This window comes from Oncorhynchus clarkii, chromosome 28 (assembly GCF_045791955.1).
Source record: "Oncorhynchus clarkii lewisi isolate Uvic-CL-2024 chromosome 28, UVic_Ocla_1.0, whole genome shotgun sequence".
Taxonomy (NCBI): Eukaryota; Metazoa; Chordata; class Actinopteri; order Salmoniformes; family Salmonidae; genus Oncorhynchus; species Oncorhynchus clarkii.
Genome location: NC_092174.1, coordinates 35,108,688 through 35,180,776, shown reverse-complemented (window position 1 = coordinate 35,180,776; position 72,089 = coordinate 35,108,688). Strand labels below are relative to the sequence as shown.

The window sequence follows — 72,089 nt, the reverse complement described above, 5'->3', positions numbered from 1 at the left end:
CTGAATACTTACGTAAATGTGATATCAGTTTTTTTTTTTTTTCATTTGAAAATAATTCAACAACTGTTTTAGCTTTGTCATTATGAGGTATTGTGTGTAGATTGAAGGAATTCAAAAAATAAATGTAGAATAAGGCTGTAACGTAACAGAATGTGGAAATAGTCAAGGGCTCTGAATAATTTCCGAATGCACTGTATATATTAATTTGTGATGCTGTCCTTGTAGAAAAGGCCAGACCTTCATATTTAGTATTTTTTTATGCACCCCTAGTTTGTCTCTTTAGTTAAAATGTCCGACAGTGCATCAGTTAATCACCCCTAACTTTCTATCCAATCAAGAGACATTCTCTTTAGCCTGCTAGTTGTAACTCCCACTTCCAGCCAGTGAATTTCAGTGAAGACCGAGAACGGATAGTGCACGATTATCCACAGAAGTAATAAAAAGACAAGTTGCAGCATGTTTAACTGTATTTGTGTGTGCATCTAAAAAAAAAAAACACACCCTACAGTTCATTAAAGAACCCTAAAGAGTACCTGTGTGGTTCATGATGGTGAGGTGACAAGTCAATAAAGACGACATCCAAACTGGTCTAGTAGGCAGCCTTCAATATCCAACCCAGCTACCTAGCTTAGCTATCACAACACAGGTGTAACCCTGCCCTATTTTACAATCCATCATATGATTCTGTGGTCACATGCTGTACATGGACAATGTTATCATGTGTTATGAAATATATTATACTGAAGTAATCCACAATGACCTGGTGACGTAAAAGTTTGACATTATCTTCCTTATTACTACAGATACCTTGTAACTGGAGATTACTTCAAAACCATTGCCTACAGTTACCGTGCAGGTTGGGTGCATCATCAAGAGGTTCACATTAGGGAATTCATGCCTGTCCCAACCAAGGACGACTGGAGGGCCAAAGCTACTGGCTTTGAAGAACGGTGGAACTTTCCTCATCGTCTGGGATCAGTGGATGGCAAGCTCGTGGTCTTGCAATCCCCCCTAAACTCCAACTCCCTGTTCTATAACTACAAGGGGACATTTTCCATTGTCCTCTTGGAGTTGTGGATGCCAATTACCTCTTCCGGTTAGTGGATGTCGGCAGCTTTGGGAGGAAGAGCGGCAATCTGCCGTTGGTCCTCAGAGATGGCACCCTGGACCTCCCCGAAGACAGCCTGATTCTGGAGCAGAGCACTGGGGACGAGTGGTGCCCGGGTCAGCTGTTTTTTCACCTGCCCACAATTGCTAATATCCTATCCGCAACCATCCGACAATATGTGATAAAGTGAAAAGCTGAGGCCTGCACTCAACCCTAACCTGCAAATATAGAAAATGCGCTATAGGCTACAGTCTGCAGAACAATTTTTTTGACAGGGGGGACAGGATTTGTTGTTGTTGCTTGATTTAGATATGTTTCTGCCTATAATTTCCAACATTTTGATAGGCTATTTGTTAGTCAATGTCAGAGTATTGTCAAAAGATATCTTTAGGGTGTTGGCCAGTTCTCTGTTCTACCCTGCGTGGTGTTACAGCGGACCCGTATATATATGAAAATTGCCACTTATTGCTTAGCTAATAAAAAATACATTGCATAAAATCGGTGACTCAGTGTCATACTTATCCTGATACCAGATTCGATCAGCGCAACCCTTTACAATACTCCTGGTATTGGATATGACTGAAAAACAATGTCTCACAGACATACATACATACATGACCTGTACCTTTATTTGCCAAAGTAGAGTACACATCAGTGAATATATTAAATGTACAGGCTACAATGTCAGAAACTCATGCTTGGTAATAACTACATGTATTTACAGTACAACTTGCATCCTTGGCACAAAGTTATTACATTTTACTCAATCAATAGACTTCATTGATGCTTTTCAGAGTGTCTTGAAGTCAATACAACCAGCTATGATAGCTGAGGTTCATACCTAGGTTCATAGCTAGCTATTTAATATTGACATTGTACTATTGACATTTAACAATCATGTGCATATTTATTGGGGATTAATGATTAAATGGTGGAAGCAATTAAAAACACTGTTCTGAACTAATATTTATAGCAAACATTTTAGGTTCCATACACAGATCGGCTACATAGCTAGCTACACATCCATAGGCATAATTATTGTTATCCTCCACTACACAAAAAGCAAGAAAAGAGTTAGCTAACTACATTACTTCAACTGCATTGCATGGAAAATATCAGCAAGGCCAGCTTACAAAATTGTCCATTCAATTTTGCAGTAAATGCTTTAGCTATCTAGATTCTTTACATAAACTGTTTCACAAGACGACAGCCTGGTTTGATGGTTTTCTCAGGAGACCCTAAAACATGAAACACAAATTACAATTTCATACTCATGTCAAGATGCCCATAAAGGTAACGTTAGCGAGCTAGCAGGCAAATTTGAGCCAGTCAGCAAGCTTGCTAAATAGCAATTTTCGTAAATTAACTTTATGACAAAAAAATATGCATAATCATTTCTCTACATTAACTAACATACTCAACTGTCCACACTAGTATTTTTGTCAGCCATCTTTTCTGGGGAAACTCTCCAGCGTTGAGTCTCAGAGCGTAACATTCATGATAGGAATCACTCCACATGATTGGTCATTGGCCAGCGTTTGCCGCTTGTGATTTGCACGAAGTTGGGAAATTCTGTTCTTTTCCACCGCTGCACACGCCGTGCCAACGGACCCGTCCACTAGCGTACGGCCCTCATACAAGCGCATTTTCATCCACGTTCCCTTTCCTCGCCGCCTATCCTGTTTTAACTTGTACCTTTTTCAAAAGGACGGAAGAAATTGCGCAGGAGTTGAGCAAATCCAATTGTACTGGTTATGTATCTGTAGGCTACAAGATAGTGATGGGTCGTTTCGCGAACAAATGGCTCTTTTTGAACGGATCTTTTCGGAACCGAATCACTTGTGAAAGAACCGTTCATTTGGCTCGCTGATTTTGATACTGTTACAACTACTTGTTGACCTCCTGACAGCTATCTGCAGATAAAAAATATTCTCTGAAGATTGTAATTATTCACTCCGGGAACAATGGGTATTGAGGAGAGAGCCTCATTCTGGTGCACACATTTTTGCAGTGCCATCTAATAACTTGGTCAGTTAAAATGTATGTGAACACACGTGTCAGGATCTGATATCATGGCAGGCAACTTTTTAGGCTTTACATGAGAGATTTGCAATTGCTTCATAGTCGTAGGTACATTTTTTTAAGCGCGACAGAACGAGCTGAATGTAGCCTAATGATCTGGCTCACCGAAAAGATTCGGGATGTCCATCCCTAGTACCAGAAGCATGGCTTTCATTTCTATAGAAACTCTCAGATCCCGCTCATTATATTTTCTGCGTTCTGAAAGTGAAAGGTACTCACTCTAGGGATAAGTTCCATTTCTGATGAAACATGAGTGACCCAGTGACATCACAGATCAGCCTTTGTAAAACTCAGTTTTTCTTACCCTTGTTTTGTATCTGCCCTGTGTACTGGCTATGTGTATGTAGGCTATCATTCTCGGGTTCTGTTGATAGAGAAGAGAGAAACAAACACAGTCAAGACTAGATTATGGTATTTGGCTGCACAAGAAGGTGAGATGATTATTATTACGAATACTTTTTTGATGTGAGGACTTATTACATCACATTACAATACATAATTAATCATGTTTACAAGTTTCCAAATGTTATTTTAGAAAAAACCTTATAGTTTAAAAAACTTGTTGGGACCATACTCCTGTCTTTTTTTGAGATTGTTTTGCTTTACTTGTTTTAGAAAATCTCATTCTCTGAGCAATTGTATTAGTATAAATTAATATAATTTCAGATTTTGCATACAATATAGCTTAGTATTCATATTTATTTTATGCAGTCTTTTTGCTCTTCTTTATCAAGGGTGCCAATAATCTTTTACCTGGTAGGTCAGATTAAAGTGACATTTCACTCCAAAATGAACATTTGTTGATTTATTTCAGATATTTATAAAACCAACATTTTCAGATCTTTAACTGTTTTTTGGTCCAGTGCAGTCAAATTGAGTTTTTCCTGTTTGGGTGTTTTATATAAACCACACCACAAAAAAACTATATACAATACATAGGTACAAAACTGAAAAAGGTTTGTTAAAACAGGTAACAAAACCCATTAATCATACATGTACAAATTAACATCAGCAATCTTCAACTTAAATGCACCAAACACCTGTTCATGCCTGTCACTGCCAGAAATACATTTCAGCATATTGTTTTCCCATCTATGAGAGCCAGCTTCTCCTGGTGGATATGACAGATGGCAACATGGTTCAATCTGCTTTGTGTCTTTGTTGATCGCAGCCACGTCTTCAAACTCCATGACAACCAAATGAAATCAGAATGAAGGCAACAACATTTCTTTTGTTTTGACTACAGGCAGCAAAGATGAGTTGAACCGATAGTTCCAATGTCTGTGTGATGTAAATGTGGAACATGCTTTACTACCACACTGCCTTATAATGGCTGGTCTTAACAATGATTGGGTTAGCTTTTTAACATGATAGATTCTGCTTTTATTAGCAAAATGATGTATTAACTGTCTGGCAATAGGTATAGCTAGCTAGCTGACCACATAGTACCAGCCTATAATGAATTGTACAGTCCCCAAATATTTTTCTTGTCAGCACTCAAGTTTTCAAGATGTGTAACTTTCAAAATACAGAAATCATCCCCTATGATCCATTTTGCATCATATGATGCTGCGGTTTGATAAAATAAAGGAAACACTTGAGTAAATGAAGGACACAAAGTATATTGAAAGTAGGTGCCTCCACACAGGTGTGGTTCTTGAGTTAATTACGCAAGTAACATCCCATCATGTTTAGGGTCATGTATAAAATTGCCCAGTTGCCCGTTATTGTGGTTACATGGCTAGAAGAAGAGATGTCAGTGACTTTGAAAGAGGGGCCTCAAAGGGGGTTTAAAGTGTGTGTCACCAGATCTCAATCCAATGAAACACTTACGGGAAATTCTGGGGTGGTGCCTGAGACAGCGTTTTCCACCACCATCAACAAAACACTCAATTATGGAATTTCTTGTGGAAGAATTTACCAAGGTGCATTGAAGCTATTCTGGCTGTTCGTGGTGGCCCAGTGCCCTATTAAGAAACTTTATGTTGGTGCTTCCTTTATTTTGGCAGCTACCTGTACATAAATAATTAGCCTACATCTCAAAGTGTTGTCTAGGTGATATAATGTAGGATAATTAACATGAACGTTTAAAGGCTTAATTCTGTTTACATCCTTGAGGGATGTTTGTCAAATCAAATGTTCATAACAGAAAGAAAGGACCGTGCCTGGTGCACACATCACCCACCTTGCAATCCGAGCGGAGGCCGTTTGAAACTTTTTTACCATGAACATAATTATTTAAAACATGGAGGTTTATCATTTTATGAGGCATGTCTTACTTTGTTTCAAAGTAGTAAATGTTGAGGGAATTATTTTATAAACACTTCCTTATGCCATTGAAACCAGCATTTCTCTCATGTTCAATTGGATTTCTCATGTTCAACTTTCTTTCGTTGTCCAGCAGACAAAGACACAATCCGACGGGCGCCCTTAATTTCGAGCCCTGTAGCTACCTCTCCTCAGCAAACACCACAAAGAGAGGAAGATAGCGAGAGCATAATATACTTAGTGCACGGTGATGAAGTAAGTATACCCCCGTTACCCCCGCAAGTTATGCGCCTGCAAAATTCTTGATTGAGATTGTTATTTGCTAAAAAGTTACTTTTGTCCACTTTAATGGAAATCTACTATAGTAAGGAACTTCATTGTTACCCAGAAATGATTTGATATTGATAGAAAATATCTGCATTGGAACTGTAATGTATTACCAACCACTAGAAATAAGTTACAGGTATCATTCCAAACGTTGACACAACCGTTGTTTTGTCTTAGGTCGACCATGATTGGAAGGGGCATCCTGGGTTGTTTCATCTTGTGTCTGTCTCTGACCTCAGTATGCGCTGTCAGAGGAACCCTTAGTTCAATAAAGGACCTCAAGGGAATAGAGTTTGGTCACACCTCTCCTCGACACGGCCTCATGCTGCTCCACTGGCTAGCCAACAACATTTACAATGACAACAATGGCAACATGAGACTCAATTTCAACCCAGCCAGGAGAGACTATGGCTTTCATTTCTATAGAAATGCAGATAATCCCCGTCCATTACCTATTCTGCCCCATCAACATGAAAGTTACTACTCACTAGGGAACCTTGTTCACAATAACAACAACGATGCTTTGGCACTTCCTGATTATGTAACTCGAAGATTCTACAACTCAAGGGGACATGAGAACAACAGGGACAGGGTCATACTCAGAGTTAGGGAGGAAGAGTCCAATCAGTTCATAGTAGATGAGGTCTATGTCACACAGCACTATCCACCAAATGGAAACACAGGAACTGGCTATGATCCAGACAATACATACCTTGTCAGTTTCAACCTCTTAACACAAATCCAACGTCTCGCAACCATTGACCGAAATGACATTCCACGTATATATAATGTAGAGATCAACCACAACAGTCTGCAAGACCTGGAAAACATCTGGGGACATACACCTGGTATGGCACTTCTTCTGGCAATTGTATTGTCCTTTACATTTAGGGCGCAATCATGTCGTGTAACATCACAAAGTACCTTGAAGCATGAACATAATGTATTGATTAAGCTTGAGGTGAAAACCACATATAGAGGAAAAGCCAGGATCATCTGGAGTGGGATCCCCAAGAGGCTATTAGACCAGGGTTTAATGGTGGTTCTTCATAGGAACAATAACAGTGACAGTAAGAGCGAGCTAGACAGATCATCAGTCGGGGGAAAAGCCTCTGGGAGCTATAACACCTCAGTACCCCTTAACCCTGGTCTCCAGGTCCGGCTCCGTAAGGAGGTAAACAATTGGTGGAATTACTTGTGGTTTGGGTCCACTATCGGAGAGGAGATCTGGAGATGTTCTGAGTTTCACAATGCCAACCGAGAGATTCCTGTGGATATTAACGGACATGACGCCAGTCTGCAGCTCTTCGTAAAGGATGGAAAGGCCTGCGCTCGTCTGTATGTAAAGAAATCCTTCACTGCCTGGAAGAAAACGTTTCATAACTCCTGGGTTGGGTTCTACTCTTCTGAAGGCACCCTGGATTATAACACCTGGCAATGGGCTGTAAAGTTCTCTGAGGAAAGCCACTCTGATTGGGCAGATATACCTGGGTATGATGTCTATGTGTACAAGTCTAGTATGACCATGTCTCCTGGGGTCCAGGTCAGATTCATGCTGGAGAAATATGGGGGTGAAAAGGCACGCACTCCACCCTGGGAGAGACTTGTCCAGTGGTGAGCTCACCTGATAACATGATATATAACGTTGATATTCTCATTTTTAACTGCTTGTGTAACTGCTTTTGTTCAACATTTCTATACCCTGTTTTTCATTGAGATGTATTTTAATTGTTCATCTGTGTGAAGTGTAAAAGAGAACCTGTTCCCAAAAAGCTACCTGGTATCCCTTCTGTTCCTCTTTCTTTGCTATTTTGAGGGGATGACTACAGGTTGTTGGTGTGGGAGGGAGACTTGACCTGTCGTCATGACAAATCATTCAGTACATTAAAGAGTCTTTTTCTCTTTTTTTCTGTTTGATTTATCATGGGCGGGAGACCTTTGTAGGGAAAGAGTGGATACCTAGTCAGTACAACTGAATGCATTCAACTAAAATGCATATTCCTCATTTTACCCAATTGCTCTGAATCCACGTCATCGGTGCCCGGGGAGCAGTTGTTGGGGGTTAATTGCCATGCTCAAGGGCAGAACGGCAGATTTTTCCACTTTGGCGGCCTGAGGATTTGAACCAGTAACCTTACTGGGTTGCTGGCCCAATGCTCTAAAACCACCATGCTACCTGCTTTTGTTGTTTCTGTTTTTGTTGGTGTTCATTTTTGTGTTTTGTGAAAATTCTATAAAAATGGAATCACAAAAAAACTATGATAAATTCAGAGAAAATATACAATAAAAACCTAAGAAAAACAAACAAAATGGTGGTTTTAATCATCCCAGGATCCACTCTTGAGCCCTTCAATGATATGTTCCTGGAAGTGAGTGTGAAAAGATAGACTGGGATTATGATGGAGCTGGACAATGGTGATTTTGGACAAATCTCATATCAGTAGTCGGTCTATAGTGGTTTCCATACCTATTCACACTATTGTTTGCAAGCGGAGTCAGCCATTACCCACCAGCCAGTCCTGAACCACCATTTAGGAAAGTGAAACACATAATGTAAGGTCAGCCCAGAGCGGTGGGGAACTCCATCACCATGAACCACAGTGTGATGTAGTGTGATGATTTAGACCAGGGAATCCTGATGACTTCACTCAGACCAATCATTGGTATTAAAGGATCAGCTACATTTAGTGCCAGTCAAAGGGAGAAGAGAAAAATCAGCAGACATTGTGGTTCCCAGGAACCCATGTTGCATACCTCTGGTCCAACCATATCTGTGTGATATACTGCCCTCTACTGGACGTTACAAAGTACTAGATTTATCTCACATCAGGGCTGAGTTTCATTTAGATATTTTTGACCCATAGTCATACAAAATTGTGTTTCTCTACTCCAACAATTAATCCACAGATAAAAGGGAAAACCTAGTTAGTCTGATTAATCTTTGATTACGTACTGAGTATGTGGGTTAGTATCACTGAGGTATCTACTTACGTTCAAATACACCGTTTCATGGTTGCTGTCATCTTTCTTACTGGGATTACTCCCCCTGCACTAGAGCTAGGTGCTCACTGGACAGACAGCCGTATGCCGTGAACATGTTCTGGGAACTCTGTTTAATATCTTCAGCTCTCTATCAACAAACAATTGTAATAATTCAATGGATGTTTTGTGCGCAAAGGTGATGACTAAAGTGTCTTATTAGGAATTTTCTCATTTGACTTTATGGGGCCATCAGTGGGAATTGTCTTTCTCAGCCGTGATTCAGTTAAACTGCAATACTGAAACAATGCTGTAGATGCAGTCAAAGTGTTCTTCGAGACTGAAACCCTGGCCCCTTGGTTACCCTGCTCGTGAAAACAATGAGGAGATGGGTCTCGGTATCAGCTGAATCAGAATATATTTTGATACTTAGATATTTCTTAATTCCATTATTTTAATTGTATATGTTGTTGTGAATTGTTACATACTACTGCACTGTTGGAGCTAGGAACACATTTCGCTATACCCACCTTAACATCTGCTAAATATGTGTATGTGACCAATACAATTTGATTTGATTTGATTTCAAGTTGTACTCGCTAAGCGTGACGTCCTATACACATTCTCACATTGTAGTTGTAACTTCTCAACAGTAAACCATCCAAATAGCAGACAACATTACTCCAATTACAAAACATATTTTCAATAAACAGTTTTAATAATGACTCTGTTCACATAAAGTTAGAAGCCGACATACCCCACCCAGTTAAATAAATGAAACATTTCAAATTATTAAATCATTTTTCAGAACCTAATATGAGCCTTGTATTTATTAGATAAAGGTGTGTATTTCTAATGAGTCAGGATTTTCAGGTTCTCATCAACAGGCCCCTGGTCAGCCATGATATAACGTGATCAAATAATGTCACATATTCCCTCAGGACCACATTATATGAAGGGGTATACATAACACCTTTATGAAAAGAGTCATAACACATTTATGAAAAGAGTCATAACACCTTTATGAAAACAGTCATAACACATTTATGAAAACAGTCATAACACCTTTATGAAAACAGTCATAACACCTTTATGAAAAGAGTCATAACACATTTATGAAAAGAGTCATAACACCTTTATGAAAACAGTCATAACACCTTTATGAAAACAGTCATAACACCTTTATGAAAAGAGTCATAACACCTTTATGAAAACAGTCATAACACCTTTATGAAAACAGTCATAACACCTTTATGAAAACAGTCATAACACCTTTATGAAAACAGTCATAACACCTTTATGAAAACAGTCATAACAATTCTGTGTTGCAGTATCATTAATTACAACAGTCATAACACATTTATTTCAAATCCTTTGTAAGGAATTCTCGAAATTAAAGTCCCTACGAATAGCTGTTAAATTATCAGTACAAAATGCATGTTTTTACTGTCCTCGTACCCAACCCCCTGACACACTATTCACACAACAGTCTGTGAGCACTGGGTAGGCCTCAGAACATTACCCAGGTAGCATTAGCAATTTAGGGTTTATATGCCTTGCTCAAGGCCACAATGGCAGCATAGGGGTTGGAACCAGACCTGTGTGTAAATAGTACATTTCAAATACTCTAACTAGCTGTACTTGATGATTGAGCTTGCCTGGTGCAATGGAACCTACGGAATAGTCCCATGAGTGTAAAACCCATCAATCTGGCACTCCAGGCAGGCTCAAACAAATGGTTGAAGTATTTTATCAATTTCAAATACTATTTGAACCCAATTATAAATCCCCCTACCAAGGCAGCAGGGGATGGCACCTGAAAAGTGATGCAGGTGTGGTTAAACTTGTGTACGTATTGTGTTAGCTCCCGAAGCTAATGCCTACGCTTAAGCTCAGCAAGGTAACACAATCTTGTGGCCTGCAGGTAACCTAGGCTAGAAACCAGTCTATTTATTTGGTGCAGTGACCTGAATAGGTAGGTAGGTACCTGTGTGGAGTTGGTGAAATGGGTGGTGGAGTGTAACGAAGATGGTTCTGCATGTTTAGTAACCTAAAGAGGCTAGAGAGACAGGCCAGTAACTGGAAGGTTGTCAGTTCAACCCTGGGTCTCTTGTTACCTTGTTGAACTATGGGGCCACGTGTAATGTAGCCTAGAGGTTGGAGGGGAGGCTAACTTCTGGGGGGGGTTACTGGTTTGAATCATGGGGCTGATGGAAAAAAATCTGGTGGACGTGAACCTGCAACTGGAGGGTTGCTGGTGTCTGCCGTTGTGCTCTTGAGGAAGGCACAACCACAAATCGGTCTAAAGTGTAGTCTTCTTCTTTAAGGAAGCTAGCACAAGTCTTACACAAGATTACTCAACAAGAAAGTGTGGTTCACCAAACAAAAAAACAACCCGTGTTACACTTCACCCCATTTGACCTCCCCCTCCTAGCAGAGACCCGTCCGGGCACAGACTGGATTCTAACCCGGGTCTCCTGGGCACCACAAGGTCTCAAACAAGGTTACTCATCATGATACACAGCCTGTTGTGTGTAACGTTGTGTCAGGGGTCGGATACTGTTACATCAAAATGAAAAGTTCCAGTTATACAATGGCTAACTGTGTGTAGAGGTGTTTGTGTGTGTGTGTGTGTGTGTGTGTGTGTGTGTGTGTGTGTGTGTGTGTGTGTGTGTGTGTGTGTGTGTGTGTGTGTGTGTGTGTGTGTGTGTGTGTGTGTGTGTGTGTGTGTGTGTGTGTGCGTGTGTGTGTGTGATTGGTGGTATGTGGTATCAAATTGAGGGAAGTAATACGTAAAAACATTGATTTTGATATTATTGTGGACATTCTACACATGGGACACCTGGAGTCAATCTTAAATGAATCATTTTTTATTTCACCTTTATTTAACCAGGTAGGCTAGTTGAGAACAAGTTCTCATTTGCAACTGCGACCTGGCCAAGATAAAGCAAAGCAGTGTGAACAGACAACACAGAGTTACACATGGAGTAAACAATTAACAAGTCAATAACACAGTAGAAAAAAAGGGAGTCTATATACATTGTGTGCAAAAGGCATGAGGAGGTAGGCGAATAATTACAATTTTGCAGATTAACACTGGAGTGATAAATGATCAGATGGTCATGTACAGGCTGTTTTGCACATTGGTGTGCAAAAGAGCAGAAAAGTAAATAAATAAATACATTGTTTATTAACAGCAAGCTGGGGAGGTCAAACTTAGATGCATAAAGTACCAGTCTGAAGTGAGCTCCGCTGGGGCAGTCTCATTAGTTCTCTTACATACTGCTTACACAGGCAAGTTATAGTTGCATGATTTAGATAATTCATAATTAATTCCTCATTAACGTTTAGTTCATGCATGTGACAGACCAATACCTCACAAGGCTTCTTCTCTCCAAGCTGAGACCTTGAATCTGAGATATCCCTTTGTTCTCAAAACAAGGTTCTGGGCGTACTGCCAAATTGCTCTACTGATAGTGAGGATTCTTCACAGGTATACATTCAGTCAGTCACTTGCATGAACTCAGGAATTGGTTATTAGAAAAGCACAAACATCCATCACAGTATGTTATTACAAGACTGGTTGAAGTTATTATTGTTATTCTTAAAAAATATATGCATTTGCCTGAATACGTAATAACCAGTGGGTAAGGTAATAACTTATTACATTTAGGGAAAAGTTAATACGTTAACCGTTCAACATTTAACCAGGTTATCCTGCAAATTATATTTTATTACATAGAAACTCTATTACATTAACCGTTACATGCCCTCCTAAATCGTAGAATGTACTGTGTTTCTCTCACATGAAGGAGGGCTCAGGGCTGAGTTTCATTCCAAAAAGTAGGTTTCTGCTTTCTACCCTTATCACATTTTCCGGTCATTATAACCTTATTCATTCTACCTATATTAAACAAAATGTGTATTTAATATATAAATGTATTCTAACCCATTGTGTAAAATAACCTCAATGAAAATGTTAGTAGATGCATGACTAATAAACACAAACTGTACCTTCCATAAATACAAAGATATGTTTAACTTGTTGCCTAGAAACAGGAAAATCACACTGTTGAAATTGCGTACAGTGTTGATTCCCTCCACTGCCTTCACCCTGGGAGACAAGACGTTATGTTTCAGGAAAAGTTATGGCAACGTTCTTCTGCTCCTAAGCAACAAGCTACCAACTGTTCAGGGCAAGGTATTTAGCGTAGAAGGACGAGAACAACTCTACTGAAATGAAACTCAGCCATGAGTTGTCCTCCATGTTGGCTATGCGTGATAAATATAATACTTTATAATGACCAATAGAGGGCAGTACATCACAGAGCTGTGGCTAGACCAGAGGTGTGCACCATGGGTTCCTGGGAGCCACAGTATCTGCTGATTGTCCTTTGACTGGCACTTAACTGACCCATTTATGCCCCTGATTGGTCTGAGAGTGAATTATTTTGGTTTGTCTAAATCAGTTGCTACATCATACTAACATGCTGACCAAACCGGACACACGCGAGCGACCGTGTGCCATCATACGCACGTTGATTTTGTTTACCCACACCAGAAGCGATCAGGTTGAAATATCAAAACAGACTCTGAACCAATTATATTAATTTGGGGAGAGGTCAAAAATCATTAAACATTTATGACAATTTAGCTAGCTAGCTTGCTGTTGAAAGCTAATTTGTCCTGGGATATAAACATTGGGTTCTTATTTTACTTGAAATGCACAAGGTCCTCTACACCCACAATTAATCCACAGATAGGAATTCGGTTTACCGTTTTATCTCGTCATCTCTCCTCCTTCCTCAGGCTTCTTATTATTATTTTTGACTTAATATGGCGGTTGGCAACCAACTTTACAGCATTACTACAACCTACCGGAGTGTGGACCTAAATTAATCTTTCAATCACCCACGTGGGTATATGCTTCTAAAAACCTATGAGGAGATGGGAGAGGCCGGACTTGCAGCGTGTTGAGCATCACAAATAGAACCGATTTCTATTTTAGCGCCTGGCCACGCAGATGCTCGCTGACGCCCACAAGCAGTGTGAGTGCAATGACTGAATAATATGTATGTGTACATTTATTTTGCAACCCTCGCGCACACAACATGTCCGGTCTGGTCAACATGTAAAGCTCCAGGACTGGCTGGTCGCTGGTTAGTCATGGCTGATTCCTTTTTCAGCTCTGTCTCTCTATCTGCGATTGTTACAGATCTACCTGTGACCATCCCAACACAGACTACCCACTAGGCAAACACTGGTTCAATCAACACAAACTCTGGATTACCACACCAAACCCACCAGAGGTTAATACTGTAGGCCCATGGTTAATAGATCCATGAATTATGATGGGTAATTAAAAGTACAGGGTAATCTCTCTCCATCTCTCTCTTACACACACACAGAAACAAGCACACATGCTGCACTGCACTACACTACACTGGTCATTCAAAAGGGAGGTGGGGGAGGGAAATAAGCTCACACTGACATTTCAGCGTCATGGGGTCTGAATCATGTAGCATGGACATGGGACATGTCAGCTAAATAACGTAATTAAGAGTCCGGGAACGTAATTAAGAGTCCGGGAACGACTTCTGTTCTCAGTAGAACAACACATACTCCAGGTGTGAAGGGAGAAAGGAGAGGGAGGAAGGACGGTGTAGTGGGCTGGGATTGGATGGCCCGGCCAAAGCTAAATCCTATCATAACTCATTCAAAATACACTTTACCTCATCAATATTCTGTCAAGAGTCTTATGAGTTACTGGAAAGTGATACAAATGTATTTGGAGTGGATAAGTAACCTAAATAACTCAATAACAGTAAAAAACAGTAATAACAGTAAAAACAGTAATAACAGCTCATCTCTAAAGCTCTCTGTGATATGGTCTGGTCGCGCTGAGCTCAACTCTCTCCCAGGGCAGAGTACGGGCTACTTCACTGGATCTTCTCTGCAGCATGAATCTGGCCTGGACCCCAGGAGACATGACCATACTGGAGTAATACACATAGACATCATGCTCAGGTACATCCTCCAAATCTGATCGTATTTCCTTAGAAAAAGACACTGCCCATTTCCAGGTATTATAGTTGAGCATGGATTTGTTAAGGGAAGAGTAGAACCCAACCCAGGAGTTATGAAACGTTTTCTTCCAGGCAGTGAAGGATTTCTTTACATACAGACGAGCGCAGGCCTTTCCATCCTTTACGAAGAGCTGCAGACTGGCGTCATGTCCATTAATATCAACAGGAATCTCTCTGTTGGCATCGTGAAACTCAGAACCTCTCCAGATCTCCTCTCCGATAGTGGACCCAAACCACAAGTAATTCCACCATTTTTTTACCTCCTTATGGAGCCGGACCTGGAGACCAGGGTTAAGGGGTACTGAGGTGTTATAGCTTCCAGAGGCTTTGCCCCCGACTGACGAGCTGTCCAGCTCGCTCTTACTGTCACTGTTATTGTTCCTATGAAGAACCACCATTACACGCTGGTCTAATAGCCTCTTGGGGATCCCACTCCAGATGATCCTGGCTTTTCCTCTATCTGTGGTTTTCACCTCAAGCTTAATCAATGTATTATCCTTATCCTCCATGACACTTTGGGTTTCAACTGCCCGCGCACAACGGCCTTTGAGTTTGGGAAGTGTTAAGGACAAAACAATTGCCAGAAGAAGTGCCAGACCAGGTGTATGTCCCCAAATGTTTTCCAGGTCTTGCAGACTGTTGTGGTTGATCTCTACATTATATATACGTGGAATGTCATTTTGGCCAATGGTTGCGAGACGTTGGATTTGTCTAAGGAGGCTGACATTGACACGGTATGTATTGGCTGGATCATAGCCACTTCCTCTGTTTTCATTTTGTTGATAGTGCTGTGTGACATAGACCTCGTCCACTATGAACTGATTGGACCCATCCTCCCTAACTCTGAGTATGACCCTGTCCCTGTTGTTCTCAGGTCCCCTTGAGTTGTAGAATCTTCGAGTTACATAATCAGGAAGTGCCCTTGAGCCATTACTGTTCATATTCCCTAGTGAGTAGTAACTTCCGCTTTCAGGATGCAGAATAGGTAATGAAGGTGGTCTGTTTCCATAGAAATGAAAGCCATTGTCTCCCCTGGTTGGGTTGAAATTGAGTCTCATGTTGCCGTTGTTGTCAATGCGAATGTTGTTGGCTAGCCAGTGGAGCAGCATGAGGCCGTGTCGAGGAGAGGTGTGACCAAACTCTATTCCCTTGAGGTCCTTTATTGAACTAAGGGTTCCTCTGACAGCGCATACTGAGGTCAGAGACAGACACAAGATGAAACAACCCAGGATGCCCCTTCCAACCATGGTCGACCTAAGACAAAACAAATAGTGTCAACATTTGTACATTTTTTCAATAAATTAATAAACAAATAAATACATCTGTAACTTATTTCTAGTGCTCGGGAATACATTAAAGGTTTTAGGAGCTTCCCCCAAAACATCAGAAAATATCTGACAAACTTTCATTTTGAAGTTAACTGTCACTATATCGGACCTTTGTCCCAATAATGTAATATGAGTTAATAAGTCCTCACATTACACTGTATGTATAGTCTGTATCTGTAGCTTATTTCTTGTGGTTGGCAATAGGTTTAACGTTTTAGGATTTCCCCAAAAAAGGTAGGTCTGAAAATGTTAGCACTAAAAATGCCAGAAGATATTAGACAAACTTTTATTTTGGAGTGAACTGTAACTATATCAGAACAATATGTCCCAATATGTATGATGAGGTTTTCCAAAATAACATTTGGAAACTTGTAAATGTAACAGTTTTACTTATGTCCCTAGCCCCGAACTAGAGACCCTCTGCACACACACAACAGTCACCCACGAAGCATCGTCACCCATTGCGCCACAAAAGCCGCGCCCATTGCAAAGTAAGTGGAACCACTACTTTAAGGCTTCAGAGCGAGTGACGTCACCGATTGAAACGCTAATGTAATGATGATGTAATACGTCCTCACATCAAAATAAAACGAGTTCCAATAAAACATCTCACTCACCTTCTTGTGCAGCCTACCACCAGAATCTAGTCTTGACTGTGTTTGTTTCTCTCTTTTCTGTCAACAGATCCCAGGATTGAAACTAAGTAAAAGGTGCTTCCTGTAGCCTACATACACATAACCAGTACACAGGGCAGATACAAGACAAGGGTCAGAAAAACGGAGTTTTACAAAGGCTGATCTACGACGTCACTGGGTCACTCGTTTCATCAGAAATGAAACTTATCGCTAGAGTACCTTTCACTTTCAGGACGCAGAAAATATAATGGGCGGGATCTGTCAGAGTTCCTTTAGAACATTGCATTGTAACATAATTATTATTGGTGATTCCACTTATCACTCTATTGTAAGCCAATTGGTCTTTTGGTTTTGGTTTTGGTTTGTCTTGCATTCACTCATTCAACATGGAATCTTACTGACTGATTTGCGTGGGTTGCTTTTACGAGGGGCGTGTTTCAATTAGAATTGTCCCAGTCTAATAAATTCAGAGAAGCTACTGTACTAGGTTGCTTTATAAGGTAACCTCAGCTTATTGATACACACATATATTGACTAGGTGATCACACCACCAGGGAGTGATCACATGTATAAAATCAGCTGTGCCCTTAGGTGGGTTGCAGAACTTACTCTGAAACATGTGTGCTATGTTCCTGTTGTCAACTTCTGTCTGCAATTGCATTAAATAAAGGTTTGATTGATTTGCTTAAAGAAGATATTGTCTGACTGCTGATTTCACCAATAAGCAAATGCTTGACAAGGAACAAGGAACAAGGAACGATCCCCGACATCCTCATTGCCAAAATCTTAAAGTATCCCTTTAAGATATGCTCCAGGAAACTGAGCATGAGGGTGAAAAGATGACTGGGATTATGCTGGAGCTGGACAATGGCGATTTTCTGACAAATCTCATATCAGTAGTCAGTCACTGAAGTCGACCAACAGTGGTTTCCAAACCTTTCGCACTATGGTTTGAAAAATGAATCAGCCATGACCCACCAGCCAGTCCACCATTTGGACAGCCCAGAGGGGTGAGGAATTATACCATTAAGAACCACAGTATAATATAGCAACTGATTTAGACTGGGGAATCCTAATGCCTTCACTCTCAGACCAATCAGTGACATTAAGGGATTAGGTCAATTAAGTACCAGTGTGAGGGAGAAGAGAAAATCAAATGATATATGTCACATGTGCAGAATACAACTGGTGTAGACTTTACAGTGAAATGCTTGCATACAAACCTTTCCCAATTAGGCATAGTTTAAATATAATAATACCAAATGAAATAGTAACTAACACAAGAGGAATACAATAAAATACACAAGAAAGGAATTACATACAGGGAGTACCAGTACCAGATCAATGTGCAGCGGTACAAGTTATTTGAGTTAGATGTGTACATATCAGCAGACATTGTGGCTCCCAGGAACCCATGTTGCATACCTCTGGTCCAGCCACATCTGTGTGATGTACTGCATTCTACTGGACTTTACAAAGTACTATATTTATCTCACATCCAAAATGGGGGGTCAGGGCTTAATTTAAGTTTAATTTAAGGTAGTTTTTGCCCAGTGTCATACAAAATTGTATGTTTCTCTACTCCAACTATTAATCAACAGATAAAAGTAGAAACCTGGTTAAATAAAGGTTGAAAAAAATGGAGATCTGAGATCATTAGGATAGTCATCTGAAATGAGTTGGAAGAAAGGAAGCCCATGAGAATATTTTAACTTTATCAAGTAACTGTGTTAATCCTTAATCAAAAGTTGAATAAATACATCCTTCATGGTTATCCTACACATTATAGTGTGCTACAGTACTTCAGTCCTCCTGTCAAGCCTTCCCCGAATTAGCCTTAATTGGCAATGAGGTGTTTAATTAAACGTTTAAAGAGGAGGGAGTTCCTGCTGGAAACATATGGCAAATGAATCAAGTCCTAATAAACAGCCTACCTTTGAAGATGTGAATACCACGTTAGTGCTCTAACGTTAGGCCTACTAGGAAGTGCTCTAACATTAGGCCTACTAGGAAGTGCTCTAACATTAGGCCTACTAGGAAGTGCTCTAACATTAGGCCTACTAGGTAGTGCTCTAACATTAGGCCTACTAGGAAGTACTCGAACATTAGGCCTACTAGAAAGTACTCTAACATTAGGCCTACTAGGAAGTACTCTAACATTATGCCTACTAGGAAGTGCTCTAACACTAGGCCTACTAGGAAGTGCTCTAACATTAGGCCTACTAGGAAGTGCTCTGGCATTAGGCCTACTAGGAAGAGCTCTAACATTAGGCCTAATAGGAAGTGCTCTAACATTAGGTCTACTAGGAAGTACTCTAACATTAGGCCTACTAGGAAGTGCTCTAACATTAGGCCTAATAGGAAGTGCTCTAACATTAGGTATACTAGGAAGTGCTCTAACATTAGGCCTAATAGGAAGTGCTCTAACATTAGGCCTACTAGGAAGTGCTCTAACATTAGGCCTACTAGGAAGTGCTCTAACATTAGGCCTACTAGGAAGTGCTCTAACATTAGGGCTTCTAGGAAGTGCTCTAACGTTAGGCTTACTAGGAAATGCTCTAACATTAGGCCTACTAGGAAGTGCTCTAACATTAGGCCTACTAGGAAGTGCTCTAACATTAGGCCTACTAGGAAATGCTCTAACATTAGGCCTACTAGGAAGTGCTCTAACATTAGGCCTACTAGGAAGTGCTCTAACATTAGGCCTACTAGGAAGTGCTCTAACATTAGGCCTAATAGGAAGTGCTCTAACATTAGGTATACTAGGAAGTGCTCTAACATTAGGCCTACTAGGAAGTGCTCTAACATTAGGCCTAATAGGAAGTGCTCTAACATTAGGCCTACTAGGAAGTGCTCTGGCATTAGGTGTATTGGTATTGAGATTCCCTTGTGAGTAGTAACTTCTGCTCTCCGAGGACAATATAGGTAACGGAGGGTGTCTGTCAGTATTTCCATAGAAATTAAAGCTAAAGTTTCCCCTGGTTGGATTGAAATTGTTGTCATTGTTGTCAATGTTCATGTTGTTGACTAGCTAGTGGAGCAGCATCAGGTCAAGTCTTGGACAGGTCTGGCCAAAGCGGCCAAAGTTCATGTCCTGGAGATCATCTATTGAGTTAAGCGTTCCTTTGATAGCACATAATGCATTCAGGGACATTAAAACAATGAAACAACACTTGAAGCCCTTTCCACCCATGGCCAAACTAAGAAAAATGTAAAATAACAATGGTTGCATCTTTGATAAAAAAAATGTTTTACAGAGAACAGCACACACACAATTTGACTTAGAATGAGTTATGTTACTTATTTCTAGTGTTTGGAAACATGATGGTAAAACTTGTCAACACCTGATAAAGATAGGAAAAGACAGGACAATGGAAGGAGAACCCATTAGACCACTTTTGAGGTCTGCAAATGTCTGAACATATTTGACAAACTTTCCAAATGAACATGGAAACTATCAATCCTGTAATATTGTATATAATGTCTCCAAATAAAAATAAGTCTAAGTAGTTGTTATTAATTAAACTGCCTGGTGTTGGGGAGTAGTGAACTGTAGTTCAAATATAATGTTATTAATTAAACTGCCCGGTGTTGAGGAGTAGTGAACTGTAGTTCAACTAGTAATTTAACTACATTTTGCAGTAGCTTTGTGGTAGTTGAACTGAATTCTAATCTTGGGTGTGTTTTCAGTAGTTCATAACTCTTTTTCCATGTAGCAGTGTAGCTATCTACTGGAACTACACACTACTTTTTTTGCAATATATAATAGAAAATATCTCTGAAGTAGGCATGAATGTACTTTATTTTTTGGCATCAGATCTACCTAATCATCACATTAAATACTCTGTGCCTAATTCTCACTATTTGTGTTTAATATGCTAAATGAAACATTCTGTTAACATCTGACTCCAGAGTAATCTCTTTCTGCAATTTATATTCAATGACATTTCAGATTTGGATGCAGTGAACTATGTTTTCAAAATAACTTTAGTTAAGTAAAATATATTTTTCTTAAGGGTAGCTTCAGTGTGAAGTGATTGGTAGCTTGGTAAACTATATTTTCAGAGTACCATCCCAAACACAGAACATCACACACCTTTGCATGTACCACTATGATGTAGTCTTCTAGTCTTCTGTCAGTTTTTCTCCTGTATCAACAGCACTCTAGATTGAAACTGTTTATTTAACTAGACAACTCAGTTAGGAACAAATTCTTATTTACAATGACGGCCTAGGAACAGTGGGTTAACTGCCTTGTTCATGGGCAGAACGACAGATTTTTACCTAGTCAGCTCAGGGATTCAATCTAGCAACCTTTCGGTTACTGGCCCAACGCTCCAACCACTAGGCTTCCTGCTGACTCTAAGGTGCTTTGTTAATGTTCACACACGGCGTACACTCCTGTACACACATGATAAAGTAATGCAAATGCAGTCATAAAAAGGTGCATATTTGCCGTTACTTGGTCACTCATTATATTTCTGTCAAATGTAACTTTAGTCTTTCTCACCATGTTCAGACTGTCTTATGACCAGCAATCAGTAGCAGTTGCTACAAATATAGAATCTTGATTTGATCACCCTGTTGCAGGAGAACTTTCCTGCTATGCAAGACATTTAAAACTTGTATTGTAGTTGAGGATTAAAAAGGCTTCTGAAGTTTTCATTTACGAAAAATGTATTGAACCCCACATTTTTAACAATTATAATTCACGTAATAAATCCCATTTCCTGTTGTTGCAGGATTATTTTCCTGCTTTCGCAAATTGGCGCAAATTAAGATCCTACATCTGTAGATAAGTGACATAAATTACTCAATAACTGTTATTATTGAATCTAGGTTACAATAATATAATATGACCCTGATATAAGGCATTGGTTAGATTAGATAAAGTGAATGAGATATATTCACACCTGGAGTATGTGTTGTTCTACTGAGAACAGAAGATGTTCTGTCAACAACAACAATAATCTCATTATTCATTAAGTTATGTAAATGACATGCTGCATCTCAGTTAAATATGAATACTGATTTGAAATTAATCACGTAACATGACCGACCATACTATGTGTTTCAGACCCCATGACGCTGAAATGTCAGTGTGTGACCTAAATTCCCTGTGTGTGTGTGTGTGTGTGTGTGTGTGTGTGTGTGTGTGTGTGTGTGTGTGTGTGTGTGTGTGTGTGTGTGTGTGTGTGTGTGTGTGTGTGTGTGTGTGTGTGTCTTCTTAAAAGTTAATTTGTGGAATTTCTTTCCTTCTTAATTCATTTGAGCCAATCAGTTGTGTTGTGACAAGGTATGGGGGTATACAGAAGATAGCCCTATTTGGTAAAAGACCAAGTCCATATTATGGCAAGAACAGCTCAAATAAGCAAAGAGAAATGACAGTCCATCATTACTTTAAGATATGAAGGTTAGTCAAACTGGAAAAAGTTTCTTCAATTGCAGTCGCAAATACCATAAAGCGCTATGATGAAACTGGCTCTCATGAGGACTGCCACAGGAAGGGAAGTTCCAGAGTTACCTCTGCTGCAGAGGATAAGTTCATTAGAGTTACCAGCCTCAGAAATTGCAGCCAAAATAAATTTTTCACAGAGTTCAAGTATCAGACACATGTCAACTGTTCAGAGGAGACTGTGTGAATCAGGCCTTCATGGTTGAATTGCTGCAAAGAAACCACTACTAAAGGACACCAATAATAAGAAGAGACTTGCTTGGGACAAGAGAAATGATCAATGGACATTAGACCGGTGGAAATTGATCATTTTGTCTGGAGTCCAAATCAGAGATTTTTGGTTCCAACCGCTGTGTCGTTGTGAGACGCGGTGTGTGTGCACGGATGATCTCCACATGTATATTTCCCACTGTAAAGCATGGAGGAGGAGGTGTTATGGTGTGAGGGTGCTTTGCTGGTGACAGTCTGTGATTCATTTAGAATTCAAGGTACACTTAATCAGCATGGCTACCACAGCATTCTGCAGCGATACCCCAACCCATCTGGTATGGGCTTAGTGGGACTATCATTTATTTTTCAGCAGGACTATGCAGGACTATGATCCAACTCAACTCCAGGCTGTGTAAGGGCTATTTGACCAAGAAGGAGAGTGATGGAGTGCTGCATCAGATGACCTGGCCTCCACAATCCCCCATCCTCGACCCAATTGAGATGGTTTTTGATGAGTCTGACCGCAGAGTGAAGGAAAAGCAGCCAACAAGTGCTCAGCATATGTGGAAACTACATCATATGTTGGAAAAGCATTCCAGACAAAGCTGGTTGAGAGAATGCCAAGAGTGTGCAATGCTGTCATCAAGACAAAGGGTGGCTGTTTGAAGAATCTCAATATATAAATATTTTTGATTTGTTTAACACTTTTTTGGTTATTGCATGATTCCATGTGTTATTTCCTAGTTTTGATGTCTTCACCATATGTAGACAAGACGGAGCCGACAGAGACGGATGCCTCGCTTCTAGTTCTTAGAAAACTTTGCAGTATTTCATTTTTTTTATGTATTATTTCTTGCATTATTGGCCCAGAAAATGTTATGTGTTATTACATACAGCCTTTGAAGAACTCACCAGCATTATGACCTGGAATACGACTTCCCAAAGCTGATCCATTGTTTGCACAATCCACGGCAATTGAAATGATTCCAGAGGCCGACCCCAAAACAACACCTGCGGAGAAGAGGAATTCGGAGCGGTCATCTAGTCAGACTTAGGAGGCGCACACACCACTCACCGCTTCCGAGTATATTACTCACTAATGTCCAGTCTCTAGATAACAAAGTTGATGAGATCAGGGTAAGGGTTTCTTTCCAGAGAGACATCAGGGATTGTAATATACTCTGTTTCACGGAAACATGGCTCTCTCGGGATATACTATCGGAGTCAGTCCAGCCATCTGGATTCTCAGTTCATCACACTGACAGGAACAAATATCTCTCCGGAAAGAAGAAGAGCGGGGATGTATGGTGTAATTGTTATAACATACAGGAACTCAAGTCCTCTCTGTGGCCGATATAAGTCAAATATTTAAGCGTGTTAACCCTGGGAAGGCTGCCGGCCCAGACAGCATCCCTAGCCGCGTCCTCAGAGCATGTGCAGACCAGCTGTTTGGTGTATTTACAGACATATTCAATCTCTCAATATCCCAGTCTGCTGTACCCACATGCTTCAAGATGGCCATCATTGTTTCTGTACCCAAGAAAGCAAAGGTAACTGAACTAAATGACTATCACCCCGTAGCACTCACCTTTGTCAGCATGAAGTGCTTTCAGAGACCAGTCAAGGATCATATCACCTCTAACTTACCTGTCACTCTTGACCCACTTCAATTTGCTTACCGCCCCAATAGATCCAGAGACGATGCAATTGCCATCACACTGCACTCTGCCCTATCCCATCTAGACAAGAGGAATAAATGTCAGAATGCTGTTCATTGACTATAGCTCAGCATTCAACACCATATTGCACATCCCTACTACGAGAAGCATGGCTTTCATGACGTCATAGATCAGCCTTTATAAAACTCAGTTTTTCTAACCCTTGTTTTGTATCTGCCCTGTGTACTGGTTATGTGTATGTAGGCTACAAGAAGCACCTGTTAGTCAGTTTCAATCCTGGGATCTGTTGACAGAAAAGAGAGAAACACAGTCAAGACTAGATTCTGGTGGTAGACTGCACAAGAAGGTGAGTGAGATGTTTTATTGGAACAAATTTGATTTATTTTGATGTGAGGACTTATTACATCCTAATTTTGACATTTTTAGTGCTAACATTTTCAGACCAAGCGTTTTTTTGGAGTCCTAAAACGTTAAACCTATTGCCAACCACAAGAAATAAGCTACAGATACAGACTATACATGCAGTGTAATGTGAGGACTTATTAACTCATATTACATTATTGGGACAAAAGTCCGATATAGTGACAGTTAACTTCAAAATGAAAGTTTGTCAGATATTTTCTGATGTTTTGGGGGTGGGGGAGCTCCTAAAACTTTTAATGTATTGCTGAGCACTAGAAATAAGTTAGATGTATTTATTTATTTGTTTATTAATTTATTTAATAAATGTGTAAATGTTGACACAGTATTTATTTTGTCACAGGCTGGCCATGATTGGAAGGGGCATCCTGGGTTGTTTCATCTTGTGTCTGTCTCTGACCTCAGTATGCGCTGTCAGAGGAACCCTTAGTTCAATAGATGATCTCAAGGGCATACAGTTTGGTCACACCTTTCCTCGACACGGCCTCATGCTGCTCCACTGGCTAGCCAACAACATTCACATTGACAACAACGACAACATGTGACTCAATTTCAACCCAACCAGGAGAGACTATGGCTTTCATTTCTGTGGAAACGCTGATAATCCCGATCCATTACCTATTCTGCCCCATCAATGTGGAAATTACTACTCACTAGGGAACCTTGTTCACAATAACAACAACAATGCTTTGGCACTTCCTGATTATGTAACTCAAAGATTCTACAACTCAAGGGGACCTGAGAACAACAGCGACAGGGTCATACTCAGAGTTAGGAAGGATGGGTCCAATCAGTTCATAGTAGATGAGGTCTATGTCACACAGCACTATCCACCAAATGAAAACAGAGGAAGTGGCTATGATCCAGCCAATACATACTGTGTCAATGTCAGCCTCCTTAGACAAATCCAATGTCTCGCAACCATTGACCAAAATGTTATTCCACAAACATATAATGTAGAGATCAACCACAACATTCTGGAGCAGCTGGAAAATATTTGGGGACACACACCTGGTCTGGCACTTCTTCTGGACTTCTGCACTTTACACGTCCCAAAACCTTATTTAAGGAGCAAGCGTTTTGTTTAACATCTCTTCCCCAGAGTGACATGGAGGATAAAGATAATGCATTGATTAAGCTTGAGGTGAAAACCACAGATAGAGGAAAAGCTAGGATCATCTGGAGTGGGATCCCTAAGAGGCTATTAGACCAGGGTTTAATGGTGGTTCTTCATGCGAACAATAACAGTGACAGTAAGAGCGAGCTAGACAGATCGTCAGTCAGGGGCCAAGCCTCTGGGAGCTATAACACCTCAGTACCCCTTAACCCTGGTCTCCAGGTCTGGCTCCATAAGGAGGTAAAATCATGGTGGAATTACTTGGGGTTTGGGTCTCCAACTGGAGAGGAGATCTGGAGAGGTTCTGAGTTTCACGATGCCAACTGGGAGATTCCTGTGGATATTAACGGACATGACGCCAGTCTGCAGCTCTTCGTAAAGGATGGAAAGGCCTGCGCTCGTCTGTATGTAAAGAAATCCTTCACTGCCTGGAAGAAAACGTTTCATAACTCATGGGTTGGGTTCTACTCTTCAGACGGCAAAGACACCCAGGAGTATAATACCTACCAATGGCAATGGGCTGTACATTTCTCTGAGGAAAAAGGCTCACATCAGGCTGATATACCTGGGTATGACATCTATGTGTACAAGTCTAGTATGACCATGTCTCCTGGGGTCCAGGTCAGATTCATGATGGAGAAATCTGGGGGTGAAAAGGTACGCACTCCACCCTGGGAGAGACTTGTCCAGTGGTGAGCTCACCTGATAACATGATATATGACGTTGATATTCTCATTTATAACTGCTTGTGTAACTGCTTTTGTTAATGTTTAACATTTATGTACCCTGCTTTTAATTTGGTTTATTTTAATTGCTCATCTGTGTAAATGAGAATCTGTTCCCAAAAATCCCTTCTGTTCCTCTTTCTTTGCTATTTTGAGGGGATGGCTTGGTGTGGGTGGATGGCTTGACCTGTCCTCATGACAAACATGTTGTTGGTGTGGGTGGATGGCTTGACCTGTCCTCATGACAAATCATTCAGTACATTACATTTTATTTTTCTCTTTATGATGTATCATGGGCTGGAGATCTTTGTACGGAAAGGGGGGATACCTAGCCAGTTGCACAACTGAATGAATTCAACTTGATGTATATTCCACATTTAATCCAAACCCTCTGAATCCACGCCATCGGTGCTCAGGGAGCAGTTGTTGGGGGTTAATTGCCTTGCTCATATGCAGAACAAAATATTTTTCCACCTTTACGGCCTGGGGATTCGAACAAGTAACCTTACTGGGTTGCTGGCCCAATGCTCTTAACCACCAGGCTGCCTGCTGCATTTGTATTGACTGTTTGTTGCTTCTGTTGTTTGTTGTTTCTGTTGTTTGTTGTTTCTTAAATAAGGTCTGGGGATGTGTAAAGGACAAAACAATTGCCAGAAGAAGTGCCAGACCAGGTACGTGTCCCCAGCTGTTTTCCAGACTCTCCAGACTGTTGATCTCTACATTAAATACACGTAGAATGTCATTTCTGCTCATGGTTGGGAGACTTTGGATTTGTGTTAGAAAGTTGAAACTGACAAGGTACAGTTGAAGTTGGAAATGTACATACACCTTAGCCAAATATGTGTAATGTATGTGTGGTTCGTGGTGGTGAGGTGACAAGTCAATAAAGACGACATCCAAACTGGTCTAGTAGGCAGCCTTGTAGTGATTCAATATCCAACCCAGCTACCTAGCTTAGCTATCACAACACAGGTGTAACCCTGCCCTATTTTACAATCCGTCATATGCTTGTCGGGGTAGGTTCCTTGTTCCTTGTCAATCATTGGCTTATTGTTGAAATCAGCAGTCAGACAATAACTTCTTTAAGTAAATCAATCAAACATTAAGTAATGCAATTGCAGACAGAAGTTCACAATGGAAATACATCATGTATGTTTCAGAGTAAGTTCTGCAACCCACCTAAAGGCACAGCTGATTTTATACATGTGATCACTCCCTGGTGGTGTGATCACCAACGTCAATGTTTGTATATGTGACAGGTTAAAGGAAATATTCATAGCCTGTTATACATTAAAAAGTATTAGTAAGTTCATAGTATGTGAGGATCTTAAAACATATAAGGTTAAAAAGATCATGCATTCAGTATTAGTTGATAGAGATGGATAACATTCATGTAATTGTCTTTAAGTTAAAATCCGTCAAGCGTACAAAGGGTATGAATTGTGAGAGTAATGTGTAAACGTTATATTGATTACTTTATTTTGTGGTGCCTAAAAGTGTTCATCTGTGATCTACCAAATGCTCTTAATCTATGAGCCGGAGATCGATTGCTCTGGTCTCCACCCACATTCCTGGGGAAATCGTGGGTTTTTTCTCATTGCACTGAAATTTGAATCGAGAAAACAACACCGTATCCCTCTCGTGATTATTTTTCCCCTGTTTTCAGGTACGTTATTGATGATAAAAAATAGTAATTTAAATGTAATAACTCGCTAACATGTCAAGAGTGTTTAAGGTGTGTCTTAGTAACATATTGAGGAAGTTAGAGTTAAGTTTGAAGAGAGTAATATGATCCCTGCTCGGTTGTAGCGAAGAATAGCATCGTACTGAGAGTAGCTGCCATTTTATGTCGATTGTGAATGAACATGTGCGTTGTTAATAAGATATTTTGCTGTGTTATTTGTATAATGGTTTTTCTGTTTTGTAATGTGTTACTTTTGTAAAATGATTGCACTAAAAGTTGAATTGAGAAAACAACACCGTATCACTCGTGATTATTTCTCCCCTGTTTTCAGGGGCGTAACATATACAGCAACAAGCTGAGGTTACTTTATAAAGTAACCTAGTACAGTAGCTTCTCTGAATTCATTAGCATTGTCCACTGTCACACATTATCAAAATGTAAAAACTAGACACTGGTTACTTCTCTTCATCTAGTTTCGGTCTACCTCATACCTGGCCAGCAAGCACACTCTTGCAACAGCCAGGGCTTAACCACAAATACTAATATAGATGCTTGTGCAACATATAGTGGCCGCGTTTTAGACACATAGCAACAGTATCCATTATAAGGCTTGCAGCAAAACATATGAATCTTAAGGTCCCATTAATCAATAATGGGGAGGGTCTTCGGGACCCTAACCCCTACATGATCCTGTGGTGTCATGAGAGATATTGTGTGATCACCCGGCTACGCATGCCTTTCCCTAAAGTCACCATGCTGTGTCGATTGCTGTTCTGGTTTGTAACTATTGTTTTATTTCACTGTAGAGCCTCTAGCACTGCTCAACGTGCCTCGGCTAACAATTTAGTTCCACCCCTCACACACGCAGTGACATCACCTGGTTTAGATGCTATTTCTAAAATCAAATCAAATTGTATTTGTCACATACACATGGTTAGCAGATGTTAATGTGAGTGTAGCGAAATGCTTGTGCTTCTAGTTCCGACAATGCAGTAATAACCAACAAGTAATCTAGCTAACAATTCCAAAACTACTACCTTATAGACACAAGTGTAAGGGGATAAAGAATATGTACATAAAGATATATGAATGAGTGATGGTACAGAGCGGCATAGGCAAGATACAGTAGATGGTATTGAGTGCAGTATATACATATGAGATGAGTATGTAAACAAAGTGGCATAGTTAAAGTGGCTAGTGATACATGTATTACATAAAGATGCAGTAGATGATATAGAGTACAGTATATACATATGAGATGAATAATGTAGGGTATGTAAACATTATATTAGGTAGCATTGTTTAAAGTGGCTAGTGATACATCATTTCCCATCAATTCCCATTATTAAAGTGGCTGGAGTTGAGTCGGTGTGTTGGCAGCAGCCACTCAATGTTAGTGGTGGCTGTTTAACAGTCTGATGGTCTTGAGATAGAAGCTGTTTTTCAGTCTCTCGGTCTGGTTTGATGCACCTGTACTGACCTCGCCTTCTGGACGATAGCGGGGTGAACAGGCAGTGGCTTGGGTGGTTGTTGTCCTTGATGATCTTTATGGCCTTCCTGTGACATCGGGTGGTGTAGGTGTCCTGGAGGGCAGGTAGTTTGCCCCCGGTGATGTGTTGTGCAGACCTCACTACCCTCTGGAGAGCCTTACGGTTGTGGGCGGAGAGTTGCCGTACCAGGCGGTGATACAGCCCGACAGGATGCTCTCGATTGTGCATCTGTAGAAGTTTGTGAGTGCTTTTGGTGACAAGCCGAATTTCTTCAGCCTCCTGAGGTTGAAGAGGCGCTGCTGCGCCTTCTTCACGATGCTGTCTGTGTGGGTGGACCAATTCAGTTTGTCTGTGATGTGTACGCCGAGGAATTTAAAACTTACTACCCTCTCCACTACTGTTCCATCAATGTGGATAGGGGGGTGTTCCCTCTGCTGTTTCCTGAAGTCCACAATCATCTCCTTAGTTTTGTTGACGTTGAGTGTGAGGTTATTTTCCTGACACCACACTCCGAGGGCCCTCACCTCCTCCCTGTAGGCCGTCTCGTCGTTGTTGGTAATCAAGCCTACCACTGTTGTGTCGTCCGCAAACTTGATGATTGTGTTGGAGGCGTGCGTGGCCACGCAGTCGTGGGTGAACAGGGAGTACAGGAGAGGGCTCAGAACGCACCCTTGTGGGCCCCAGTGTTGAGGATCAGCGGGTTGGAAATGTTGTTGCCTACCCTCACCACCTGGGGGCGGCCCGTCAGTAAGTCCAGTACCCAGTTGCACAGGGCGGGGTCGAGACCCAGGGTCTCGAGCTTGGAGGGCACTATGGTGTTAAATGCCGAGCTGTAGTCGATGAACAGCATTCTCACATAGGTATTCCTCTTGTCCAGATGGGTTAGGGCAGTGTGCAGTGTGGTTGAGATTGCATCTTCTGTGGACCTATTTGAGCGGTAAGCAAATTGGAGTGGGTCTAGGGTGTCAGGTAGGGTGGAGGTGATATGGTCCTTGACTAGTCTCTTAAAGCACTTCATGATGACGAAAGTGAGTGCTACGGGGCGGTAGACGTTTAGCTCAGTTACCTTAGCTTTCTTGGGAACAGGAACAATGGTGGCCCTCTTGAAGCATGTGGGAACAACAGACTGGGATAGGGATTGATTGAATATGTCCGTAAACACACCAACCAGCTGGTCTGCGCATGCTCTGAGGGCGCGGCTGGGGATGCCGTCTGGGCCTGCAGCCTTGCAAGGGTTGACACGTTTAAAAGTTTTCCTCACGTCGGCTGCAGTGAAGGAGAGTCCGCATGTTTTAGTTGCGGGCCGTGTCAATGGCACTGTATTTTCCTCAAAGCGTGCAAAAAAGTTATTTAGTCTGGGAGCAAGACATCCTGGTCCGTGATGGGGCTGGTTTTCTTTTTGTAATCCGTGATTGACTGTAGACCCTGCCACATACCTCTTGTGTCTGAGCCGTTGAATTGAGATTCTACGACTCTTAGCTTGTTTGATTGCCTTGTGGAGGGAATAGTAACACTGTTTGTATTCGGTCATGTTTCCGGTCACCTTGCCCTGATTAAAAGCAGTGGTTCGGGCTTTCAGTTTCACGCGAATGCTGCCATCAATCCACGGTTTCTGGTTTGGGAATGTTTTAATCGTTGCTATGGGAACGACATCTTCAACGCACGTTCTAATGAACTCGCTCACCGAATCAGCGTATTCGTCAATGTTGTTGTCTGACGCAATACGAAACATATCCCAGTCCACGTGATGGAAGCAGTCTTGGAGTGTGGAATCAGATTGGTCGGACCAGCGTTGAACAGACCTCAGCGCGGGAGCTTCTTGTTTTAGTTTCTGTCTGTAGGCAGGGATCAACAAAATGGAGTCGTGGTCAGCTTTTCCGAAAGGAGGGCGGGGCGGGGCCTTATATGCGTTGCGGAAGTTAGAATAGCAGTGATCCAAGGTTTTTCCAGCCCTGGTTGCGCAATCGATATGCTGATAAAATTTAGGGAGTCTTGTTTTCAGATTAGCTTTGTTAAAATCTCCAGCTACAATGAATGCAGCCTCCGGATAAATGGATTCCAGTTTGCAAAGAGTCAAATAAAGTTTGTTCAGAGCCATCGATGTGTCTGCTTGGGGGGGAATATATACGGCTGTGATTATAATCGAAGAGAATTCCCTTGGTAGATAATGCGGTCAACATTTGATTGTGAGGAATTCTAAATCAGGTGAACAGAAGGACTTGCGTACCTGTATGTTGTTATGATCACGTCACGTTAACCATGAAGCATACGCCCCCGCCCCTCTTCTTACCAGAAAGATGTTTGTTTCTGTCTGCGCGATGCGTGGAGAAACCAGTTGGCTGCACCGACTCCGATAGCGTCTCTCCAGTGATCCATGTTTCCGTGAAGCAAAGAACGTTACAGTGTCTGATGTCCCTCTGGAATGCTACCCTTGCTCGGATTTCATCAACCTTGTTGTCAAGAGACTGGACATTGGCGAGAAGAATGCTAGGGAGTGGTGCACGATGTGCCCGTCTCTGGAGTCTAACCAGAAGACCGCTCCGTTTCCCCCTTTTACGAAGTCGTTTTTTTGGGTCGCCGACTGGGATCCATTCCGTTGTCCTGGGTGAAAGGCAGAACACAGGATCCGCTTCGCTAAAGTCATATTCTTGGTCGTACGGATGGTGAGTTGACGCTGCTCTTATGTTCAGTAGTTCTTCTCGACTGTATGTAATGAAACCTAAGATGACCTGGGGTACCAATGTAAGAAATAACACGTAAAAAAACAAAAAACTGCATAGTTTCCTAGGAACGCGAAGCGAGGCGGCCATCTCTGTCGGCGCCGGAAGTAACCTAGAGACAATATCTTTCATTATCACTGTATGCACAGGTTTACCCCCACTGTATTCACATCCTACTATACATTTGTCTGTACATTATGCCTTGAATATATTCTACCGTGCCCAGAAATCTGCTCCTTTTACTCTCTGTTCTGAACGTACTAGGCGTCCAGTTCTGTTAGCCTTTAGCCGAACCCTTATCTTACTCCTCTGTTCCTCCGGTGATGTAGAGGGTAATCCAGGTCCTGCAGTGTCTACCTCCACTCCCATCCCCCAGGCTCTCTCATTTGTTGACTTCTGCAACCCTAAACGCCTTGGTTTCATGCATGTTAACATTAGAAGCCTCCTCCCTAAGTTTGTTTTATTCACTGCCCTAGCACACTCCACCAATCTGGATGTCCTAGCCGTGTCTGAATCCTGGCTTAGGAAGACCACAAAAAAACTTGACATTTCCATTCCTAACTATAACATTTTCCAACAAGATAGAACTGCCAAAGGGGGCGGTGTTGCAATTTACTACAAAGATAATCTGTGGAGTTCTGTCTTACTATCCAGATCTGTACCCAAACAATTTGAGCTTCTACTTCTAAAAATGTACCTTTCCAGAAACAAGTCTCTCACCGTTGCCGCTTGCTATAGCCACCCTCTGCCCCCAGCTGTGCCCTCGACACCATATGTGATTTGATTTCCCCCCATCTATCTTCTGAGCTCGTGCTGCTAGGTGACCTAAACTGGGACATGCTTAACACCCCGGCCATCCTACAATCTAAGCTTGATGCCCTCAATCTCACACAATTTATCAATGAACCTACCAGATATATCCCCAAATCCGTAAACACGGGCACCCTCATAGATATCATCCTAACTAACTCACCCTCCAAATACATCTCATTGCCTGCATCCGTAATGGGTCTGCGAGCAAACGACCACCCCTCATCACTGTCAAACGCTCCCTAAAACACTTCTGCGGGCAGGCTTTTCTAATCGACCTCGACAGTAGAGGATGCCTGGTTATTCTTTAAAAGTGCCTTCCTCACCATCTTAAATAGGCATGGCCCATTCAAAAAATGTAGAACCAGGAATAGATATAGCCCTTGGTTCACTCCAGACCTGTCTGCCCTTGACCAGCACAAAAACATACTGTGGCGTTCTGCATTAGCATCGAATAGCCCCAATGATATGCAACTTTTCAGGGAAGTTAGGAACCACTATACACAGGCAGTTAGGAAAGCTAAGGCGAGCTTTTTTAAACAGAAATTTGCATCCTGCAGTACAAACTCAAAAAAATTCTGGGACACTGTAAAGTCCATGGAGAATAAAAGCACCTCATCCCAGCTACCCACTGCTCTGAGGCTAGGAAACACTGTTCCAACAAATCCACTATAATTGAGATTTTCAACAAGCAATTCTCTACGGCTGGCCATGCTTTCCACCTGGCTACCCCTACCCCGGTCAACTGCCCGGCACCCTCCACAGCAACCCGCCCAAGCCCCCACCATTTCTCCTTCACCCATATCCAGATAGCTGATGTTCTGAAAGTGCTGCGAAATCTGGACCCCTACAAATCAGCTGGGCTAGACAATCTGGACCCTCTCTTTCTTCAATTATCTGCCGAAATTGTTGGAACCCCTATTACTAGCCTGATCAACCTCTCTTTTGTATCGTCTGAGATTCCCATAGATTGGAAAGCTGCCGCGGTCATCCCCCTCTTCCAAGGGGGAGACACTCTAGACCCAAACTGCTACAGACCTACAGTGCCTTGCGAAAGTATTCGGCCCCCTTGAACTTTGCGACCTTTTGCCACATTTCAGGCTTCAAACATAAAGATATAAAACTGTATTTTTTTGTGAAGAATCAACAACAAGTGGGACACAATCATGAAGTGGAACGACATTTATTGGATATTTCAAACTTATTTAACAAATCAAAAACTGAAAAATTGGGCGTGCAAAATTATTCAGCCCCCTTAAGTTAATACTTTGTAGCGCCACCTTTTGCTGCGATTACAGCTGTAAGTCGCTTGGGGTATGTCTCTATCAGTTTTGCACATCGGGAGACTGAAATTTTTTCCCATTCCTCCTTGCAAAACAGCTCGAGCTCAGTGAGGTTGGATGGAGAGCATTTGTGAACAGCAGTTTTCAGTTCTTTCCACAGATTCTCGATTGGATTCAGGTCTGGACTTTGACTTGGCCATTCTAACACCTGGATATGTTTATTTTTGAACCATTCCATTGTAGACTTTGCTTTATGTTTTGGATCATTGTCTTGTTGGAAGACAAATCTCCGTCCCAGTCTCAGGTCTTTTGCAGACTCCATCAGGTTTTCTTCCAGAATGGTCCTGTATTTGGCTCCATCCATCTTCCCATCAATTTTAACCATCTTCCCTGTCCCTGCTTAAGAAAAGCAAGCCCAAACCATGATGCTGCCACCACCATGTTTGACAGTGGGGATGGTGTGTTGCTTTTACGCCAAACATAACGTTTTGCATTGTTGCCAAAAAGTTCAATTTTGGTTTCATCTGACCAGAGCACCTTCTTCCACATGTTTGGTGTGTCTCCCAGGTGGCTTGTGGCAAACTTTAACCGACACTTTTTATGGATATTTTTAAGAAATGGCTTTCTTCTTGCCACTCTTCCATAAAGGCCAGATTTGTGCAATATACGACTGACTGATTGTTGTCCTATGGACAGAGTCTCCCACCTCAGCTGTAGATCTCTGCAGTTCATCCAGAGTGATCATGGGCCTCTTGGCTGCATCTCTGATCAGTCTTCTCCTTGTATGAGCTGAAAGTTTAGAGGGACGGCCAGGTCTTGGTAGATTTGCAGTGGTCTGATACTCCTTCCATTTCAATATTATCGCTTGCACAGTGCTCCTTGGGATGTTTAAAGCTTGGGAAATCTTTTTGTATCCAAATCCGGCTTTAAACTTCTTCACAGCAGTATCTCGGACCTGCCTGGTGTGTTCCTTGTTCTTCATGATGCTCTCTGCGCTTTTAACGGACCTCTGAGACTATCACAGTGCAGGTGCATTTATACGGAGACTTGATTACACACAGGTGGATTGTATTTATCATCATTAGTCATTTAGGTCAACATTGGATCATTCAGAGATCCTCACTGAACTTCTGGAGAGAGTTTGCTGCACTGAAAGTAAAGGGGCTGAATAATTTTGCACGCCCAATTTTTCAGTTTTTGATTTGTTAAATAAGTTTGAAATATCCAATAAATGTCGTTCCACTTCATGATTGTGTCCCACTTGTTGTTGATTCTTCACAAAAAAATACAGTTTTATATCTTTATGTTTGAAGCCTGAAATGTGGCAAAAGGTCAAGGGGGCCGAATACTTTCGCAAGGCACTGTGTATCTATCCTACCCTGCATCTCTAAGGTCTTCGAAAGCCAAGTTAACAAACAGATTACTGACCATTTTGAATCACATCGTACCTTCTCTGCTATGCAATCTGGTTTCCGAGCTGGTTATGGGTGCACCTCAGCCACGCTCAAGGTCCTTAACGATATCATAACCGCCATCGATAAGAGACATTACTGTGCAGCTGTATTCATCGACCTGGCCAAGGCTTTCGACTCTGTCAATCACCACATTCTTATTGGCAGACTCAACAGCCTTGGTTTCTCAAATGATTGCCTCGCCTGGTTCACCAACTACTTCTCTGATAGAGCTCAGTGTGTCAAATCGGAGGGCCTGTTGTCCGGACCTCTGGCAGTCTCTATGGGGGTGCCACAGGGTTCAATTCTCGGGCCGACTCTCTTCTCTGTATACATCAATGATGTTGCTCTTGCTGCTGGTGATTCTCTAATCCACCTCTACGCAGACGACACCATTCTGTATACTTCTGGCCCTTCTTTGGACACTGTGTTAACTAACCTCCAGACGAGCTTCAATACCATACAACTCTCCTTCCGTGGCCTCCAACTGCTCTTAAACGCAAATAAAACTAAATGCATGCTATTCAACCGATCATTGCCCGCACCTGCCCGCCCATCCAGCATCACTACTCTGGACGGCTCTGACTTAGAATACGTGGATAACTACAAATACCTAGGTGTCTGGCTAGACTGTGAACTCTCCTTCCAGACTCACATTAAGCATCTCCAATCAAAAATTACATCTAGAATCGGCTTCCTATTTCGCAACAAAGCTTCCTTCACTCATGCTGCCAAACATACCCTCGTAAAACTGAACATCCTACCGATCCTTGACTTTGGCGATGTCATCTACAAAATAGCCTCCAACACTCTACTCAGCAAACTGGATGTAGTCTATCACAGTGCCATCCGTTTTGTCAGCAAAGCCCCATACAGTAGGGCAAAAAAGTATTTAGTCAGCCACCAATTGTGCAAGTTCTCCCACTTAAAAAGATGAGAGAGGCCTGTAATTTTCATCATAGGTACACTTCAACTATGACAGACAAAATTAGGGAAAAAATCCAGAAAATCACATTGTAGGATTTTTAATGAATTTATTTGCAAATTATGGTGGAAAATAAGTATTTGGTCAATAACTAAAGTTTATCTCAATACTTTGTTATATAACCTTTGTTGGCAATGACAGAGGTCAAGCGCTTTCTGTAAGTCTGAAGACAGAACCTCTACAGATGGCATCTAACAGCATTGAAAAAAAAACATATTTCTCCACTCCTGTTACCAAGTCCAAATTTAGCCTACATTTGGTGTATAATTTTACTGCAAGAAATGCTTAATTCTGCAGGAATTATTATTAAGGCTATAGCCCTATTCACACGGGACTAGTATTATTAGAGAACGTTGGTTATGTATTTATTACCCCAGAATGTCCATTATTTCAATGGATGATTCAGACGGGACTAGTTTTCTCCAAACTGCTCTCTGCTCTCTAATACTTTCTATTTTTCTATTAATTGACAGTTATGACTGAAGCCTGGAGGTTTTTTTCTAGGCATGAAGATATTTCAACAAGTCCAGGCTACACTGATAAAACTCGAGCCTGGTTCCCAAGTTTGTAAACCATACCAAACTGTCTTTGGTATAGTGTTGCCACAATATTTGAACTGAGGAAGTGTGATCTGTGAAAGAAAAATTACCTGATTTGTTTGATATTAATAGTTAACAATTAATACTTAAGAAATAGTAAGACATTTCTGTTATACTAATGCTGTGTTTTTCTGGTCTCCACTCTATCTCCCTGCAGCTAATCTGGGCATATGGTTTTACTATAGATAGCTTGAGCTGACAATTGATTAATAACTTGGTGATAAAAACCTACAGCTGGTATTCCATAGATAAGATGTGGTGTGTGTGATCCGAGATAGAGAGAGTCTGGAGGAGTGGAACAATCCCTTATTGTGTCTAATCATTCTTGCATCTGGGAAATGTCCCTGGCTGCAGATGAACACAGGATGAACCCAGGATGAATTGTGGTGCCCCCCAATCTGCATGGGGGGTGGAACCAGCCATGACTAGGCATATTTGGATCTCCTATAGAAGATCTCTGTTTTTGATTAAAGGTTAAGCTCTCGGCAACACACACTTCGGAGTGTGTGGTCGACCATCTTCATTATTGCAATAATTTATCCTTATTAAATAAAGATCGTTTGACGAAATGACAAAGTCTCTCTCAGTATACATTAATTTCCATGACAGATCATAATCATTAGGATAGTTTAGCAATCGGCAGTAGAAGACGTCCTAAATGCTCCCCAGCCTTCAGATGTGAGCTAAACATCTAACGTGGACTTGATGTGCGTTTTTAGGAAATGGATTAGAAGGTAAACTTGTTCCAAACGTTTAGCTCAGTTGTATGCTGCTTTGTGATCTATTAACAGCAGGGGTTGCATTAAATAGGCACAACATTATTTATGATGCATTTGGCGATGTTCAATTCATTCGCACAAAACATAAATAGAAGCATTCACTGTGAAAGTTAATACACGTAGGCCCTTCATATATAGGCTATGCGCAGCACTTTGGGCAATTTATTGAATCAGTTGTTTTCTTGGTCAAACCGCAAGCAACACCTGACAAACTCAAACATTTCTCTCATGTCGATTCACATGGTACTAATATTATCAGAGGACTTTGGAGTTTGCAAAAAAACAGTAAGTTATTCTGGTTGGTCAATGTCCAGATTTCAGTTTCCATTTAACCCATCTGAACAGCAGGCTACAGTTCCCTTGACATGCCATTGTAACGGTTGTTTGTGGTGGAAGAAGAGGAGGACCAATGTGCAGCGTGGTAAATGTCCATATTGATAATTTATTATCATTTTATTATTATTATCATTATCATGAACACAAAAACAAAATAAGGAGAACGAACTAAACTAAACAGTTCTGTCTGGTGCAGATACAAACACTCAACAGAAAACAATCACCCACACAGGTGGGAAAAGGCTACCTAAGTATGATTCTCAATCAGAGACAACTAACGACACCTGCCTCTGATTGAGAACCATACCAGGCCAACCACAAAAACACCACATAGAACAAGGAACATAGACAACCCACCCAACTCACGCCCTGACCATACTAAAACAAAGACATAACAAAAGAACATAGACAACCCACCCAACTCACGCCCTGACCATACTAAAACAAAGACATAACAAAAGAACTAAGGTCAGAACGTGACAGCCATAGCCTATTTGAAGTCCCATTTTGTGATTGTTGAATTTAGATAGCGCCTCACTATCATCACACATAACATAGCCGGCACTAATATCATCTATTACCACTTCACCAAATCTTTCCCAAACATTACTTTTCTGGCCCTGACTTCTCTTTATTTTCAACTCTCCTTTTGCAGCTTTTGGCTTATTGAATTATACTTCGACAATGTCCTTTCCCCTCAGTGGATTGACTTTTTCTGCCTGTTCCCAAAAGGCTTATTTGGCGATAGACTGTGATGGTTAGTTGGCATGCATACACTTAAGCACTAAAGTTGAAGCTTATGCAGTTATATGAGATAGTGTAAAACAATTAAAGAAAACCCTCAATGTAGCCTATATAAATTGCATAATAATGAATGGATTTTTTAAGGTATTGCTTCTCTTTATTCAACCCACCTGCCACCCACCTGCCCTTCAGCCACACAATATTTAATTAACCTAAACCCGTCCGCCCCGCAGATATAACCGCAGGGACTGTGGGTTATAGGTCAACCCGCGCATCACTTCCCGGGGACCCCGGCCCAAAGTGTTTGTGGGAGATGAGGCCTTTCCTCTCCGGAGAAACCTCATGTGGCCCTTCCCTGGAGCAATCATCCCCAGGAGAAACACGGTCTTCAACTACCGCCTCGCCCGAACCAGGCTGACTATGGTGTGCACCTTCGGCATTCTTGCGTCCCACTGGCAGATGTTCCGGTGAGTTGCCAGGGTCCACCCTGCTAACGCAGAGGTGTGTGTGAAGGCTACCTGTGTCCTGTATAACTTCATGAGCATGGACACAAGAACCATAAGGGGAGCTGCAGCTCTGCAGGATACTGCTCTGCAGGATGTTGCCAGGATGGGGGCCAACAACGCAGCACTTGTCCGTGTGCTGGAGATCTTCACTTTCTCCTTCTTTGAGGAGGGTGCTGTTCCCTGGCAACATCTTGTGCCATGTACTATGTACAACCAAAGGCTCTTTTAAGAGCCACCCACATTGCAGTAAAATATATTTTTTCATTTAATGTCATCTGTAGTTATTCTATTCCTACCATATCTCCATTTGATTTATAATTCTCAGGTGAGGGTGCTGTTCAGGTCTGCACAAAACAAAAATAGGCTATTTTAAGACGTTCAGGTGTGTGGGCTGTAGATCCTTCCACCTTCAAAGAATAGGCAAGAGGACCACCAATGGGGAATAATAAGACACCATTATTTATATTTATGTAACTATGCTATATTGTTTGTCTTCCTGAGTTAGTGCATATTTTTCAGTATAAATTACTCTGCAAACACTCAGTGTGGACACTAGGTGAGGCCACACACACACACACACACAGACACACACACACACACACAGAGAGAGAGAGAGAAAGATTCCTGTTGAACACTGTCTCTACCGTATTTTCTCAATAAGTGTCTCTGTTCTTCACGTCATCCCACACCCCCTTCTCCCTAAATCCTCTAGGTTATATCAGCTGTGTCAGTGAACCCCTCCCACTTCTGAACTGCCTGAAACAGATGCACATCTTGATCAGAGGTGAGAGGTCACTTGTTTGGGTCAACTGGAAGTATTATTAAAGAGATGGTTAACATTGAAATACAGACAGAGATGTAGTAGTCCCAGAGTTAATGATCTAAGGTCAGTTTTGTATTTCACCACCTGACGAATGTGATGACTGACAATAGTGTTAGAAATAAAACCACACAAGGCTCATTCATGCCATCTCTCACTCTCTCCATCGCTCTTATCTGCAGGTATTGTCTGTGAGAGAGGATGCCAATCCCTAGTCCCGTCATCGTCACCTCATCCGCTCAAAGACAACCCAACTGGGGGCCCAAGGCTGGTTAGGAGACACCGGTAGAGATACTATTATGTAACTGTGATGACCTGAGAGAATACGTAGTTTAGTTGCACTGTGATTCATGAATCATAAGCTTTCTTCCCTGCTCCTCTGTTCTGCTCTGTTCTGCTCTTTTCCTTTCTGTCTTTGACCCCCTCTCACACCTCTCCCCCCACCTCCTCTTTCTTCCCTGCTCCTCTGTTCTCATCTCTTTCCCTTTCTGTCTTTGACCCCCTTTCACACCTCTCCCCCCACCTCCTCTTTCTTCCCTGCTCCTCTGTTCTCATCTCTTTCCCTTTCTGTCTTTGACCCCCTCTCACACCTCTCCCCCCACCTCCTCTTTCTTCCCTGTTCTGCTCTGTTCTCATCTCTTTCCCTTTCTGTCTTTGACCCCCTCTCACACCTCTCCCCCCACCTCCTCTTTCTTCCCTGCTCCTCTGTTCTGCTCTGTTCTCATCTCTTTCCCTCTCTGTCTTTGACCCCCTCTCACACCTCTCCCCCCACCTCCTCTTTCTTCCCTGCTCCTCTGTTCTCATCTCTTTCCCTTTCTGTCTTTGACCCCCTCTCACACCTCTCCCCCCACCTCCTCTTTCTTCCCTGCTCCTCTGTTCTCATCTCTTTCCCTTTCTGTCTTTGACCCCCTCTCACACCTCTCCCCCCACCTCCTCTTTCTTCCCTGCACCTCTGTTCTCATCTCTTTCCCTTTCTGTCTTTGACCCCCTCTCACACCTCTCCCCCCACCTCCTCTTTCTTCCTCTCTGTTTTTATAATGGACACCAGATGTGCATTGAGGTACAGGTTGAACTTGTTTTATATTACAATTGTAATTTTTATAATGCAAATACTATGTATTTATAACACTTGGATAATTAACTTTCAATAAAGCTTTTCACATTCTCTACTGGTTGAAATGAAGTCTCTCATTTGATGAAATACTACACCTATCCTGTGTCCTCAGATAAGTGCAGGTGAGGGAAATTGGATGGTGAGATGAACCTGTTTTAGAGAATTTCCATGATGCAAATCACTGGTGAAAGAGCCATTCATTTGGCTTGCTGATTTTTGATACTGTTACTAGTACTTTTTGAGCTCCAAAACATTATCTGAATTCTTCACCTCAGGAACATTGGATAGTGAGCAGAGAGCCTCATTCTGGTGCACACATTTTTGCAGTGCCATCTAATAATTTGGACAGTTAAAATGTATGTGAACCCACATGTCAGGATCTGATATAATGGCAGGCAACTTTTTAGGCTTTACATGAGAGATTTGCAATTGTTTCATAGTTTTAAGTACATGTTTAAGCACTACTGAACGAGGAGACATTTTGAAGCCAAATAAAAGTATCTTTTAGCTGAACGTAGCCAAATTATCTGGCTCACCGAAAAGATTCAGAATGCCCAAGCGCACTACAAGAAGCATGGCTTTCATTTCTATAGAAACTCTCAGATCCCGCCCATTATATTTTCTGCGTTCTGAAAGTGAAAGGTACTCACTCTAAGGATAAGTTTCATTTCTGATGAAACATGAGTGGCCCAGTGACGTCACAGATCAGCCTTTGTAAAACTCAGTTTTTCTAACCCTTGTTTTGTATCTGCCCTGTGTACTGGTTATGTGTATGTAGGCTACAAGAAGCACCTATTAGTCAGTTTCAATCCTGGGATCTGTTGACAGAAAAGAAACAAACACAGTCAAGACTAGATTCTGGTGGTAGGCTGCACAAGAAGGTGAGTGAGATGTTTTATTGGAACTCGTTTTATTTTGATGTGAGGACTTATTACATCATATTACAGTATTGATCGTGTTTACGAGTTCCAAATGTTATTTTGGAAAACCTCATCGTACATATTGGGACAAATTGCTCTGATATAGTTACAGTTCACTCCAAAATAAAAGTTTGTCTGATATCTTCTGACATTTTTAGAGCTAACATTTTCAGACCAATACTTTTTTGGAAGTCTTAAAACGTTAAACCTATTGCCAACCAGAAGAAATAAGCTACTGATACAAACTATACATACAGTGTAATGTGAGGACTTATTAACTCATATTACATTATTGGGACAAAGGTCCGATATAGTGACAGTTAACTTCAAAATGAAAGTTTGTCAGATATTTTCTGATGTTTTGGGGGAAGCTCCTAAAACCTTTAATGTATTCCCGAGCACTAGAAATAAGTTACAGATGTATTTATTTGTTTATTAATTTATTGAAAAAATGTACAAATGTTGACACTATTTGTTTTGTCTTAGGTCGACCATGGTTGGAAGGGGCATCCTGGGTTGTTTCATCTTGTGTCTGTCTCTGACCTCAGTATGCGCTGTCAGAGGAACCCTTAGTTCAATAAAGGACCTCAAGGGAATAGAGTTTGGTCGCACCTCTCCTCGACACGGCCTCATGCTGCTCCACTGGCTAGCCAACAACATTCGCATTGACAACAACGGCAACATGAGACTCAATTTCAACCCAACCAGGAGAGACTATGGCTTTCATTTCTATGGAAACAGACCAACTTCATTACCTTTTCTGCTTCCTGAAAGCGGAATCTACTACTCACTAGGGAATATGAACTCTATTGGCTCAATGACGGCACTTCCTGATTATGTCACGCACAGTTTCTACAACTTAAGGGAACCTGAGAACAACAGGGACAGGGTCATACTCAGAGTTAGGGAGGATGGGTCCAATCAGTTCATTGCAGACGAGGTCTATGTCACACAGCACTATCCACCAAATGAAAACAGAGGAAGTGCCTATGATCCAGACAATACATACCGTGTCAATGTCAGCCTCCTTAGACAAATCCAAAGTCTACCAACCATTGACCAAAATGACATTCCACGTATATATAATGTAGAGATCAACCACAACAGTTTGCAAGAACTGGAAAACATCTGGGGACACACACCTGGTATGGCACTTCTTCTGGCTATTGTATTGTCCTTTACATTTAGGGCGCAATCATGTCGTGTAACATCACAAAGTACCTTGAAGCATGAACATAATGCATTGATTAAGCTTGAGGTGAAAACCACAGATAGAGGAAAAGCCAGGATCATCTGGAGTGGGATCCCCAAGAGGCTATTAAACCAGGGTGTAATGGTGATGCTTTATAAGAGCAATAACAGTGACAGTAAGAGCGAGCTGGACAGATCGTCAGTCGGGGGCAAAGCCTCTGGGAGCTATAACACCTCAGTACCCCTTAACCCTGGTCTCCAGGTCCGGCTCCATAAGGAGGTAAAATCATGGTGGAATTACTTGGGGTTTGGGTCCACTATCGGAGAGGAGATCTGGAGAGGTTCTGAGTTTCACGATGCCAACAGAGAGATTCCTGTTGATATTAACGGACATGACGCCAGTCTGCAGCTATTTGTAAAGGATGGAAAGGCCTGCGCTCGTCTGTATGTAAAGAAATCCTTCACTGCCTGGAAGAAAACTTTTAATAACTCCTGGGTTGGGTTCTACTCTTCTGAAGGCACCCTGGATTATAACACCTGGCAATGGGCTGTAAAGTTCTCTGAGGAAAGCCACTCTGATTGGGCAGATATACCTGGGTATGATGTCTATGTGTATGAGTCTAGTATGACCATGTCTCCTGGGGTCCAGGTCAGATTCATGATGGAGAAATCTGGGGGTGAAAAGGCACGCACTCCACCCTGGGAGAGACTTGTCCAGTGGTGAGCTCACCTGATAACATGATATATGACGTTGATATTCTCATTTTTAACTGCTTGTGTAACTGCTTTTTTTAATGTTTAACATGTATGTACCCTGCTTTTAATTTGGTTTAATTGCTCATCTGTGTCAAATGTAAAAGAGAATCTGTTCCCAAAAATCCCTTCTGTTCATCTTTCTTTGCTATTTTGAGGGGATGGTTTGGTGTGGGTGGATGGCTTGACCTGTCCTCATGACAAACATGCTGTTGGTGTGGGTGGATGGCTTGACCTGTCCTCATGACAAACATGCTGTTGGTGTGGGTGGATGGCTTGACCTGTCCTCATGACAAACATGCTGTTGGTGTGGGTGGATGGCTTGACCTGTCCTCATGACAAACATGCTGTTGGTGTGGGTGGATGGCTTGACCTGTCCTCATGACAAACATGCTGTTGGTGTGGGTGGATGGCTTGACCTGTCCTCATGACAAACATGCTGTTGGTGTGGGTGGATGGCTTGACCTGTCCTCATGACAAACATGCTGTTGGTGTGGGTGGAGGGCTTGACCTATCCTCATGACAAACATGCTGTTGGTGTGGGTGGATGGCTTGACCTGTCCTCATGACAAACATGCTGTTGGTGTGGGTGGATGGCTCGACCTGTCCCCATGACAAACATGCTGTTGGTGTGGGTGGATGGCCTTACCTGTCCTCATGACAAACATGCTGTTGGTGTGGGTGGAGGGCTTGACCTGTCCTCATGACAAACATGCTGTTGGTGTGGGTGGATGACTTGACCTGTCCTCATGACAAACATGCTGTTGGTGTGGGTGGATGACTTGACCTGTCCTCATGACAAACATGCTGTTGGTGTGGGTGGATGACTTGACCTGTCCTCATGACAAACATGCTGTTGGTGTGGGTGGATGACTTGACCTGTCCTCATGACAAATCTTTCAGTAAATGACATTTTATTTTTCTCTTTATGATGTATCATGGGCTGGAGATCTTTGTAAAGAAAGGGGGGTTGCACAACTTAATGAATTCAACTCAATGTAGATTCCACATTTAATCCAAACCCTCTGAATCCACGCCATCGGTGCTCAGGGAGCAGTTGTTGGGGGTTAATTGCCTTAATCAATTGCAGAACAAAATATTTTTCCACCTTTACGGCCTGGGGATTCAAACAAGTAACCTTACTGGGTTGCTGGCCCAATGCTCCACCAGGCTGCCTGCTGCATTTGTATGGTGTTGACTGTGTTGATTGGTTCTGTTTATTGGTGTTAATTTTTGTGTTTTGTGAAAATTCACAAAAAAAGCTATATGATAAATTCAGGCAAAAATGTACAATAAAAACCTAAGAAAAACAAACAAAATGGTGGAGTTTTTCTTATCCCAGGATCCACTCTTGACCTAGTGGTTAGAGTGTTGGGCTAGTAACTGAAAGGTTGCAAGTTCCACCAAAACATTTAGTGCCAGTCAAGTGAGAAGAGATATTGTGGCTCCCAGGATCCCATGTTGCATACCTCTGGTCCAACAACAGCTGTGTGATATACTGCCCTCTCCTGGTCTTCACAAAGTACTATATTTGTCTCACACAGCCAACATGGAGGACGGATCAGGGCTGAGTTCCTTTCCCGGAGGTTTTGAGCTAGAGTCATACAAATATATGTGTTTCTCCACTCCAAAGATTAATCCACAGATAGAAGGGGAAACATAGTTTGTTTTTGTTAGTTTGTTTTTGTTAGTTATCTTTGATTCATCTCTCATCGTTCAAGCACCTACGTGGGTTAGTATCACTGAGGTATCTACTTACGTTCACATACACTGTTTCATGATTGCTGTCATCTTTCTTACTGGGATTACTCTCCCTGCACTAGAGCTCAGTGCTCACTGGACAGACAGCAGTATGCTGTGAACATTCTCTGGGAACCCAGAGCACATGGACAGCTAAATAAGCCAACAGCACTACCCCTGGCTAACTGGGGTCATGACCTCAGAGCATGAACATACAATGTTACAGTTTTTTTTTTTTACAATCGCTAGGACCCATTTTTCAATACTTAGGTCACTTTTTCAAAACTCTTCACACAGTGAGCACAACAGCAGTCTATGTGGGCTAAACTGTGGATAATTGCTTCATTGCTAAACTGTGGATAATTGGTTCATTGCTAAACTGTGGATAATTGCTTCATTGCTAAACTGTGGATAATTGCTTCATTGCTAAAACTGGATAATTGCTTCATTGCTAAACTGTGGATAATTGGTTCATTGCTAAACTGTGGATAATTGGTTCATTGCTAAACTGTGGATAATTGGTTCATTGCTAAACTGTGGATAATTGGTTCATTGCTAAACTGTGGATAATTGGTTCATTGCTAAACTGTGGATAATTGGTTCATTGCTAAACTGTGGATAATTGGTTCATTGCTAAAACTGTGGATAATTGGTTCATTGCTTTGGCACAAAATGCATTCAATGCATTCATGCATTCATTCATGCATTCATTCTTTCAAATTTCATGAATTATTTTCTCACTCAGACACAACCACCACCAAAACTCTATGTACCTACAGGCCAATTTGCACATGTTTACATACTCTATTCAAAACTGTTGAACTTAAGTTCAAAACCTAACATAACACAAAACTAAATAAGACATTATTAATCGAATCTAAACGATTAAATACTAGCAAAACAATTTGACCAACCACAGCTGATTCCCATTGTAGCTGAACACCTACCCAGATGTTAGTCTTTCAATTTCATTACCATCTATGCAAAAGGGGACATCTTAGGAATAATGCTGTACTGTAATTTAAACATGGACCCAGCCAGAGATAGAGAAGTGGCTGACAGAGGAAGAAGAGTGGCTGGGAGAGGAAGAGGAGTACGTACGCGTGGTGGAAGAAGACTGACAGGAATATCAAGAGCTGTAGTCTCAGATGAGATAAGGGTTACTATAATTGATCTTGTAATAAATCATGGTCTATCAATGAGAGGGGCCACAGTGGATGTCCCGGGCCAGAGGGGTGCCAACATCACAATGTGTGCAGAAATATCCTCTGTTGGATTGCTGTTACACAAACCGATAATTGGGCCATACAACACCGAGCGTCTCATTTAATTCCTGGATGACCTCCATGGAAGGGTTGTGCCAGGTGAGGAAAAGGTTGCAGTGAGGCGAAAACGTTTGTTATTGTATGGGACAATGTAGCATTTCACCACTCTGGTGCAGTCACAGAAGGGTTTGCAGCCCATCCCAGGACGGTGTCACTTTACCTCCCACCTTACTCTCCATTCCTCATAGAGGAATTATTTTCCTCATGGAGGTGGAAGACTTATGACCACCATACACATGATCAAATGTGTATTTCCCAAGATGACATAAGATGTGATGTGGATGAGAACCTGTGGCCAAATGCAGAAGACAGAGTTGACTGCCAAATTGCTCTACTTGCTGCCTTGCTGAGCTGTAGTGCTGCATGTACGAACTACAAAAGGAAAACCAGCCACGTCACGGACACCGACGTCTTGCTTCCAGACAAACGTAACACCTTTTTTGCCCACTTTGAGGATAATACAGTGCCACCTATGCGGCCGCTACCAAGGACTGTGGGCCTCCCCTCTCCTTCTCCGTCGCCGACGTGAGTAAGACATTTAAACTTGTTAACCCTCGCAAAGCTGCTGGCCCAGTCGGCATCCCTAGCCGCGTCCTCAGAGCATGCGCAGACCAGCTGGCTGGTGTGTTTACGGACATATTCAATCTCTCCCTATCCCAGTCTGCTGACCCCACATGTTTCAAGATGGCCACCATTGTTCCTGTACCAAAGAAGGCAAAGATAACTGATTGAAAGGACTATTGCCCCATAGTAGTGGCAGATTTAGGCATAGGCGACATGGGCAGCCTCCCAGGGCGGCATCTTTTGCCGGGGGCGGCATGGGGCGACCACGCAAAAAAATAAAAAATAATAATAATTCGGAATTGTTCTGAATTGAATTTGCTTGATCCGTTTTCTAACACTCATTTGCACGTCATGTCAATGATATCATGTCATCGTGTGGGACTGTGGGTCAGTTAAACTTGTCGGAGTGGGCGCCCTGATTCTAGTTTGTGAGCTAGGTCTCCCACTCAGAAGTACGAGATGGGGAGAGGGCGGGGGTAGGTTGACCTCAGGTCTCCCCACTGGAAGCCCGAGGTACTGGGAGCGGGGGAATCTATGAAATAGCGCTCTTCTAACTTTGTACACTACTAATAAAAACAGTAATGGAATTAGTTGTGCAATTTAGTTTGTTTGTTTCTTGTTTGAAGTGCAATAGTGTAATAATCAGGTTCTCTTCTTTTTGAGTGTGTTATTCTATTTGTGTATTGGTGTGATATAGGATTTGTGTATTGGTGTGATATAGGATTTGTGTATTGGTGTGATATAGGATTTGTGTATTGGTGTGATATAGGATTTGTGTATTGGTGTGATATAGGATTTGTGTATTGGTGTGATATAGGATTTGTGTATTGGTGTGATATAGGATTTGTGTATTGGTGTGATATAGGATTTGTGTATTGGTGTGATATAGGATTTGTGTATTGGTGTGATATAGGATTTGTGTATTGGTGTGATATAGGATTTGTGCAATTGAGTTTTATTTGTGTTTTTTTATTAGCAATAGGGTAATAGTGTAACAATTTGATTCTCTTTTTATTTGTACTTCTATACTACAATTTCTTTCCCTTTGTCTTTGTTACTTCTTTATGATATTTATCAGTCTTATTTTTGTTTGTATATTTATATTTATGTAGTTTTAAAAATTATGATTATTTATTTGTGTTGTTCCAAATGTCTGAATCAAAATTACAATTAGTGCAGAATGGTGCTTTTTTGTAGTTGGGGTGCTGAAAGCAGGGTGCGCCCAGGGAACCATACAAGCTAAAACCACCACTGCACCGTAGCACTCACTCCTGTCATCATGAAGTGCTTTGAGAGACTAGTCAAGGATCATATCACTTTCACCTTACCTGCCACCCACTTCAGTTATTTTTATTTTCCTTTATTTAACTAGACAAGTCAGTTAAGAACAAATTCTTATTTACAACGACGGCCTAGGAACAGTGCCTTGTTCAGGGGCAGAACGACAGATTTTTACCTTGTTAGCTCGGGGATTCGATCTTGCAACCTTTCGGTTACTAGTCCAAAACTCTAACCACTAGAATACCTGCTGACCCCAAGTTTGCATGCCGACTGTTACGTTACCCAGTTTCTGTGTTGTGGTTTGTTAGGTGTCTGTTTCAAAATGGCTTCCTGAAATCCCCCCCAAGCAGCTGATTGGTCGACTCCATGGCTAATTGGAGAGCTGACCCCCCCTCTCGTCAGGACGCAGCTGTCTCCAATTACCAAGAGAGCTGATTTGATGTCCTGTCTTGGTTGTGGCTCAGAGACAGGTTTTGTACAGTATTGTTGTAGCCGCTGATTTGAGGTATGTGTGTGCTAATAGAACTGTGTTTTTGATTCTTGAAATTGTTTACTTACATTTGGATAATTCTGTTTCATTTGTTCCCAGGGGGGAAGGGGAAGGCACCTAGGGAGTGCTTACGCAAGAGGCCCGCGGGCATACATATACCCGTAGTATATTCACTGTCTAGGCACATTAGGTAAGACCTGGGCAGACCACCCCCTGTATTTTGGTTAGCGCACCAGGTGGGGCTAAGTTAGATAAATATTGGGTAGGCAGGTAAGATAGGAGAGGGGGCTTTGGTTCCGTCCAGCCCCTTTTCCCCATATTATCGTATGACGGAATAAATTCCTTGTAAACGGTAAATTCTCTGCCTTTTGTCATCCTTACGCGCACCTACAGTCCCATACCTCTTTCACTTCACAGAGGGTTGAGTTGTAGCCGGTTGTTGTGTTCCCTCTTCACAGAGGCATGCGTAACACCGACCCCAAGTTTGCATACCGCCCCAACAGGTCCACCGATGATGCAATAGCCATCACACTGCACACTGCCCAATCTCATCTGGAAAAGAGGAATAACTATGTAAGAATGCTGTTCATTGACTACAGCTCATCCTTCAACACCATAGTACCCTCTGAGCTCATCAATATGCTTAAGGCCCTGTGTCTCAACCCGCCCTGAGCAAGATGGCATAGCAGCCGGACGTGTGTTTTGTCTTGTCCCGTCCTGTCCCGTGTATGTATAGTTTTCTTCATATACAGTTAAAGTTGGAAATTTACATACACTTAGGTTGGAGTCATTAAAACTCATTTTTCAACCACTCCACAAATTCACAAATTTCTTGTTAACAAACTATAGTTTTGGCAGGTCGGTTAGGACATCTACTGTGTGCATGACACAAGTAATGTTTCCAACAATTGTTTACAGACAGATTATTTCACTTATAATTCACTATACCACATTTCCAGTGGGTCAGAAGTTTACATACACTAAATTGACTGTGCCTTTAAACAGGTAGGAAAATTCCCAAAAATTATGTCATGGCTTTAGAAGCTTCTGATAGGCTAATTGACATAATTTGAGTCAATTGGAGGTGTACCTATGGATCTATTTCTAGGCCTACCTTCAAACTGCTTTCAGGAAGCAGAAAAGTTAACGAACAGGGTCCAGTATGGCATAGTCTCTCCTGGTTGGGTTGAAATTAAGTGTAACTGTTGTCAGTTGAGCAACATCAAGCCTTGTTAATTTATTTTGTATCTTTATTTAACTAGGCAAGTCAGTTAAGAACAAATTCTTATTTTCAATGACAGCCTGCAAGGGAACAGTCAGTTACCATGTCAGCTCTGGGTTTCAATCCAGCAACCTTTTGGTTACTGGCCCAACGCTCTAACCACTAGGCTTCCTGCCTCTAACCACTAGGCTACCTGCCTCTAACCACTAGGCTTCCTGCCTCTAACCACTAGGCTTCCTGCCTCTAACCACTAGGCTACCTGTCTCTAACCACTAGGCTTCCTGCCTCTAACCACTAGGCTTCCTGCCTCTAACCACTAGGCTTCCTGCCTCTAACCACTAGGCTACCTGCCTCTAACCACTAGGCTACCTGCCTCTAACCACTAGGCTTCCTGCCTCTAACCACTAGGCTACCTGCCTCTAACCACTAGGCTTCCTGCCTCTAACCACTAGGCTTCCTGCCTCTAACCACTAGGCTTCCTGCCTCTAACCACTAGGCTTCCTGCCTCTAACCACTAGGCTACCTGCCTCTAACCACTAGGCTTCCTGCCTCTAACCACTAGGCTTCCTGCCTCTAACCACTAGGCTACCTGCCTCTAACCACTAGGCTTCCTGCCTCTAACCACTAGGCTTCCTGCCTCTAACCACTAGGCTTCCTGCCTCTAACCACTAGGCTACCTGCCTCTAACCACTAGGCTTCCTGCCTCTAACCACTAGGCTTCCTGCCTCTAACCACTAGGCTACCTGCCTCTAACCACTCTGCTTCCTGCCTCTAACCACTAGGCTACCTGCCTCTAACCACTAGGCTACCTGCCTCTAACCACTAGGCTACCTGCCTCTAACCACTAGGCTACCTGCCTCTAACCACTAGGCTACCTGCCTCTACCCACTAGGCTACCTGCCTCTACCCACTAGGCTACCTGCCTCTACCCACTAGGCTACCTGCCTCTAACCACTAGGCTACCTGCCTCTAACCACTAGGCTACCTGCCGCCCCTTGTGGGGGATCGGTGTGGCCAAAGTCTATGTCCATTTATTGAATTAAGGGTATCTTTGATAGCGCATACTGAGGCCGGAGACATGCACAGAATTAAACAACCCAGGAAGCCCCTTCAAACCATTGCCAACCTATGACAAAACAACATTTGCACATTCAGTAAAACATAAACAAATAAATACATCTGTAACTTACTTCTAGTGGTTGGCAATACGTTAAAAGTTTTAGGACCCCCAAATACATCAGAAAATATTTGGCAAGCTTAATTTTGGAGTGAATTGTCACTATATCGGAGCTATGTCCCAATATGTATGGGGCTGTGTTTGTTAAAACTTCTTCAGGATCGCTGGGTCCCCTGCGGGACGTTGAACCGTAGGATAATGCGATTAGCATGAGGTTGTTAGTAACAAGAAGGTAATGATCTTGTGTGTATTTGAAAATGTTTAAACTTGGGGACCCCCAAAACATCAGTAAATATTTGACATACTTATTTTTGCAGTGAATTGTCACTATATCGGACCTATGTCCCAATATGTACTCTAAGGTTTTCCAAACAAACTTTTGGAAACTTGTAAACACGATCAATACTGTAATATGATGTAATAAGTCCTCACATCAAAATAAAACAAATGAGTTCCATTAAAAAATCTCACTCACCTTCTTGTGCAGCCTACTACCAGAATCTAGATTTGTTTCTCACTTCTCTATCAACAGAACCCAATAAGAAGATGATGATGATGTCACCATTGCCCTTGATTCTAAGCAATGTTGTGCTGCTATTTTTATTGACTTGGCCAAAGTTTTTGATACGGTAGACTGGCTGGCTAAGGAGTATTGGTGTCTGAGGGGTCATTGGCCTGGTTTGCTAACTACCTCTCTCAAAGAGTGCAGTGTATGAAGTCAGAACATCTGCTGTGTCAGCCACTGCCTGTCACCAAGGGTGTACCCCAAGGCTCGAACATAGGCCCCACGCTCTTCTCAATTTACATAGACAACAAAGCTCAGGCAGTAGGAAGCTCTCTCATCCATTTATATCCAGATGATACAGTCTTATACTCAGCTGGCCCCTGCCCAGATTTTGTGTTAAATACTCTACAACAAAGCTTTCTTAGTGTCCAACAAGCTTTCTCTGCCCTTAACCTTGTTCTGAACACCTCCAAAACAAAGGTCATGTGGTTTGGTAAGAAGAATGCCCCTCTTCCTACAGATGTGATTACTACCTCTGAGGGTTTAGAGCTTGAGGTAGTCACCCCATACAAGTACTTGGGAGTATGGCTAGACGGTACACTGTCCTTCTCTCAGCACATGTCAAAGCTGCAGGCTAAAGTTAAATCTAGACTTGGTTTCCTCTATCACAATCGCTCCTCTTTCACCCCAGCTGCCAAACTAACCCTGATTCAGATGACCATCCTACCCATGCTAGATTATGGAGACATAATTTATAAATCGGCAGGTAAGGGTGCTCTTGAGCGGCTAGATATTCTTTACCATTCGGCCATCAGATTTGCCACCAATATTGGACACATCACTGAACTCTATACTCTTCTGTAAACTGGTCATCTCTGTATACCTATACCCCTCGCAAGACCCACTGGTTGATGCTTATCTCACTCCTCCCTATCTGAGATATCTACTGCAGCCCTCATCCTCCACATACAACACCCATTCTGTCAGTCACATTCTGTTAAAGGTCCCCAAAGCATACACATCCCTGGGTTGTTTGTCTTTTCAGTTTGCTGCAGCTAGTGACTGGAACAAGCTGCAACAAACACTCAAACTGGACAGTTTTATCTCTTCCTTCAGACTCAATCATGGACACTCTTACTGACAGTTGTGGCTGCTTTGCGTGATGTATTGTTGTCTCTACCTTCTTTCCATTTGTGCTTTTGTCTGTTCCCAATAATGTTTGTAACCTGTCTTGTATTGCTACCATGTTGTGCTGCCATGTGTGTTTCTACCATGTTGTCATGTTGTGTTGCTACCATGCTGTGTTGTCATGTGTTGCTGCCATGCTATGTTGTTGTCTAAGGTCTTTCTTTATGTAGTGTTGTGTTGTCTCTCTTGTCGTGATGTGTGTTGGGTCCTATATTTTTATTTAATTTATTTGTATTTTTAATCCCCGGAGCCCGCAGGAGGCCTTTTGCCTTTTGGTAGGCAGTCATTGTAAATAACAATTAGTTCTTAACTGACTTGCCTAGTTAAATAAAGGTTCAATAAAATACTATTTCTAGGGTTTTTCTTTAGTGTGGCTATTTTCTATGTTGTAGAATAATAGTGAAGATATCAAAACAATGAAATAACACACATGGAATCATGTAGTAACCAAAAAAGTAATACATCAAAATATATTTTATATTTGAGATTCTTCAAAGTAGCTACCCTTTGTCTTGATGACAGCTTTGCACACTCTTGGCATTCTCTCAAACAGCTTCACCTGGAATGCTTTTTCAACAATCTTGAAGTAGTTCCCACATATGCTGAGCACTTGTTGGCTGTGGATCAGGTATGACAGCAATCCATGCTTTGGTTTAGTTTCCCTGGCACTGTTTCCACATGCTAACATTTGAGCATTTGTGGCACAAATCCCATTCAAGTCAAGGGACCAATATTATATCCAAATTGTCCAAAAGTATCTAAAATTGATTGTGAAGTTCAACAAATTCATTTACAGATATGTTGAACATGATGAGTTAAAAATGCTAATATTGGTCCACTGTATTTAATGGGATTTGCGCCACAAATGCTAAATCGTTAGCATGTGAAAACAGTGCCAGGGAAACTAAAGCATTACAAAGCATATACAGTGCCTTCGGAAAGTATTCAGACCTTTGACTTTTTCCACATTTGATTAGGTTAGAGCCTTATTCTAAAAATGTATTTTTTTTTTATTCTCATCAATCTGCACACAATACCCCATAATGATGAAGCAAAAACAGGTTTTTAAAAATGTAAAAAATAGCCATAGGTCTTCTTGGGTATGACGCTACAAGCTTGGCACACCTGTATTTGGGGAGTTTCTCCCATTTGTCTCTGTAGATCCTCTCAAGCTCTGTCAGGTTGGATGTGGAGCATTGCTGCACAGCTATTTTCAGGTCTCTCCAGAGATGTTCGATTGGGTTCAAGTCTGGGCTCTGGCTGGGCCACTCAAGGACATTCAGACTCATCCCGAAGCAATTCCTGCATTGTCTTGGCTGTGACCTTAGGGTCGTTATCCTGTTGAAAGGTGAATGTTCGCCCCGTTCTGAGGTCCTGAGCACTCTGGGGCAGGTTTTCATCAAGGATCTCTCTGTACTTTTCTCCGTTCATCTTTCCCTCGATCCTGACTAGTCTCCTAGTCCCTGCCGCTGAAAAACACCCCTGCAGCATGATGCTGCCACCACCATGCTTCACCGTAGGGATGGTGCCATGTTTCCTCCAGACGTGGTGCTTGGTATTCAGGCCAAAGAGTTCAATCTTGGTTTCATCAGATCAGAGAATCTTGTTTGTCATGGTCTGAGAGTCCTTTAGGTGCCTTTAGGCTAACTCCAACAGGCTGTCATGTGCCAATTCATGAGAAGTGTCTTCCGTCTGGCCACTCTACCATAAAGGCCTGATTGGTAGAGCGCTGCAGAGATGGTTTCCCATCTGGAAGGTTCTCCCAACTCCACAGAGGAACTCTAGAGCTCTGTCAGTGACCATCATATTCTTGGTTACCTAGCTGACCAAGGCCCTTCTCCCCCGATCGCTCAGTTTTGCCAGGCTGCCAGCTCTAGGAAGAGTCTTGCTGGTTCTAAACTTCTTCCATTTAAGAATGATGCAGGCCACTGTGCTCTTGGGGATCTTCAATGCTGCACAATTGTTTTTGTATCCTTCTCCAGATCTGAGCCTTGACACAATCCTGTCTTGGAGCATGGTTTTTGCTCTGACGTGCACTGTAAACTGTGGGACCTTGTTTAGAAAGGTGTGTACCTTTCCAAACAATGTCCAATCAATTGAATTTACCACAGGTGGACTCCAATCAATTTTTAGAAACATCTCAAGGATGATCAATGGAAACAGGATGCACCTGAACTCAATTTCGAGCCTCATAGCAAAGGGTCTGAATACTTAAGTACATTTTTTTTTTATGATGCATTTGCTAAATTTTCTCAAACTGTTTTGGTTTTCTCATTCTGGGGTATTGTGTGTCAATTACTGAGGAGAGTTTTTTAATCCATTTTAAAATAAGTCTGTAGCGTATACAAAATGTGGAATAAGTCTCTGGATCTGAAGACTTTCCAAAGGCACTGTAAATATGTCTGGATTTGATTAGAGCTTTGATCAGCCATATATTAAATACATTTAATGAGCCCAAGTCCAAAAAATACCAAATGAATGTGCTGTGTATGACAGGCTATCACACATTATGCATAACAGAAATACATAGATGTAGCTATTCCTATGCACTCTTGGGTAAATAAAACTAGCCCCTCTAAGCGAATATTTTGGAGTGTAAACTGTATTACTGTATTGTATTATACTGTAGCCTATTATATGAGCTGGAATTATTCACATCGTTCGAACCAGGATAAAGCAGAAGAGGGCATGCAATTCTGGTGCATCACATGCTGCCTACAAAGTAACAAGTATAGGGTAGTGAATTTGATTTTAATTTTGAAATATAAAAGGGCCTATTTGATGAATTAGTAAGCTGACGAGTATATAGCCTACCCTTTTATAATATTTACCCTGATGTTATTATCCTGTACCTCCCCTTTCTCTCTCTATTGTTGCTTCATTCCTTCCTCGCTTTCAACAGTTAAATGAAATACGTTTTGTTGTCCTTATCCTCATCATTATAATGACATGCTTGAATAATATAGGACTGGAATGAGATGCAGAAGGCTTTCACTTCACTTCACGAGGTTTGAATGGTTATGGGTCTGAATAAATAACTGCTATAGCCTACCGCCATCGCGCATTAACCACTTGTGAGTTATATTGGCTGATGCATTTAACATTTATCAAAAAAGAGCTTGGGTAAATTAGACGAGCATTCATTCTTTAAATAACTGTAGCACAGGCTATGCTGCAGAAAATGTAGGTCTACCTGTCACAAGAAATAAACTTACTATGACAAGATGATAGGTCTATATGCATTGTGAACTGCTCTCCATACTGAGATGGGCTGTCTGTCCCCACCCTGAGAGTTGATTCATCATGAAGAGGCTGTACAGAACCCATGTTATTTTTTGCATATCAGTTTGCAAAATTTTTTAAAAATTGCTCAGTTTTCTGTCACTCATGGGCACGCTACAAGGAGAGCTCGAAAATTCAAACGCCTTGGGTGCTGTCATAGAGTTACATTAGATGTGCCCATTCAAGAAGGATCAAGGTCATTGGCCACAGATAAAATTACGTCAAATCACGTTAAATCTACTGTAGCTTTGATTGGACTGATCATGTCAACAACATGCTTTCAAAATCTTAGCTAGCAAACTAGCAGTCATCATCATGAATCAAGTCAACTATCAACTGGCAAATCCTTTTCAATCCTTGTCATTTGAAGATAATATTATGAAGAGAAATTATAGATACAAGGTATCGGTGGTCATCGGCCATTGAACATTAACATTACACAACAAGTTGGAAATTGCAAATGAGTGGTTTGGAAGAAATCAGTGGCTAACTGCAAGAATTGCAAAGCAATCACTAGCCTGCTATTCAGTGGAGTGGGTGTGTGGTCCAAGGGTCTCTTTCCCAAACTTCAAAGAATAAACACTCACAATTTAAGACAACTAGGAACTTGAAAAAAAAACAAGCACCGACTAAGAAAATACGTTTTGAACTGTCATCCAAGTCGGGAACTCAGGCCTCTTTCTAGAGCTCCGATCTGAAGGTCACTGTCGTCATGATTCAACCTTGCTTTTTTTCCGAATTCCCAGTTGTCTTGAAAGCACCATAAATCCAGAGAATGCCAGACTTTGATGACAAATTTTGCCCACTGTACCACATTCCTGTTCAAGTGAGCACAGCACAACAAGGTGAATCAAAACATTTATTGTATGCTGCTGCATAAATTATGTAATATGCCAATATGTAAACTGTAGCTAAGAAAGTAATACTAAGTGGATGTTGTGTAGTAAGCTGTTAATAGCCCATGTGCCTCACCCTAATTATTTGGTCCCTTTTCCCCTCATAATTTAGCCTACTGTTCTGACTCAGTGGTGCACATGTAGCCTATAGCCTGTTTTAGAGATAGTCATCATCGAAAATTATAAGAGTCTTTATTTATCCTATGGTTCTGACTTGGTATACAGGGAAATACTGTAAGAACGACCCATATTCTGAATTCTGGCACTGTACATTTCAAAAGTGCTGAACAAATAGTTAGATTGAATACGTCCGTCCTAGCTCGCTCATGAATGTCGTAATCTAAATTACGGATTGCCTCCTACCCACTCGTCATCCCCTTATGCCATAGTTTGTACATCTCAATTGTCAGTAGAAACCACATTTGTTTAAGCAAGTCAGCCATTTCAACTATGATTTTTTTAAAGGCAGTAAATTAGGCTGATTGAACTGTTTCACTGCCAGACAAGGCTCCGTTGATAGCCAAGTGTAGCAGTGGTAAGATGTTGGGACTGCTGTTGGGACAGCTTTTTGTAGGCCCTAACCGTTTGTGGGCACCATTTGTTACAGTTATAGTGCAATTAATGTATTGTTTAGTGTTGTAGTGGCTTTGCTGGCATGTATCTCAGTTTTGTTTTTTTTGCCCCACCAAGATTTTCATGCTAAAATCGTCACTGACATTGCCAATAATTGAACTGTTGCATTTTACATCATGCTGTTCATATAAATAATGTATTATCAATTACCGGTTTCTCGCAGTTTTTTAACCTGGGAAAAGGGAGAGGTTTTGGGTGGTAAATGTTGGTAAATCTCGGTAACTGGATTCCCGCCATTCCACCCCAATACATACCCTAAATTGCTAATGCTACCTGGGTAATGCTCTGAGGCTTACCCAGCTCTCCCAGACTGTTTCGTGAGTAGTGTGTCAGGGGCTTGGGTACTAAAGAAATACGCATCTTCATTGTACTTATAAATAAAGAGCTATCCGTAGGGACTTTTATTTTGAGAATTCCTTACGAATGGTGTTGAATAAATGTGTCATGAATGATACTGTAACACACAGTTGTATGACTGGTTACATAAAGGTGTTATGACTGGTTTCATAAAGTTGTTATGACTGGTTTCATAGAGTTATGACTGGTTTCATTAAGGTGTTATGACTGGTTTCATAAAGGTGTTCCTAGTACACATGTCAGACTGAATAAGGAAAATGTAACGTGTTTGACAATTAGATGTCTCAACGTGTTAATCAACGGTGTTGGTTTTGAAGAAGTCAACAAGAACAACCACAGCGAAAGAGGTTTCCCTGTGCAAGTGTTGCGATCTTATCTTTGCCTTCACCAAAGTCTGTCAAAACTGTTGCCATGCCTAAGGCCAAAAGCATGAATATGAATACATACCAACTCCATAGTACACTCAGAACAAATGTTTGATACCGTTACATGTATTCCTTCCCAGCCATTCCAATGAGTCTGTCCTCTTATAGCTCCTCCTACCAGCCTCTGCTGTTCTAGGTTGAACCTGTTTTGGTTCCAGGTAGAACCCTTTTGAGATCCATGTAGAACCCTCTGTGGAAAGGGTACTAAATGGACAACTAAAGGCGGCAGGGTAGCCTAGTATTTAGAGCGTTGGACTAGTAACCAGAAGGTTGAAAGTTCAAATCCTTGAGCTGACAAGGTACAAATCTGTTGTTCTGCCCCTGAACAGGCAGTTAACCCACTAGGCCGTCATTGAAAATATGAATTTGTTCTTAACTGACTTGCCTAGTTAAATAAAGGTTTAAAAATAAGTATTCTCCTACAGGCACAGCCAAAGAACCCTTTTAGGTTCTAGATGGTGCTTACATATGGAGTTGCCTACTTTAATTCTAATACATGTTATAGACAAAAAATAAATAGATTGTTTAGCTGTGGGTTGTTTTAACATGTACATGATAAGGTACTCTCTGGATCAAGGGATTAAAACAATGGGATACAACATGTTTGTACTCTATACCAGGTATCTTCAACTAGATATAGCAAGCAGTTGGATCATTTTTCTTTTTGAGCGGATGGCCGGCGGGCCGGGAAAGTAAGTACTAATCATTTGTAGTCTGCAAATTGACCGCGAGAAGCCCAAACAGATACAATGTTTGACTAAAACATAATCATTTCAAACATTGCTTACATTTGTATACGATCACGTGTCTCTCTATTATGCGTGGGGATACTTTGAAACACATTTCTGATTTCTGATTCTGATTGCTGATTTCCTGGTGTTTTTAAAGTATTTTATGTCCAACAATAAAAAATAAATATTTTGGGGCTCAGAACTTGGGGGGGGGGGGGCAAATAAACCCACCTGCGGGCCAAATTTGGTGCCATTTGGGGAACCCTGCTCTATGTACTGTTGCTGATTCAAACAATGAAGGCACTCTTGCCAACACAATGAATTAAGCTCTAATTCAGGCAATTGCAGATAAAATAACCACAATGCTGGCTAACTTAGAATGTTTGCAATGTATACTGAACAAAAAAGTAAATGCAACATGCAACAATTTCAAGGTTTACTGAGTTTGAGTTCATATAAGGACATCAGTCAATTGAAATAAATAAATTAGGCCACACCTCTGGATTTTACATCACTGGGCAGGGGTGCAGCTATGGTTGGGTCTGGGAGGGCATAATCCCACCCACTTGGGAGCCAGGCCAACCAACTGGGGACCCTAAAGGGATTTATTACAGACAGAAAAACAGTTTTATCAGCTGTTCCTGGTGGCTGGTCTCAGAACACCACGCAGGTCAAGAAGCTGTATGTGGAGGTCCTGGGCTGGCACAGTCAGAGGAAACAGTCAGAGGTCACCAAGCGCAACATAGCTTCAGCGTGTAAATCAGCTAGAAAGATGTGTTGGCATCGAGTAATGGTCTCTGGCCCCCTCCCAGTTAGGGGGAGTGATGAGCTCTACAGCAGAGTCTCACAACTCAATCGCTGGTTGAAAACTGTTTTCTGCCCCTGGCCTGCTGAGGAGTGAAGGACTCCATCCTAGCTGGAGGGGTACTCTCATCTTATCTACCAACATAGACAGGGCTCTAACTCCCCTAGCTCCACAATGAGATAGGGTGCAGGCCAGGCAGCAGGCTGTTAGCCAGCCTGCAAGCTTAGTGGAGTTTGCCACTAGCACAGTCAGTGTAGTCAGGTCAGCTATCCCCATTGAGACCGTGTCTGTGCCTCGACCTAGGTTGGGCAAAACTAAACATGGCGGTGTTCGCCTTAGCAATCTCACTAGGATAAAGACCTCCTCCATTCCTGCCATTATTGAAAGAGACTGTGATACCTCACATCTCAAATTATGGCTACTTAATGTTAGATCCCTCACTTCAAAGAAACTTATAGTCAATGAACTAATCACTGATCATAATCTTGATGTGATTGGCCTGACTGAAACATGGCTTAAGCCTGATGAATTTATTGTGTTAAATGAGGCCTCACCTCCTGGTTACACTAGTGACCATATTCCCCGTGCATCCCGCAGACATTTACGATAGCAAATTTCAATTTACAAAAAAAAATGACGTTTTCATCTTTTGAGCTTCTAGTCATGACATCTATGCAGCCTACTCAATCACATTTTATAGCTACTGTTTACAGGCCTCCAGGGCCATATACAGCATTCCTCACTGAGTTCCCTGAATTTCTATCGGACCTTGTAGTCATAGCAGATAATATGGTAATTTTTGGTGACTTTAATATTCACATGGAAAAGTCCACAGACCCACTCCAAAAGGCTTTCGGAGCCATCATCGACTCAGTGGGTTTTGTCCAACATGTCTCTGGACCTACTCACTGTCACAGTCATACTCTGGACCTAGTTTTGTCCCATGGAATAAATGTTGTGGATCTTAATGTTTTTCCTCAAAATCCTGGACTATCGGACCACCATTTTATTACGTTTGCAATCGCAACAAATAATCTGCTCAGACCCCAACCAAGGAGCATCAAAAGTCGTGCTATAAATTCTCAGACAACACAAATCTTCCTTGATGCCCTTCCAGACTCCCTCTGCCTACCCAAGGACGTCAGAGGACAAAAATCAGTTAACCACCTAACTGAGGAACTCAATTTAACCTTGCGCAATACCCTAGATGCAGTTGCAAACCTAAAAACTAAAAACATTTGTCACAAGAAACTAGCTCCCTGGTATACAGAAACTACCCGAGCTCTGAAGCAAGTTTCCAGAAAATTGGAACGGAAATGGCGCCACACCAAACTGGAAGTCTTCCGACTAGTTTGGAAAGACAGTATCGAAGAGCCCTCACTGCTACTCGATCATCCTATTTTTCCAACATAATTGAGGAAAATAAGAACAATCCAAAATTTAGTTTTGATACTGTCGCAAAGCTAACTAAAAAGCAGCATTCCCCAAGTGAGGATGAATTCATAAACTTCTTTGAGGAAAAGATCATTATCATTAGAAAGCAAATTACAAGTTCTGGCCTGGTTTAGACCTTATCTATCGGAAAGATATCAGTTTGTCTCTGTGAATGGTTTGTCCTCTGACAAATCAACTGTAAATGTCGGTGTTCCTCAAGGTTCCGTTTTAGGACCACTATTGTTTTCACTATATATTTTACCTCTTGGGGATGTCATTTGAAAACATAATGTTAACTTTCACTGCTATGCGGATGACACACAGTTGTACATTTCAATGAAACATGGTGAAGCCCCTAAATTGCCCTCGCTAGAAGCCTGTGTTTCAGACATAAGGAAGTGGATGGCTGCAAACTTTCTACTTTTAAACTGGGACAAAACAGAGATGCTTGTTCTAAGTCCCAAGAAACAAAGAGACCTTCTGTTGAATCTGACAATTAATCTTGATGGTTATACAGTCGTCTCAAATAAAACTGTGAAGGACCTCGGCGTTACTCTGGACCCTGATCTCTCTTTTGAAGAACATATCAAGACTGTTTCAAGGACAGCTTTTTCCATCTACATAACATTGCAAAAATCTGAAACTTTCTGTCCAAAAATGCTGCAGAAAAATGTATCTATGCTTTTGTTACTTCTAGATTAGACTACTGCAATGGTCTACTTTCCGGCTACCCGGATAAAGCACAAAATAAACTTCAGTTAGTGCTAAATACGGCTGCTAGAATCCTGACTAGAAGCAAAAAATGTGATCATATTACTCCAGTGCTAGCCTCCCTACACTGGCTTCCTGTTAAGGCAAGGGCTGATTTCAAGGTTTTACTGCTAACCTACAAAGCGTTACATGGGCTTGCCCCTACCTATCTTTCCGATTAGGTCCTGCTGTATATACCTACACGTATGCTACGGTCACAAGATGCAGGCCTCCTAATTGTCCCTGGAATTTCTAAGCAAACAGCTGGAGGCAGGGCTTTCTCCTATAGAGCTCCATTTTTATGGGATGGTCTGCCTACCCATGTGAGAGACGCAGACTCGGTCACATCCTTTAAGTCTTTACTGAAGACTCATCTCTTCGGTGGGTCATATCATTGAGTGTAGTCTGGCCCAGGAGTGTGAAGGTGATCGGAAAGGCTCTGGAGCAACGAACCGCCTTTGCTGTCTCTGCCTGGCCAGTTAAACTCTCTCCACCGGGATTCTCTGCCTCTAACCCTATTACAGGGGCTGAGTCACTGGCTTATTGATGCTCTTTCATGCCGTCCGTAGGAGGGGTGCGTCACAAGAGTGGGTTGAGTCACTGACGTGATCTTCCTGTCTGGGTTGGCGCCCCCCCCCCCCCTTGGGTTGTGCCATGGTGGAAATCTTTGTGGGCTATACTCGGCCTTGCCTCAGGATGGTAAGTTGGTGGTTGAAGATATCCTTCTAGTGGTGTGGGGGCTGTGCTTTTGCAAAGTGGGTGGAGTTATATCCTTCCTGTTTGGCCCTGTCTGGGGGTATCATCGGATGGGGCCACAGTGTCTCCTGACCCCTCCTGTCTCAGCCTCCAGTATTTATGCTGCAGTAGTTTATGTGTCGGGGGGCTAGGGTCAGTTTGTTATATCTGGAGTACTTCTCCTGTCTTATCCGGTGTCCTGTGTGAATTTAAGTATGCTCTCTCTAATTCTCTCTTTCTCTCTTTCTTTCTCTCTCTCGGAGGACCTGAGCCCTAGGACCATGCCTCAGGACTACCTGGCACGATGACTCCTTGCTGTCCCCAGTCCACCTGGCCGTGCTGCTGCTCCAGTTTCAACTGTTCTGCCTGTGGCTTTGGAACCCTGACCTGTTCACCGGACGTGCTACCTGTCCCAGACCTGCTGTTTTCAACTCTCTAGAGACAGCAGGAGTGGTAGAGATACTCTTAAAGATTGGCTATAAAAAGCCAACTGACATTTACTCCTGAGGTGCTGACCTGTTGCACCCTCAACAACCACTGTGATTATTATTATTTGACCATGCTGGTCATTTATGAACATTTGAACATCTTGGCCATGTTCTGTTATAATCTCCACCCGGCACAGCCAGAAGAGGACTGGCCATCCCTCATAGCCTGGTTCCTCTCTAGGTTTCTTCCTAGGTTTTGGCCTTTCTAGGGAGTTTTTCCTAGCCACTGTGCTTCTACTCCTGCATTGCTTGCTGTTTGGTGTGTTAGGCCGGGTTTCTGTACAGCACTTTGAGATATCAGCGGATGTAAGAAGGGCTATATAAATACATTTGATTTGATGGTTACATGGTTACACATGCTGCACATTTGAGAAAAATACGCTTTTTATGAATATGCTTTTTTTTAGGCATTTTATTTCAGCTCATGAGACATGGGACCAACACTTTACATGTTGTGATTATATTTTAGTTAAGTTTATATTTAACTCACACAGTCAACATGGAGGAGCTTGAACATGTTCCAGTTCTTCCATGGCCTGCACACGCACCAGACATGTCACCCATTGAGCATGTTTGGGATGTTCTGGATCCACGTGTACGACAGTGTGTTCCAGTTCCCGCCAATATCCAGCAAATTCACACAGACATTGAAGAGGAGTGGAACCACATTCCACAGACGACTATCAACAGCCTGATCAACTCTATGCGAAGGAGATGTGGCAAATTGTGGTCATACCAGATACTGACTGGTTTTCTGATCCACACCCCTACTTTTTTTTTAAAGGTATCTGTGATCAGAAGATACTGTATCTTGTCCCCAATAGTGGCAAATACACACAATATCATTACCTTCTTGTGGAGCCTGACCTGGAGACCAGGGTTGAGGGGTACTGAGGCTTGCCCCTGACCGAGGCCCTGTCTAGTTTGCTTTCACTTCCATTGCTCTTATAAAGCACCACCATTACACCCTGGTCTAATAGCCTCTTGGGGATCCCATTCCAGATGATCCTGGCTTTCCCTCTATCTGTGGTTATCACCTCAAGCTTAATCAATGATTTATCATCATCCACTCTGGGGTTGTCCATGCCACTCTGGGGTTGAGATGTTAAACAAAGAGCTTGCTCCTTAAATAAGATATTGGGACGTGTAAAGTGCAATACAAGAGCCAGAAGAAGTACCAGACCAGGTGTGCCTCCCCAGGTGTTTTTCAGACTCTGCAGACTGTTGTGGTTGATCTCTACATGATATGTTTGTGGAATAACATTTAGGTTTATGGTTGGTAGACTTTGGATTTGTCTAAAGAGGCTGACATTGACACGGTATGTATTGTCTGGATCATAGCCACTTCCTCTGTTTCCATTTGGTGGATAGTGCGGTGTGACATAGACCTCGTCCACACTTTGCTGATTGGACCCTTCGTTCCTAACTCTGAGTATGACCCTGTCCCTGTTGTTCTCAGTCCCCCTTGAGGTGTAGAATTTTCGAGTTACATAATAAGGAAGTGCCATAGCGCCATTGTTGCTGTTATTGCGACCAATATTCCCTAGTGATAATATTCCCTTACATGGAGACTGGACAGTGAAGGTAACGGACTGGGGATATCAGTGTTTCCATAGAAATTAATGCCATAGTCTTCCCTGGATGCGTTGAAATTGAGTGTCATGTTGTCAATTTGAATATTGTTGGCTAGCCAGTGAAGCAGCATCAGGCCATGTCGAGGACCAGGGCGGCCAAATTCTATGTTCCGGATATCCCTTATTGACAATAAAAATTCTGGGATAGCACATACTGAGGTATGGGACAGAAAAATGATGAAACAACTCATGAAACCTCTTCCAATCGTGGCCAACCTATGACAAAACAAAGATTGTCTCAACATTAGCACCTTTAGTAAAAAACAAATACAAAATGACATCTGGATTGATATCTGTAGCTTATTTCTTGTGGTTAACAATACATTTATCGTTTTAGGACTACCAAGAATAGTTCATCCACTTGATCTGAAAATGAAAAGTTCTGAAAAGAATAGAAAATATCTGACTAACTTTTATTTGGAGTGAACTGTCACTCTATTGGACCAATATGTCCTAATATGTACTCTAAGGTTTTCCAAAATAATATCTGGAAACAAATTAGTTACCATAAAACACCTCACTCACCTTCTTGTGCAGCCTACCACCAGAATCTAGTTTTGACTAGTCTTTTCTGTCAACAGATCCCAGGATTGAAACGGACTAAAAGGTGCTTCTTGTAGCCTACATACACATAACCAGTACACAGGGCTGAAAATGTAATGAGCGAGGTCTGTCAGATACATAATGCAGATTCAAAATAAGGGTCAGCAAAACATCACTGTCCTCATTTGGTCATGGTGGTGAGGTGACAAGTCAATAAAGACAACATCCAAACTGGTCTAGCCGGCAGCCTTGTAGTGATCAATATCCAACCCAGCTACCTAGCTTATTATCACAACACAGGTGTAACCCTTCCCTATGTTATTGTTATTGACAGACAGACTCACACATTTAATCACTCACTCACCCACCCAACACTATCCCTCTCGACTGGCTGCCTATGCAGGTTGGAACACCTAGTGTAAGCCTGTGAGGGAATTCTTCACTTTATTGCCCTGTGATTACTGGTTACTACTCTGAGGTTGTCCTGGGTCTTATTCAACCTCAAGCACCGTGATCCAGCTGCATCTTTCCCTCCAGATGCCCTGTGGAGAATAGCTCCTTAGGGTGGGACTAAGGCTATTTGATGCTATTGGGGGTTTCAAGGCAGGGTGGTAGGCTACCTTGGATGTGTTGTACATCCATACATCACATCTCTATTAGGGTATCCAGTTTATCAAAAACAGATGGTAGTCTATATTTGCATTGGCATAGCTGGGTTTCATACACAAACCCCTTTAGTTTTGCTGCTGGATGAGGTTGTCAAGGCAACAGAGCCAGGAGGCTGAGGCTGTGTTCCATGTGTCAGATAGCTGAGTCTTCTTCCCCTGCTGTCACACCAACATCCACCCTGCCTGCCTGTCTGTCATTCACAGTTTGCCTTCACAGGCTCACACCAACACAACACACACATTGACTGGATTTACACTAAAATAAGTTAAACCAGAATTCCCTGTTTATTGGTTTTCCCCGTCTTAAAAAAAAGAGCTGTAAACAGATGGACTGGCTCCCCCTACTGCTAGCAACAGGAGCTGAAGTGTTGCCTAACTCCATTAGAGGGAACAGCGAAGGCATTGGAGATGTGTTAGAGTAGAGCTGGCTACTTCCTTGGCTCATCTTTTTGGTGAGACACTTTGCTCTTGCAGCATTTATTTCCTCTCTTTCCCACTCTGTTGATCTTACAGCCAGGGTGCTGTAACCCCAGATAAAGCGGAAATAAAAGTTGGCGAACCCCAGGATGCGCCCTGGACGTAGGATGCACCCTGGACGTATGCTGAGGCCAATCCACCACTGCGGGAGAAGAAGAGGATGTCATCAAGAAAGACAAAGACGAACGGGTTCAGCATGTCGTCAAGAACGTAGTTCACCAAAGCCTGGAACAAGGCAGGGGCATTGGTGAGACCAAAGGGCATGACCAGATATTCGCAGAGGACACTGGCCGTGTTGAAGGCGGTCTTCCACTCTTCCCCCTCTCGTATCCGCACCAGGTGGTAGGTGTTTTCGTAGATCCAGCTTGGAAAACACTGTGGTCCCCTGGAGCAGCTCGAAGGCAGAGGAAATGAGTGGTAGCGGATAACGGTTCTTCACTGTGATGTCATTGAATCCCCGGTAATCAATGCACAGGCACAGGTGCTAGTCCTTCTTCTCCACGAAGAAAAACCCTGCACCACCGGGAGAGGAGGAGGGACTGATAAATCCTGAAGCTAGGGAGTCCCCAATGTAGTTCTCCATAGCCTTGGTCTCTGGTCCCGACAGCGAGTACAGACGTCCCCGGGGCGGCGTGATACTAGGGAGAAGGTCAATCCCACAGTCATAGGGGCAGTGCGGCAGAAGGGAAGTGGCCCAGGTCTTGCTGAACACCTTCCGGAGGTCCTGGTACTCCGCGGGAATGGTGGAGAGGTCTCGGGGGCAGGTTGCGCCGATTTCAGACTATGGACATGGCAGAACGGACTCTAGCCCATGATAGCCCACGTAGACCAGTTGATGAGTTGATTGTGTTGCTGGAGCCAGGAGAATCCCAACACCACGGGAATCTCGGGGGACTTGATGAGCAGGAACTGAATGGTCTCGCTGTGATTCCCTGACACATGTAGGTTGATGGGAGTGGTGGTATGGGTGACCTGACCTATAGAGCGCCCGTCCAGTGCTCTAACATCCATGGGAATGGAGAGGGGCTGAGTGGGGATGTTCAGCTCAGAAGCCAGTGTGGCGTCCAAAAAGCTCTCATCAGCCCCAGAGTCAATGAGAGTACTCACTCCCTGGTGAGACTGGTCCTTTACCAGGCACGAGGACACAAAATGACCAAAAGTCCCACAATACAGACAGCTCCTTGTGCTGATCCTGTGTTGGCTTTCCGTTGGCGACAGCCCAGCTCTGCCTAGTTGCATGAGCTCCGGAAACAGTGCCTCTGCCCGCTTCTGAGACTCTCGAGGAAGGTCAGAAAACCTTGTGTGCTCTCGGTCACGGGACTGTTTGGGACTTCCAGCATGGCTCAGAGACGAGGTGGAATCCCTGGACCTGAGAGTGACGTTGAATTTCCTCTCCATCCGTCGTTCCCGCAATCGGCCAGCAATGCGAATGGTCAAAGCGATGAGGGAGTCGAAATCTGTGGGCAATTCCCGAGCTGCAAGCTCATCCTTAACCTCCTCCGAGACACCGTGCAGGAACATGTCGAACAATGCCTCCGGGTTACACACACTCTACGCTGCCAACGTGCGGAAATCCACCATATAGTCAGCATCTGTGCAGGCTTCCTGCCAGATTGCTTCCAGGCAGCTTCTCTCCTGGAGAGCGGGGCATCAAAATCCTTCTTCACCTCCCCCACGAACCCCTTCAGGCTCACACATATGGTCGGCTGCTCTTCCCACACAGCAGTAGCCCAGGTGAGAGCCCTTCCAGACCAGAATAATGAGGTAAACTATTCTGGAGCGATCCGAGGGGAAGGAGGAGGGCTGAAGCTCAAAAATGAGGGCACACAGCTAAAAAAGCCTGACAGATGCTCGGCTCTCCATTAAAGCGTTCTGGAAGAGGTAATCGGGGCTCCCGGGAAGCTGGAGTGGCCAGTGGGGTGGCGCTGCTAACTGTCGAGTTACTGAGGGGCGGTGGGGTTACCACCTAGGCAGGCTGCCCCCCAGCCAACCCGTGGAATTGCTCCCGCAGCATGTCCAAAGCCCGGGCATGGCTCTCAGCCAACATTTGGACCCCCTCCATCAGCCCATGAAGCAACTCCTCATGCCTACCAAAGGAGGCTCCTTGGGAGGAGATGGCGTTGCACAGTTGGCCTGGGTCTGCTGGGTCAGTCATGGCCAGTTCGTACTATCAGGTATGAAGGTAAGACCCAGATGCAGACCACGTTGAATAATCAATAGTTTAATGATCCAATAGGGGTAGTCAATAAACAGGTCAAGGCAGGCAGGGGTCAGTAAACCAGAGGTGAAGCAATGGTATCGGACGGGAGGCAGGCTCACGGTCAGCGTAAGCAGAGGTAAAACATCCAGCGTGGGGCAAAGGTACAGGTCGGTAGGCAGGCTCAGGGTCAGGGGCAGGCAGAGTGGTCAGACAGGCAGGCTTGGAGTCAGGACAGGCAAGGGTAAAAACCCAGAGGGCAAGAAAAGAGAGACTGGGAAAAGCAGGAGCTGAGAAACAAAATCCTGGTTGACTTGACAAACAAGACAAACTGGCAACGGACAAACAGAGAACACAGGTATATATACACAGGGATAATGGAGAAGATGGGCGACACGTGGACACAATCACAAGGACAGGTGAAACAGATCCGGGTGTGACACTACAATCCAATGTATATTGTAACAAGATACTTTTGAGATCTGTGGGTTTTTTTGTGTGGTAAAATACAAAATAATTATATAAATAATTATTGCGTTTCATCATTTTTTTGGTCCCCTTTCACCCTGCATTGGTATCACAAGTCTGATTGCACTATGGCGTGATAAGCATCTGATAAATTACCACAATGTAAATGTAAAAAAGAACACTCTCAAAGAATGCTGGGTATTATTATAATGAGCTCTTCCCTGAAAGAAGAACAATAATAATACATGGTGTGCTTTGCAATTTATCCATTTTACATTTACGTTTTGCATTCAACTAAGGTAAAAAACATCTACTTGAGAATGGTATTGTAGTGAAGGCATGTACTTGCAAATGTATTTTGTGTTTTGAAAATATAAAACACCTGTATTTATTTATATTTCATCTGTATTTTAGTTTGATACATTGGTCTTTAGAGTGTCTTGTATTATAAAAACATTTTTTTTGTTAGATTTCATTTGGGCTTATTGCTCAGACCACTGAATAGAGCAAAACACAAATATACACATTTGTAAACTAAAACTGTACTCAAAGTATTATAGTTGACTGCAAAACTAACTAAAATAAAATAATTTATGTTTAGTTTGAGTTTTTTTCTTCTTAAATGGGTTTTTCAAGCTTTTTTTTCTAATAAGGTTTTTGAACTTCTGAATCTGGCAGATAAAGCCTGCCAGTAGATGCCAATGTTTCAAATAGACCTAGCTTGTGCATCACTATCACCTGCTATAACTAGCAAACAAGGAAGATATCCGAGGGCGGGCACGAAGTGTGACTGGGCCAAGCTAAAACTGCTTCTGAAGTTGCTGAAACCATTTGCAATCAACACCGACCAACTTGCTGACCAGTGACTGGGCCAAGCTATAGCAGCTTGTGAAGGTGTTGGAGCAGTTCACAATCCACACGGACCAACTTCAAACTGACGGCCAGTCGCTGTCTAATGTAGTGTCCTGCCTTCTCAACCTTGAGGCACACTTGAAGTCAACTACTGTTGCAAAACAGTTGGCACAGGTCCTCCTTAAGTCACTGCGTGAGAGCTTTGCATGCATACTGAATCCTCTGGCAGCCAACTTTAATCCAACCACTGCAGCAGCTTGCCTGATGGACCGAAGTGTGACTCTGGTATTTCGCTCAACAAAGTTGGAGCCACTGATGAGGCAAGCAGAGTCTTTTGTATTTAAATAAGAGAGTACAGCTGTGGAGCAGCAAAACTTCAGGAATATGTCACCCCGATGAATCCAGCAAGATTCTCGACCGGTGCTTCAGAAATATTGCTTTCTCGCATCAAAGATTGTCTCTGAGGTCACTGTCCAGCTGGCGGGTCAACCTGGCAGGGCATTAAGTTCCCTGTGTGAACTGTGGAAATATCTGGAGGAGGTAAAGGGGGGCATGTTTACAGAGTAAACTATCCAGTTATGGAAGGCAAGGATGGCTGTGCCCTGTGGCATTGGATCT

At 42.4% G+C, this 72,089-nt stretch overlaps 4 protein-coding genes, 1 long non-coding RNA gene and 1 pseudogene across 6 annotated transcripts; 4 read left to right on the top strand and 2 right to left on the bottom strand.

The window, feature by feature from the left end:
- The first annotated feature begins 3,463 nt into the window (after positions 1 to 3,463).
- LOC139387369 (uncharacterized) lies at positions 3,464 to 8,478 on the top strand. Of its 2 annotated transcripts, none has more exons than XM_071133504.1 (3): positions 3,464 to 3,621; positions 5,595 to 5,713; positions 5,963 to 8,478. In XM_071133504.1, the coding sequence occupies exons 2-3, from the start codon at positions 5,709 to 5,711 to the stop codon at positions 7,401 to 7,403; spliced, it is 1,446 nt and encodes a 481-aa protein (XP_070989605.1). In that variant the 5' UTR covers positions 3,464 to 3,621; positions 5,595 to 5,708; the 3' UTR covers positions 7,404 to 8,478. The 2 variants fall into 2 exon arrangements, with proteins under 2 accessions (XP_070989605.1, XP_070989604.1); XM_071133503.1 differs by having other exon boundaries at positions 3,484 to 3,621; positions 5,592 to 5,713.
- Positions 8,479 to 11,935: 3,457 nt separating this feature from the next.
- LOC139387317 (uncharacterized) lies at positions 11,936 to 16,927 on the bottom strand. Its single transcript, XM_071133440.1, has 2 exons — positions 16,796 to 16,927; positions 11,936 to 16,104 (listed from the first exon to the last, which is right to left on the bottom strand). Exon 2 carries the CDS (start codon positions 16,095 to 16,097, stop codon positions 14,634 to 14,636), a length of 1,464 nt encoding a protein of 487 aa, XP_070989541.1. The 5' UTR covers positions 16,098 to 16,104; positions 16,796 to 16,927; the 3' UTR covers positions 11,936 to 14,633.
- Positions 16,928 to 25,665: 8,738 nt separating this feature from the next.
- On the top strand, positions 25,666 to 26,403 carry LOC139387315 (uncharacterized). Its single transcript, XM_071133438.1, has one exon. The coding sequence runs from the start codon at positions 25,686 to 25,688 to the stop codon at positions 26,388 to 26,390; it is 705 nt and encodes a 234-aa protein (XP_070989539.1). The 5' UTR covers positions 25,666 to 25,685; the 3' UTR covers positions 26,391 to 26,403.
- Positions 26,404 to 39,533: 13,130 nt separating this feature from the next.
- LOC139387316 (uncharacterized) lies at positions 39,534 to 41,791 on the top strand. Its single transcript, XR_011629152.1, has 3 exons — positions 39,534 to 39,767; positions 40,519 to 40,590; positions 40,809 to 41,791. It is a non-coding gene; the product is annotated as an uncharacterized lncRNA (long non-coding RNA).
- A 1,613-nt stretch (positions 41,792 to 43,404) lies between these two features.
- Positions 43,405 to 44,762, top strand: LOC139387314 (uncharacterized). Its single transcript, XM_071133437.1, has one exon. It carries the CDS (start codon positions 43,460 to 43,462, stop codon positions 44,573 to 44,575), a length of 1,116 nt encoding a protein of 371 aa, XP_070989538.1. The 5' UTR covers positions 43,405 to 43,459; the 3' UTR covers positions 44,576 to 44,762.
- Positions 44,763 to 65,477: 20,715 nt separating this feature from the next.
- Positions 65,478 to 66,337, bottom strand: LOC139386770 (uncharacterized; annotated as a pseudogene).
- Between the last annotated feature and the right edge of the window lie 5,752 nt (positions 66,338 to 72,089).

Bases quoted from the DNA above. Each gene is read 5' to 3' on its own strand.
- LOC139387315 (XM_071133438.1), top strand. From the start codon at position 25,686: ATGGAGGATAAAGATAATGCATTGATTAAGCTTGAGGTGAAAACCACA.
- LOC139387314 (XM_071133437.1), top strand. From the start codon at position 43,460: ATGAACTCTATTGGCTCAATGACGGCACTTCCTGATTATGTCACGCAC.
- LOC139387317 (XM_071133440.1), bottom strand. From the start codon at position 16,097: ATGGTTGGAAGGGGCATCCTGGGTTGTTTCATCTTGTGTCTGTCTCTG.